Source organism: Lactuca saligna, chromosome 3, assembly GCF_052625555.1.
Source record: "Lactuca saligna cultivar CGN05327 chromosome 3, ASM5262555v1, whole genome shotgun sequence".
NCBI classification, from domain to species: Eukaryota; Viridiplantae; Streptophyta; class Magnoliopsida; order Asterales; family Asteraceae; genus Lactuca; species Lactuca saligna.
Window position 1 is genome coordinate 79,714,314 of NC_136419.1, and position 72,089 is coordinate 79,786,402.

At 38.8% G+C, this 72,089-nt stretch overlaps 1 protein-coding gene across 1 annotated transcript; it reads left to right on the forward strand.

Moving 5' to 3' along the window:
• Positions 1-21,489: 21,489 nt before the first annotated feature.
• On the forward strand, positions 21,490-23,272 carry LOC145036937 (3-ketoacyl-CoA synthase 6). Its single transcript, XM_078985466.1, has one exon. The coding sequence runs from the start codon at positions 21,575-21,577 to the stop codon at positions 23,063-23,065; it is 1,491 nt and encodes a 496-aa protein (XP_078841592.1). The 5' UTR covers positions 21,490-21,574; the 3' UTR covers positions 23,066-23,272.
• Positions 23,273-72,089: the final 48,817 nt, after the last annotated feature.

A 72,089-nucleotide genomic window follows, 5' to 3' on the forward strand; every position in this document is an offset into this window, starting at 1 on the left:
AACTAAAATCAGAATTTTATGTTGTTTTGTACGAAATGAGAAGCCTATACGTGTGCTAGAGGACTAACCGAACATCCCTAATTGATTTTTAGGTTGAAAATTGGACGAGACAGTAGGTTTCCATATATGTTGCTCTTCGAGTTCTTAGGACGCACTACACAAAAGCATTAATTGGTGTGCACTTGCATGCAACACGCATGTGGTGCCCCTGCGCTATCAGAATCCCCTTTTCATTTTAAGTTATCCTAATTTAATTCAATCTATTTTCTTGCCTTATTTTGATGCATATATGTTGAGACGAGGTCGACATGCTGCGGGTCAGTTATCTCCTAACTGGCCAACACATCCTTTCTTATAGTTCCTAGATGACCTTCCTGATTAGAGTACTTTCATTTCTAGCTTTACTGACCTTATGTCGAGAAGGTCATCATTCCTCGGGATCTTTCTGGGAATGTGGTAGATAGCACTGGCTTGTATGCTCAGTTAGCACCATTTCTCACCCGATCACTTAGGGATGATAGGGGTCTTAAGCTTTTCATCTACCACTAATAGCGACAGGTTATGGCGACTCAGGAGGTGATATACCAGGAGCTCTGCTGGAAATTCTTTTCAACAGTTAGGTTTGACAAGGATTCGAGGCTCTGGGCTGATTGATCAGTGTTTTCTTTAAGCTTGGGTGGCATATCCCGTTCCTGTGGCTTCACCGAGCTGGGGAGGCATCAAGTCCACCATTTTTCACAAATAGGAGTGTCACAAGGTTACTTTTGGCGACCTTTTCTCCATGTGGTGGGGCAAACTTGGAGGATATCGGAGGATGACATCATCGAACCGATTCAGTAGGTTGAGCAAGAGGTCGTTCCTAAGCCTACCTTTGTGAGGTGTCAGAGACCTAGGCATACGAAGCCTGATCGTCCAGAGCCTACTCCTGATGAGGCAATGTGGGGTCTTGCTACTCTATGGGAGGAGCACTGTGAGATTAAGATTTTTCTTGTCGCGGTGATACGACATCTGGGGATGGACCATCCTCCCATTCCTAATACACATCCCATTGTACCACCTCCTTCTTAGCTACACAACACTGGTTACGATGGGGCTGACCCTTCAGGTACACATCCTAGAGACACTGATGACGACGATGATGATGATGATAATGATGCCGACGACGACAAGGAGACCGAGACGGAGTCAGAGAGCGATGAGGAGAAGATTTGTGTGTTTTTTTGTATTTTGATAGTTTATGATGTATATTTAGACATATTCTATTTGTTTCGGGATTTATATACTTATGGTTTCTATGCTTCATTTTTCTATCCCAATTTAGAGGCTATATTAGTTCAGTCAAGACTAAACATAGTTGATCAGGCTATGCTCAGGAGTGACTCAACGTTTACATACTGAATTTCCTAGATATATATCTTTATGTGTTGCCTTTAATTGTGATTGGATGTTCATTATTTTATTTATACATATAGACTATTTATGGATTGGCCAGGTAGGAAAATACATTGGGCAGGACCATTTTTGCATGTTGGTGTTCTGAAATCTAGCAACCAAACGTGGTAGTTCAAACCTAGTTACTACTCCAATAGTTAATCTATTAGATGGAAAAATTTATGGTATAAAATTTTTAGATATAGTTTTAAGGACAAACCCAAATTGGAGTATCTGACCTAAGATGTAGTCATCATTCCTAAAGAAATACTAAGTTGCTATTTTGGGGAAAATACTAAGTCACTATACTTAAACCTATACTCTAATACCATCTTTGTCACACCCCCCTGTCTGACCTTTACCGGAAACACCGAGCAGTATCATGGTATAAAGATCACCAATCTTATTAACCAGAGAATACATGAATTTTGAAAGTCAACATAATGTTGGTGAGTGCATGAGTTTTTATATCAAAATTTTGAATTCCTTTTAAAAATATTTTTCTTTAGTGAAAACCTTTCTTAAAAATATTTTTCTTTAGTGAAAACCTTTCCTTCTTTGTTTTAAAGATCCGTGTTCATGTTTATGTTCTGTGTAGCACTTTTCTATGTGACTACCTTGTAATGTAAGTACTTTTAGTTAGGACTTTATGCTGTGAAAGACTTTTCTACTCTGAATATGATGTAAGACCCACTACAAGATCAATTTTCCCAAACTTATTACATCTTAAACATCAATGATATTGTCAGTCGGCTAAATTATGTGTCACTCTTTATTCAAATACTTTCATCATACTATCGTTGGAGTCTATCTGAAACCTACTCTAGTCAAGGTATTGGACCAGGGTAATTTACCTCAGGGATCATTCCCATTTCTCTTTCAAAGGCTGGATCATGTTATTCACCAACCAATGGTACCCCGGTTTGGACGACAAACATCTTGAGACCATTCTATGAGCTTACTTCTACTCCGTACTAGGACTGCATCATAGGGATGTAGGTCAAACCCTCGAGAACTGACTTCTACTCTTTACATGAATGATCAGAATACATCTAGGTTCAAACATAATCGCTCACGAACTCCTTTTCTTTCATATAACAGAATCATTTCGTCATCTAGAAATAGTCAACCGAGCAACAAAACCCCTATCCTTCATATCGATGCCGCTACATTCCAAGTCGCGGTAACAGCTACCATGACAGTTGTCCTTGCAGACCTCAGCTCCGGCAACGCAAACAAGACTGACAAAGGAATTGACAATTCTGATCGTTGTGCTGATCCAGGAAACCAACAAATGACAACATTCATGGACTTGCAAAGCCGTAAAACCTAGAAGAAGAAACGAAAGCGCCAAGCCCAAAAGGAGCGCAAACGATCCCAAAGACTTGCTATACAACAGCAACAAGTGGCAACCCCTGCCATTTCATCACCGATCAGGCCATACGAGGGCAAACTTCTTAAGTGTAATAAGTGTAGATTTCATCATAACGGGGCTTGTCATGAAATGCAATGCGACAATTGCCACAAATTAGGGCACCATGCCCGTAGCTGTGGAGCACCAGCACAATTCATCACCCGATTCCCTAACATCGAAGTCAACTCTGCATACTACAGTCGTGGTGAAACCGGACACTATAAAAGGAAATGTTCAAAGTGGATGAACAAAGAAAACACTCGTGTCCATATAACTCTGACTCGACACCTCACTTCCACCACCGATGTTGATGCTAGCCAGATATGTCACCAATGCGGTGAGATTAGACACCTCAAAAAGGGTTGTCCAATAACAAAGAACTTGGACGCAGACTGGAAGATACTAAGGATCACTGCCACAGTAGAGACTACTCCAGACCCACGTTAAAGTAATTAAGGCATTTCGTTGTAATAGACCCATAAACTGTTTAAAACTAGTGCAATTCGAGTCTTATCTTTTGCGATATCATGTCAGTCAAAGGGACCCTCGTACTGCGTATACTTGCCTTTTGTAGTATACCTTGTTCGCAACAATAGTCTTGCAGTTAAACTAAACTAATGTGACTCTGTTAAAAGTTGCATTGTTGTGTTTTGCTTGTAACGCCTTTATAATCAAATCTAGTGCCTTTATTTCCAAGTGATTCTGATATTATCGTACAACTTGAGTCCATTCAAACCTCAAAATACCAGTTTCGTGCATAAATCTCTTTCTCCGAAATCATGTTTCTAGCGAAGACACCATTCCAGAACTCCAAGGTACACATGCATAGGGTATCTTATGTTTCGTAACCTTTCTGAAGAAACCTCAGCAAACCTCCCCGGAGTACCACTCGTACAGTACGTCAAGTTCAAATCAAGGACCCTTACGGTTGATCTATTGCTGAAGAATGTATACACAAGGGTGGTATATAATCAAGGTTCTACAGGTTTAGAATTGATGATTCCACTTTAACTTCTTTTCCTTGTTTGGATGTGAGCATAAAGAATAATCATTTATTTGACTACCTTTTCAATCTTAATTATATACAACTCGTATACACGAGACTGTGAATGATGAACCATGTATGACTTCTAATATGAACGTTAGGATGGAGACTCCCCAAGACTACGAGCAATCGCATCGCCATGCGAACAAACTTAGAATTCAATCAAAGGATACTCCTGTAACCAAATCGACCTACAGTCTAACACCTACGGAGATGCAAGAACAGTTCGGACAACTTAGAGAACTCCTCAGCAACAGAATTGAACGAACAAGCTCCTCACCCTGGGGAGCTCCGGTCTTATTCTTCAAGATGATAGACGGATTGTTTCGTATGATCATCGACTAACGGAGACCTCGACAAGATTTCCATTAGAAATCCTTACCCTTTACCTCTCATAGATGAATTGGTTGACCAACTGCAAGGAATGATATGCCTTTCAGAAATGGAACTGAGATCCGAATGTCACCAGTTGCGGGTGTTGGAGAACGATGTCCCAAGGACAATCTTCCAAACTTGATGCGGATGCTACGAGTCTGTAGTGATACCCCTTGGATAGGATGAATGCGCCCGTAGTGTTCGTGAACTTAATGAATAGGGTACGTCATCCTTACTTGGATCAGTTCGTCATTTTCCTTGTAAATGACTTACTTATCTACTCTCGTAGTAAGAAGGAAATCATAAAAAGCATCTACAACAAACCATGGAAACATTACGATCGGATAAGCTCTATGCGAAGTTCTCTAAATACGAGTTTTGGAAATGAAGAGTCGAATTACTAAGGCACACTATTAGTGATGTGGGAATTCTTGAGGACCCTTCCAAAAATCAAAACCGTTGAGAATTGGTCAGCACCGAAGAAGCCTACGTGAATTCGCCAAATTCTAGATCTTGCTGACTACTGTAGTTAGTTCATTCAGAACTCCTCTCGAATTACGGAACCTATTATGACTTTGACCCAGAAGGGAGTGGTCCTTGACTGGGAACTGAAGCAAGAGGAAGAAACCTTTGGAATTCCAAGTGAGAGAGCAAACTCTTTTGGAAGTCTCACCCTGGGAGGGCTTGATACGCTTCGGAAAGCATGGAAAGCTAAATCCAAGATAGTTAGGACCTCCGAGATTCTTACTAGAATTGGCCTATAACTCACAAATCCAACCTACCCTGTGAACTCAGTAACGTACATTTTACCCTCCACGTATCGAACTTGAAAAGGTACCTTTCCGTCAGGACTCTTGTAATCCCACTCGATGAGATCGAGTTCAACAAGAACCTCACCTTCGTGGAAGAACCATAATGACCTAGGACCGAGAAGTCAAACAGACGAAGCATAGCCGGTTCCCATTAATTGAGGTTCTCTGGAATGCCAACCAAGGAGCTAAATTTACTTGGGAGCGCGATAATCAATCAATTAGGAGTATCCCCACTTCTTGGCTCGATTATTCATACTTATTCTTTACCTAAAATCTAATTTCGGGATGAAATTCCCTCTATTGGGGCAATGATATGACAACCCGAAATTTTTTATCTTGTACGGTCAAACACATCATTGAAAGTCAAACTCATTCATGCTATCATTTAGCACAATTTGGAGTCTATTTGAGCATTCTGAGCCTTGTACACTTAAGGGATAAGTGTCGGGGTTTATCTGTTGAAGCTATAGCACAAAGAACAAGCCTGAAACACATTTACCAAGAGTTCATGGCGACCACCATGCATTTTACGGCCTTAAACTCCATGTGGGCCGTAAAGTCCACCTTATATGATGAAAGGTTGGCTATTTATTCATTCCTTTCTTTCCCTTGGCCGATTTCCTCCTAAATCCTCTTAACTATCATCCCGATCTTCAAAACTCGTAAGTTTCTTGCCCTAACTAGTTGATATCTTACTTGATCTAGTGATCTTACATGATTTCATCCGTGAAATCATTCCATTTGTGTAGATCTTCAAGTTTCACCAAGAACACCAAGAATACACACTAATGTTCTTGGCTAAAAACGACCATTCAAGCTCCTAGATCATAAATACTCTTATTATAACTCATTGTACACTACGTCTAACATATTTAGGCCTTAGAAACATCAAGAATCAAAGGGTGAATGAGAGTTTACGGCTAAGGATCTCCCAAGGCTGTAGACTCCCTTTAAGGGTGCAATGATGCCCTCTCTTCCTTCCTTATGCCCAAAACATGGCCTAGAACCATACACCATTAAACTAGGGACTTCAAACATCGAAATCGTACTTCATACCATGATTTTACAGCCGTAAGCTCATGGCAAGTGGTCCCTAGGCCGTAAACTCAAGTTGAGGTCAATTCTTGGACCTTAAACTCACCTAGCCTCTTGTTTAGCCTTGGAACACTTAACCACTTAAGACATCATACCTTTAAGCCTCAAATTGGGACCCTTTAGAGAGTTTATGGCCAGGAGTAAACTCCTATGTGCCGTAAACTCCATTAAGTATGGTCCATAGGCCATAAACTCAATAACCATGCCTTTCACTCCTTTGTTGCAACCCAATGGCCTCCTAACACTTTGACCAAAGTGTTTTCCACACATTAGGGTGTTTAAACTTGTCTAATTAGTGTTATAATCTCTAATTGTATACATACATGATACATATGTCTTCATATGTTATTAGAATCATTATGTGTGTTCAAGTCTTCACTTGACACCTAGCACTTGTCCGACACTTCCATATGATCCACTCACTACTGGTGAGTTCATACCCCTTAATTAACCTTTTAAATGTTGTTAAATGTTTATAAATGCTTTTATGGGGGGGGGGGGGGAATACAAGTTGAATCATGCTAGTTATTATATCAATCACATGTGATTAATAACTAACATACAAATGGATTTACTACACTTTTTGCTGTTTTACCAAACATATTACTTCAAATGACTTTCTCAAACGTTTTTACATGTTAAAACTCTTTATCAAATTGTCTTACATACTGTAAGTTCCCTTTCAAACTCTGTTACAATTGTGTTTCAAACAAAGGTTTTTCTTATACTTAAAACTGTCTTATCAAACAAACTACTTTCAAATCGTTTTATAAACTAACATCAAGTCATCAATTCTTAGTTATTAAACTTTTCAAAGTTTTTCAAAACTTCTTTTAGACTTATATATTGACAAGTGCATGCCTACATATTTATAGTTATATAAGTAATGATTAAAGGACTTAGGACTGCTTGGTCGCTTTAATTCCGTTTCCTTGTTTGGATGTGGCCCTAGGGTATCAGTTATTTGTCCGAATGTCGTCTAAATATTAGTTATATATCATGTATACATATATAGACATAAAAGTTCCATCAGTTAGTTCAGTACCTTTGGGTAGCAAAGTCATACATTCTGTTATACACGTACATTACTAGTAACTATAATAGGTATAGTTAGGAGATACTACCTACTATTCCAAGTACAAGGAATCACAAAAGAGTCAGTTCATTCATGAGTCTATACTAATACATTACATACTATATAAAGAGATACAATTACAGACATACTAATACATTACATACTATATGAAGAGATAAGATTACATACAATTACAAGACATATAATTATGAGAGAGACAATTACAAAGATACGACTACATAGATACTATTACATAGATACTATTTCATAGATACTATTACATAGATACATCTACATACTCATGGACTGACCATCCTACACTTGGCTGCTCGCAATAGAAGGTGTGTTCATCTACGAATGTTTCTCGGTTGTACTTTTCAGCAAGTTCCACGTCGTGTTTATCCTAGTTCAAAAGGATACGATTTAAATTGATTATATTATTTTCCTTATTACCTTTACTTTGTGACACACTCACATAAACGATGAGGTGGATTATATTTGATATAAATATACTGTTTTCCTTATTACCTTTATTTTGTGACTCATTCACATAAACGGCGAGGTAGACCATAGTTTTATAATAATAGTTATATAGGGGAAAAACCGTCACATTTACAGTGATGCATACTTTAAAAATAGTTGGGTCTTGGTAGATGACTACCTTTTATACTAGTAGGAAATATGGAATTTTCTAGGGTTTTCGCACTTATACAAACTTTTATTCAAACATTTATAAGTCTTTTCTTTACAGTTTTTACAAATCAAAGACACATAAGTACTTATGAATTCACCAGCTTTATTGCTGATACTCGCTTTCAAAATAACTTGTATTCACAGGTCACAAATAGATAGGTACAACGACCAGGTTTTGTGAAGACGGAGCAATCAAGACTCGTCTTTTATTTTGATTATTCATTATGTTGTTTTATACTATGAAAGAACACACTTGTAATTAAAATTATACTATTAAGGCAATGGATGATGTTGTTTCTTGTTTACTACTTTGCATTGTTGTGATACTTTAGATGACGTCCTCTGCCCCAGAACGTTTCCGTCGTTCTTGGTTTTGGGGTATGACAAATTCCTTCGCCATCTCCCCCTCTTTTCCACATTTGTAGCAAATCTCTGCACGACATGATCCCTCATGACTGTTGCCGCATTTGCCACAAGTGCAACCCTTCTGTCCCCCCAACTCTCGTATCAGTAGGCTTGGCCCGCTTCATCGTCAGCAACGACTGTATCGGTCTCCTGTCACTGGCACGAGACTCCTCTTCTTCTTTGGTCTGCAACTCTAGCTCAATCTCCCTCCTTTTGGCCTTGGTCTGAAGCTCAACCAATATCTGATATGACGAGTTCACCATGAAATCCCATATATCCCTCCTCAGTATTCTAATATATCGGCTCACACGCGCTTGCTCAGTAGACAGGTGTTCAAGGCAAAACGACACCCTCTCATGGAACATCCTCGTGATCTCAGTCACAGTTTCTGTCTTCTGCTTGAGAGACAAAAACTCCTGGCCTAACTGTTCCCTCTCCACCGAGGGAACATACTCATCTCGGAATAGTTGTGTAAACCTCCCCCATATTACTTTAGCATGATCTTCAGGAGTAAAATTGGCGGTCATGAACTTCCACCAATCCTTCGATCCCAAGCGAAGCTAGTTCGGTGCAAACCGAACTCTCAGGTGCTCGGGGCATGAACACGTGTAAAAACACCCCTCTATGTCGAAGATCCATCTCATAGAAGCAAACAAAACCTGTTTCCCATCAAACTCTGGTGGCTTCATGTTGCTGAACTCTCGTAGTAACAACAAGTCACCTCCATGTGGCCTAGCAGCGGCGATAGCATGGTGGTTGCAGCAGCTGCAAACTCAGTAACAACAGCATATCACTCATCAAATGTGTCGATCAGTGTGATCTTGATAAACCCAAACATCTCTGGTATAGCCTCTCGAATGGCTGCGACCACTTCCTCCACAATGATTCTGCAGATCTCCTCATCACTGGTCCCACTACTCCTGGTGTTGTGGCGTGTACCCACCATAATGTCTCTAAAATATAATACGAACAAAGACTAGCTTGACCATACACACACTCGATTACCTATCCCAAAATGCTCCTTAGCATCCCAAGGATTCTTACTTGGGTCGCATGCATATGTGATGCTTTCAATAGTACGAGCCAAGTACTAACTTCCACACAAACTTGTAGTCACCCTAAGTCCTCCGCCAAGGATCCCAATTCACAAGTACTCTATCTCTCATGAATATCAGACTACTCTATGAATAGGCTCCTCATATGCTCATCTAGGTATCTCTCCTAGATTATACCTCGACTCTGAATTCTTTCTAAGGGATTCCTACTGGATACTCCTACTCAACACATACTCAGGGAAAATAGCAGATACATCGAACAATAACATTTCCTTGGCTAAGGCATCATATATGAGGCAACTGTAGCCCTACTATATGAAATGTCTAGCATATCCTCTACCATTCATGCCTAATATCTCATAAACATTTCATAACACAACAATTAACAGTATTTTGGGAAGTCACTGTTTGGGTTCTGGCTGATTGTACACACAGCTCCATCTCATTTTTCTCTTAAAACTCTTACTCGTTTTGGTAAGATCACTTTTTTTTTAAAGTTTTTCTAAAATCCTCAGTTTGAGTCCAGACATACTTAAGGGTACATCCGGATCCCTCAAACAAAAGCTCTAATACAAACTTGCAACACCATAAATTTTCAAACAAAATTTTCATTTAAAGTCACAAAATTCTCATTAACACATTTCAAAAAACCTCAAAGTGTAAAATTATAAAAAACGCATATCCATAATTGTTGAAATAAAATCTAGGATCCTCAAAATCCTAACTACAGCTCGTGTATACAATCAAGTCGGCACCTTCCCTCCATCCTGAGAAGTACTTGAAACAAATATCACATAACACAGTAAGCACGAAGCTTACTGAGCTCCCCAAAGTACTGCACACATCTTAATATCCTCTCATGGCTATATCTCAAATAAGACCCTTCGATGAATGTGTCTCAGTGGAAACCCTTCAGTCCCACAACTCAGGTGGACCCTCCGGTCCTAACTCAGTAAAGCAAAAAATAATACACAGCATAAATCTCAAATCATAATACAGATTATCACAATACTCAATATAAGCATAAAGGACCATCCGGTCAGACAAAGTTACCACTCATGGTACGTATAGTGAGAAGACTCACCTTGTAAGTAAGCAAAAAAACTATGTACCCATTGAATGGTTTAATCCCCGCCTACATGTCATAAGCATCTCTAATTAACACTTAAAATCACAAATCCAAATAAAACAAGCTATCCTCTCTCTCTATAACTCTTGGGATGAGTAAAAGACCATTTTAGCCCTTCATGGTCCCTATAATCCTTGTTGTGACCAAATCCTGAAATTCAACAGAAGTCAACACTCGAGTCAACAATACTTGTTGACCCAACTCGTCAAGTGCATCTATGTCACTCGACGACTTCCCTCGTTTCTTTCGCAGTTTTACGAAAATCGAACTTAACTCATCAACTCGCCAAGTTACACATGTCCAGACTCATCGGGGAAAACCTTAGCCGACTCGTCGAGTCAAATCACCGACTCGTCGAGCCCCTTCAGACCATTTCCTCATTCAGACAATTTTAGGCAGAAATGGTGTCTCATACCCTAGATCTAGCCTTCTAAGGCTCACTTATCATGTAAAGCTGCAAGCTTTACATCCATGCATGGCATCTAGAGCTCTAAATGCCAACATAAGCTCCATATAGGGTTAGATACACAAAAGCTTGCCTCTAGCTTAATAAAACTCGGATCTTTGGGCTCATAAGAGCTCCTACAGTCCTGATCTGAGGTTTCAACCTCATGATATGCTCAAGTGACTCAATAACAAAAGTTGGATGTGAGAAAACCCTAAAAACTCCCTAAACTAAATTCTCACAAAGAAATGGTCAAGATAGTATCTTTTTACCTTCAAACAGAAGCTATAAGTGAATGAACACCGGATCCAAAAGCTCCTTCATGTGTAAGGTATCTTTCTCTTCAACTCTCCTCCAAGAATGCACTAAAACTCACAATATTAGCTTCTCCTTATCACACACAAGGCTACAACTCGATTATGGTTTCACGTAGTGTGGTAGGATGATACGGGAGGCGAAAATGAGGGCTTAAGGTCCTTTAAATAGGACACAAACCCAAAAAATTAGGGTTTCCTCACATAGCCCCGACTTGTCGAGTCGGGGACCTCTGACTCGTCGAGTAGACTCTAAAAATCCTGCAACCATAATAGTCTTTACGCGGCGAGTTGGTGCTTCAAACTCGTCGAGTTTCCCTCTCAAAATGAATAAAAATAATTTTAATATCATACTTGGGGGTCAGGATGTTACACATGGCCCAGCACAGATCTATACATAACTTCCAAACTCTCGCAAGATTAATGATTATAGGTATTGGGGATATGTTGAATTTAATCAAAACTTTTGGATGAATAACCAACTCAGTAATGCATTAACCATAGGGTTTTATCTTTTATCTTTTAATGTTTTATCTTTATCATAATTACCCTTATACCTACCTACCTATATATATATATATATATATATATATATATATATATATATATATATATATATATATATATATATATAGACACACACACATCACACTATCTTTGGATACACCTCTTCCGGGTATATATCATCAAATGATCTTTGTATATGTATAATTATAATTGTGTCTATATATATATATATATATATATATATATATATATATATATAAACACACACATCACACTATCTTTTATACACCTCTCCCGGCTATATATCATCAAACGATCTTTGAATATGTATAATTATTATTATGTGTGTGTATATATATACACCCTAATTATGGTTATTTTAAGAGGAGATTTGGGGAGCGTAACCATTAAGTACAGGTACTTAAAATTTGCTAGGGATTTGGCATCATATCTTTTAGTCACAGACCATACCTTAAATGTAGGCATACTATCTACATTTGTAGTATCCTAAGGTGTCTTTCTTATAAAAAAATAACTTAATATTTCTAAGATTAATATTTCTATAAAATCATTTTTTAACCATGTATCCCCCCCCCCCCCATGAAAACATTTTAAAACAGTAAAATGGGACTCATGAACTCACTTTAATTGTGTATCGACAATCGTTTGGACTATTGCAATTGGAGTTTCTTGCAATCGAGAGAGTGTTGAAGTATAGGGAAAGATTTTGGAGGTTGGTTTGAGATGAAAAGCAAGGAAACAAACACCCGTATTTATAGTGATTATGCGCTTCGGGCACTCTGATGCGCGGCAGGCACTCGCTTCGTGGTCAATCTAATTCTTGCCACATTTCATCCTTCTGGTGGTCGACGTTTCTAAATCTCCGAGAAATTTGGGGGCTAGATGTGTACAACTAGCATGGCGTGTAGATTGACACACACCTTTAATTGTTTTTAGAAATTCATATGAACTTTGTTTCTTACCCTCTTTATATATTTGCGTAGCACTTTCCTAAGACTACAACTTTCCTTTAGGTTGCATCTTCTAATTTTAACTTTCATTTTTAACCCACATTTTTTTTATAAAAATCATATCTCCCTCATACAACTTCCATTTTTTCCTTCTTTCTTCTCAAGTCCTTTTACTATTTTTGACATCAATACCATTATTAATATGGTTAGTTTCTATTCATGATAAATCATAACTCTTCAAATGAGAGTTAGATTTTCTCAATGCTTTTACTTTTTGGGGTTTTTAGGTCACGTATTTTCCAAATATGCTAACCACTTTAACTTTTTAATTACTTTATTCTTAACTCAACTTTCCATATTATCCTTCAATATCGATGTCTTTGTCTATATGGGTCGGTCCTAAATCCTAGTAACAATTAACTTCGGAAAATTCTCAAATTGTTATATGATACTAGATAAGATTGGAGTTCGGAAATTTCTATGGAAGGCACGCATTTTTGATTATTTAAAGATTATTCGACCAATAATAGTTGATTAATTTTTAAAGTGAGAGACTGTTGGAAATAGGTATCCAATATCGTAAGCAATTGGTATAACTTTAGTATTAGTGATAAAGTCCTTTTGTGGGTTTCTCTCATGATCTAAAATAGCTAGAAAAGGATTTAAGAAAGTGATATAAATAGTTTATTAAATTATTACAAAATTAATTAGAATTTTGTTAAAATTATTTGAATTAATTTGGAATTAATTGGAATTAATTAGAATTAATCAAGATTAATTTAAAGGTATAAGGACCGAATGTCAATTTTCCAATAGTTAATCAAGAGAAACATTTTGGAATCCCTAAAGGAGTGAACGGTTTTGATAGGCTCTATAAGCTTTCTACAAATCGTTCATGATAGCAGATAAGAAAAAGGTTTGAATTAAGTTTAAAGCTTATAATTTAATTTATTCAGTTTAGTTTTACCTGCAAGTTATCTAAACTATATAAAGACCTTGATGGCCTTCAGAAATCCAATGATAGACACTTGCATGATTGAGAATTTGGTTCTTATAATCTTTTTCCCATGTCCTCAATTTTTTTAAGTTTCAGTCTTTTGGGTGTGAACATTTAGAGACCTTCCTATTTTGGATGTTATATCCTTCTCTACACAATCAATACCTCAATATCTCAGGGGAATCAAAAAATAAATTAAGTTTAGTAATTTTGTCTCTCTTGGTAGTTTAAATTCATTGTTTTGAAAGTAGGTTGCTATAACAGTAAAATGTAGATGTAGGTGATGTACAATTAGGGTTGTTATTAATTTCTCGCATGGCATAAAATTCATATAGATTCATAGAAAACCCTTCATGTAGGCTTCATTTGCTAGATGTATCCATATGTAGTTTTTTATTTATTTTATTATTTTTTTTCGGGGGAGGGGGTGAAGGGAGGATGGTAAAAATATATGTGTTGATAAACTGAAAGAAAGTTATTCTTCTTAAAGAATAAGGGGATTTTATATAGAACTTTATATATGACTAATCGTGTTATGTTTGTGATGTGAAGATGGAGATTCTTAACTAAATGAAACAGATATAAATCTTAATGATTTTGACAATTCGTGGGGCACATGGAGATTTCTATAACTGATTGCGTCGAATGAAATTTCATCGAGTTAGAGCAACACTGGTTGTTTTTTAAAAAAAAACATCATGTAAACGAAACTAATTACAAATGTTACACTCATAATAAGTGATAAATAGGTCTACCTTTTTTTGTGAGGACACTTGGATTGGAGCTTCTTTATTTACAAAAAAAAAAAAAAAAAAAAAAAAAAAAAAAAAAAGATTACTTATGATTTATGCTTTTGAAGTCGATAAAAATTTCAAGGTGAGTTCTTGGTTCGATCATATTGTTTCGATGAAGGGATAGTATCTTGAGTTTAGAGTAAAAGAAGAAAAAATAGTTGATCATTAGTCTCACTACAAGAAAAAGACCCTTTTACGACACGCAAACCATGACACTCATTTATTTATGTTATGCAAAAGAGAGTGACTTTAAAAAAGTGTCATCACTTCAAAAAATTTAAGGATTTAGGTCACACATTATTGCGTGCCCTTAAATTAGAGTCGTATGAAAAAAAAATTAAAAACATGGAGGGCGCTGTATCTAAAATGTTCGTCCTCTGTAAGTGTTGCTTTATAATTTTAAATAACGTGTGTTTAGTAGATACGGGGAAAAATAAAATCCCTAAAATTTAAGAAAACTCTCTTCTTCGCAATCAATTCTCCCTTCTCCCTCTTCTCTCGTCTCCGATCCGCTTCTCCACTACTTGTTAATCTTCTCATCGGATATCTTCTTGATCTCCTTCTTATCAGTATCATCAAACATCTTGTTTACTTCCCCCGCCCAATCTATAACAAAACTCTCTCTCTCTTTTTTTTCCTCTCTCTCTCTCTCTATCTCTCTCTTCTCCCTCTTCCATTACCCACCATAAATGGTTTTCAAACACAAGTTAAGGAAAACCTAGGACGATTATCTAGGGTTTAGCAATAAATTTGTGGACATCCATATACATATTGCGATTTTAAAGTAGAAGTCTCTTTCTCTCTCTATTTCTCTCTCTCTCTCTCTCTCTCTCTCTCTCTCTCTCTCTCTCTCTCTCTCTCTCTCTTTCTACCCCTACTGCTGGACAACCACTCATGCACCCACCATCCTTCATCTTCTCTATAGTTCACCACCATCACCAATAAAGCCCCATTATACCACCAGCACAACATACCACCAGATTAAAAAACAAAACATTAGGTTTTTTTTGAATCCCAGGTACAATAATTGCTGATGTTATTTGTTTAGTCTGCTAATTTTGTATTTTTTGGTTTTTTAGGGATACTCATTGTGTGATGATGATGAAAGAGATGTCGATATAAGTAGAAGATAAAACATAAATGATGATGAAGAGGCGAAAGGTTCTATTAAGACTTCCATAAGCATGATAAGCGTCCCTCCAGTGATTTTCTCCTATCACGAACAATATTGATGGAAATGGAATTGGAAATAAAACAGAGCCTATCATGACTTTGGAATCACAAATTTTTAGTTCTGATTCTAAACCTCCTTCTACTATCGCAAGCCTCTTGTGATTTTCTCAACTATTTCGTAAGTGTCTATAAGTTTTCATAAACAGTTATGCTTCTATAGATATTTTTAAACATATTGATTTTGGGATTGTGGCTTGAGGCTTGTATAAAACCGTTGATTAATGTAATTTGGTTATGCATGTCTTGCTTATGTGTAAATATAGGTTCTTCTACCTCCTAATGTGACTGGAGCTCTACACATTGATCATGCTTTAACTGCTGCTATCCAGGTTTATATTATGCCTTGCACTAGAAAAAATAAAAATAGACAGATTTAGAAGTAGAACCTTCTAGACACTTATGAATTCATTCTACATGTTTTTGCAGTATGAAAAGAAGTGCATATCTTAATTGATAAAACAATAGTCTTTTAATTTCTTTTTATTTTCATGATTCAGAGATCTCATTGGCCAATTCTGTGAGATTCTAATTCTTTTATTTATTTATTTATTTATTTATTTGCAAATCCCATCTCACCTTTTAGTTTTTGTGTTTTTTGTTGTTGTTGGCAGTATCAAAAATAGTCTACACCAGAAGACATTGAACTTGCTCAAGTTCTTAGACAACTAAACAATAAATTTGAAGTTGGTATAGTTTTTTTCTTCCAAGAATAGTCAACTGGACAAAAATTACATTTTTTTGTATAGAATGCCCTCGGTAGTCCTAGAAAATATGTGTAGTCCAGTTTCAGTCTTGTCATGTGTAACAAAAGACATGAATGCCCTCATATCCAGTTGGTATCTTATTAACTATCTGAAATTGTAGGTTGTTGTTCCAAGCTCAATACTAGCAGAAGCTATGTGTATTTTCTTTGTTTTTAGTTTCTTCCTCAAGAAAACAAAGATCATTTTTCATTTTCACTCTGAATAAATGGCATACACTGTGTACTAACTTTTAAGAACTCCTTGTTAACAATTAGGTTAGGAACTTTGTTATTTGGAAAGACATTGGTATTGCAGTTTCTCATGTTTTTCTCAAGGTTGATGAATGTTGCACAATATAACAACCAACCTCTCTCTCTCTCTCACATACACACACACAAACTTTATCTCTAAACTTATGTTTCTGTATTGCAGGATTGGGCCAATGAACTATGAAATCAAGCAACGAAAGGTTGTAGATAATAGAAAGCATGCTAGATTAACTAAAAAAGCTCGCCCTAAAGAGGTAATTATGCTTACAGTTTGAGACTTAATTTACATTTATGCATCATATAAATACATGTACTTTCTATTGGATTTTTGTGGCTTGCTTCAAGTGTTACAGAAGAGAAAACAAACACTAATAAGAAGATGTCAACCGTGCTTGATGTGTTGAGAAGGAACAGAATTGTAAAGCTTGAAACTTTAATCCTCAATAGAACATCTTGTTAAAGATGGTCGTGTAGAATTAAAAGTCAATAATAAAGGAGATCGTTTGGTTTGTAAGTTTTCAACAAATAGTGTTTCTTCAAAAACCTTCTTCTATCAATTCATGTATCACTTATTTATATTGTTTCCTATAGCACCAAGGATTTCTCTAACTGCTAAAGCAGTTGCTTCAAAGGAGGTTTGCTAAACTCATTTCCTCTTCAGATTTGATTTCAAAGATTGGAAGGCAACTCCATAAGAATATTAGTTAACCCTTTACCTTTATCTATATCTTTATCTTTATCTGTGTTTGTACTTGTTATTTTTTTGATGGTTGTGTGTTGGATTGACAGTTAATGTTGGATGTAGTTGAGGCTGGAGAAGAACTGATGCCATATAGGATTCTGGTTGACGCGCACCTAATTATTCCCAAAAATTAAATGTTTCAGGTGAAAATGAAAATGAAGTGTTTTACCAACAACTTCGATTAGGAAAGTTCATCTTGTTGTCTGTAGCATTGTTTTGACACAATAAACCGATTTAAAACTAATTCTGATATCTATAAATTATGTTATTGAAATGTAGTATGTATTTAAGTGACAAAAGCACGGATGTGTTGTGATGGAAATCTACTTATACCTCGGTCTCTTGATTTTCCGACGTTCACTAAGATGATGAGTTTGAAACAACACCATTTTTATCTTACTGATGTAGAAACAAAAGCTACAAAGTGTTTGAGGTTTGAATTTTTTTTTTTTTTTTGTTGCATGTGATTGCTTTTCCTGAGGAACTTTTAAAAAATGCACATGAAGAAGCTCGAAATTCTAAAATGGGCATTGGGACAAATACTGATTTATCCCCTTCTACAAGTGATTTTACTTTCTTACCCTTTTACCAATGAATTTACATCATTATTCTTTTTTATTTTACAACTGATTTTACCTTCTTACCCTTTATAGTTATCTAGGTGATGGATGCTTTTCCCAAATTGGTATGGCATTTTAGATCCCGTCATCTTAATCTTAACTTGGTTGACTTTATTTATCAATTTGTAACTTGTGGTTTGGTTTGGTTTCATAATATTCATGCTCTAGTTTGACTTTGTTATGGAGCTACTTTCCAATCTCGAAAGTAAATAGGTGAGCTACTTGTGTGTTGTAATTGTATGATCATTATATATATATATATATATATATATATATATATATATATATATATATATATATATATATATATAGGAAATAAAATCGAATAAGTGGTTATGGTTGTGTACAAGTATGAACCCACCCCACCCCTACGTGTGGTTCCATTGTTAATGAAAACTATTGGATGGAAAGGAGGAAGTATACTAGCCCTTGAGACACTAAAACGTGTGGTGGTTGTTGCAAATAGGGCATGGGATGCACTTGTTTCACAAGGTCTTAGGTCAGTAATCATGTCGTGTATCTAAAATCCAATCGTCGCCATCCATCCAAGTCGACCTCAATCTAGATCAAGGTCATCGAGGGTAGTTAGTTATATAGGAATGTATAGCCCATGTTAGCAATGTATTATTTTTTTTTTAACATTTGAATGATTATGTGTAAGACATATTATACTTTGTGCAATGTATTTTAGTTTTTGTGTATGAAATTTTATATAATATTTTTAGTCAATAAACGTGCGATGTAATTTGAAAATTAGTAAATTATATATATATATATATATATATATATATATATATATATATATATATATATATAAACTTTATAACATATAAAAATGTGTGTCGTCTTTCTTTATGACACAAGATTTAATGATACGCAATGCAAGTCATAAATGTGTGTCGTTTTACGACACGCGAATGCGTGCCATCTTCTTTATGAAAGGGCCTTCCTTGACACACATTGTGCGTCGGAGACACGCGTCGTAAATGCATGTTGTAAGGTTACAACACGCAAATTCATCTCGTCTTCCTTTATGATAGGGCCTTCTTTGACACACATTTGCGTGTCGTCTGAGCGTTTTACGATACGCATTACGCGTCGTAAAAGGTTTTTTTTTCTAGTAGTGTCTTCTCTAAGAGCATACAGTATTGGCAAAAAGAAGTGGTAATATTGCTGATGTGGCATCTCGTAACCTAGTCATAACAGGATGAACACCACCCCCTTCTTGCTAAGAGGGTGTTAAGGCACATCTTGTTGTGACGAAGAAAAGATGCAACTAGAAGTTTAATTGGTTGTTGCGTTCATAAACGAATCAAATCCTTTTCTTTGTTTCTCTCTCTACCTCTTAACATGTTATAACATAGGGAATACCATTTCCTTCTTAGTATTATGGTGGTGTTAAAGTTAAGATGACATATGAATTTTGGTGTTATAACGTGACCCATACCTAATGATCTAACCGATTTTTCTCATTCTCAAATAAAGGATGATTAAGTATAATGTTCGTAACATATGGGTCTTTATTGCTACATCCGCTAGGCATTTGATTTGGGTTACAACATTGGTTATGAGAGGTCAAAGATTTCTCAGAACAAACATCTATCTATAAAAGTTAATTTGTTTAGATGGTGCATAGCTACGGTCATCCACTATGCAGGTTGTAAATGAGTTGAATAAGGGGATGAATATGATTGAATAAGTATGTTTAATGGAGTGTTGGTGATAATATGAAATGGTGTTTAATGAACATTTAAGTATTTAAGTGTTTAATATGGAGAATAAAATGGTGATTAGGATTAAATAAGCGTTTAATGGATTGTGGGTTTTAAAAGTAAACATATATATATATATATATATATATATATATATATATATATATATATATATATATATATATATATATATATATAATATGCGACATTTTTTTGAACTCTACGGAGTTCAATGAATTTTGGATAGCTTTTAGCCTTTACATATTACCTACAAGAAAAGAGGATGCAAGATGTGTGGATGTTGATATAGTTTTGTTCTTAATGATGTCAACGGGAGTAAACGAGAATGAGAATAACTGCTTTCACCCACCCCAAAAATCGACTATTGCCCCCGCCTCAGCCACCCCTCCCCCCACCTCCCCACGCGAATTCTCCATTTACATATCACCCGATCCCGACCCCGACCCCATTTCTATGTTTTATGGGCTTAAGATTGAATTTTTTACTAAAAAATATATGTTAAATTTTGGATTGAAAAAACTATTTTTCATAACTTGAAAAACTTAAAATCAAGTTTTTTGACAACTAAATAATTAAAAATGCAACATTACAAAACAAAAAATCCCACAAACTTGCAAATATAAAATATAAAAAATTCAACATTACAAATAAATACATATCCAAAAATATATTGAACAATTCACTATCTTATTATCATATGTTGTAAAGTGGAAAATTTTCAAAAAACCCTAAAATATGATAATATATTATTATTATTGTTTGTATATATTTTTATATTAAATATATATTTTATATATAAATATACAAACAGACTCCTTGCAGACAAATATCCACTCACATCTCAGGTCCCAAAAATAAAAAGAGGTTTAATCCAACTCCCACCCCCTTGTCCATCCCCAATTTTTTGTAGAATATAATCCGGTATGGAATATAGATCCTATAAAAATTTTTGATATCCCTATTGTGCCACCATTGTCATTCAGGAGTTTCCGGATCACTTGTTTTTAGACCTGCCTCATAAGGGTTTCTATTTAACGAATTTGACCATCGGTGTAACGTTTTTATCACATCTAATTTCTTGGCGAAGGATTGGCTGAATTCGTTGGATAACACTTGTCTAACTTTGGAGCAAAAAAGGGTTTTAACGTGGTGATCTTTAAGGCTATGTGGAAGATTTCATCGCTTTCAAAACACTTTCCTATTTCCTACAACTAAGTCTAAAAAGAAACATTATTTGATGATATATTCTCTCACTTGCATTTTTAGTTCACCAAGATTTTGTCCAACAAAATCTACTGGAGTGGTATGATTAAAGACCCAACTTTGATTGTATGATTTTTTTTTTTTTTTTTTTTTTCTAGATTCTTATTAATTAACAAAATAAAATATTCCTGCTAATTGTTTCTTTTTTGGGTATGAAGTGTGAATTCTAGCGAGAATAGGGACCATAAACGTAAGTAAACCTTTTATTAAAGAAAGTCACAACAGTAATAAGGGACCGTTGCATGATGTTGAAGGTGACCCCTCATTTATATCTTCTCATCTGTCTTCATTCATTGCCTTTCCTTCCCCCCTTCCCTTTAAATCTCCCACCACCTCCCCTCCTTCTTCATTACCTCAATCCGCCATTGTAGCTACACCCTTTCTCTCTTTCTCTCTCCCTATAAACCTTAAAAAATGCCACCAGTCTTGCCGGATTTCTCCTCCTCCGTGAAGCTGAAATACGTGAAGCTGGGCTACCAGTACCTTGTTAACCACATCCTTACATTCATACTAATCCCCATCATCGCAGCCGTCGCCCTGGAAATCCTCCGCCTCGGACCAGATGAGATCATAACCACCGTAAAATCCCTCCGTCTTGATCTTGTTCAAACACTATGCTCTGTGTTTCTTTTACTCTTCATCTCCACCGTCTACTTCATGTCAAAACCTCGACCCATTTACCTCGTCGACTATACATGCTACAAAGCTCCGATCACGTGCCGTGTCCCCTTCTCCACTTTCATGGAACATTCAAGGTTGATCCTCAAGGATAACCCTAAGAGTGTTGAGTTCCAGATGAGGATTCTTGAACGTTCTGGATTAGGTGAAGAGACGAGTTTGCCGCCGGCGATTCATTACATCCCACCGACTCCAAACATGGAGGCCGCTAGGGGTGAGGCTGAACTCGTGATTTTCTCCGCCATTGATTCTTTGTTTGCGAAGACAGGATTGAAACCGAAAGACATAGATATTCTTATAGTCAACTGTAGCTTGTTTTCTCCGACGCCGTCGTTGTCGGCGATGGTGGTGAATAAGTATAAGTTGAGGAGTAACATCAAGAGCTATAACTTGTCCGGTATGGGATGTAGTGCAGGATTAATCTCCATAGATTTAGCTAGGGATTTGCTTCAGGTTCTTCCGAATTGTAACGCTATGGTAATTAGCACTGAGATTATTACTCCAAATTATTATCAAGGAAACGAACGAGCGATGCTCCTTCCTAACTGCCTTTTCCGGATGGGCGCCGCCGCGCTTTTGTTATCCAATAAACGCCGTGACCGGAGTCGTTCAAAGTACAAGCTCGTTCATGTCGTCAGAACCCACAAAGGTTCCGACGACAGAGCGTACAAATGCGTATACGAACAAGAAGATCCTCAAGGACTCGTCGGAATCAACTTGTCAAAAGATCTCATGGTGATCGCCGCCGAAGCTCTGAAATCCAACATCACAACCATCGGTCCTTTAGTCTTACCAGCATCTGAACAGCTTCTCTTTCTTTTCACTCTCATCGGCCGGAAAATCTTCAACCCGAAATGGAAACCCTACATTCCAGATTTCAAACTAGCATTCGAGCACTTCTGTATACACGCCGGCGGGAGGGCGGTGATAGATGAGTTGCAGAAGAACCTCCAGTTGTCGGCGGAGCATGTGGAAGCTTCAAGAATGACTTTGCACCGGTTTGGAAACACGTCGTCGTCGTCGCTGTGGTATGAGTTGAGTTACATCGAATCAAAAGGGAGGATGAAGAAAGGTGATAGGGTTTGGCAGATAGCGTTTGGAAGTGGTTTTAAGTGTAACAGCGCCGTGTGGAAGTGTAACCGGAACATAAAAACACCGACCGGCGGACCATGGGAAGATTGCATTGATCGGTACCCTGTGGACATCCCGGAGATCGTGAAGCTGTGATTGTGCATTTACGGTATTAGAAAAAAACATTAATAAAACACAATTGTTGTTTTTTGTTTCTTTCATCTTTTTTTTTTTTACGGCTAATATTCTATCTTTATTTTTAAATGTTTACTCAGAATTAAAAATTCTGTAATTGTAAAACATGATTTGATTTGATGTACTATATAATTTTATAATATAAACGCAAAAATATATTGTGTGTCATGATATTACAAAAAATAGTTTGTAATTGATGTGTATTAAACGATATATATGTGCATACATTTTGCACATATTTGATGTGTATTAAAATATATATGCACATATTTCGCATTAAGAAAATGATGATTTAATTGCGCTCATCTACATAACTTAATGTTTTACTTTTGATAAATATAATTTATATAAGTTATGATAAAGAACTCATTATGTCATAGCCGCATTTATTCATTTGTGTTGCGTAAAATATGTTTTAATTAAAAGTGTTTGTATAAAAATGTGATGCGTACGTTTACATAAGTTATAAATAAAAACATAAAAGAATAGCATTGATAAAACTTAATACATCAGTTTAAATTACTCCTTCAACTTAATAGTAATATTCCTAAAACGTATTAAATAAATAGTTCAAACCAAACAATTTCTTAAAGTTTGTATTCAATAATAACAGGACTTCGAATTAGGTTGTATTTTTTCCTACTAATACTGCATAACCAAGCTATATTATTAAATTTTCATATTCCATATTGGTCCGATAATAGTATAAATCATTCAATATATATATATATATATATATATATATATATATATATATATATATATATATATATATATATATATATATATATATATATATATATATATATATATATAACACGTATGCATCATGTATTTATGTAGGTATGTGTGTTTAAATATCAAGAAAACGTATTACAAAGTTGACAACAAGAAACCTAGTTAGGTTTCTATGTATTATTAATAGAGACGCAGGATCTATACAATTTTCATTCCTGCTTTCGGGGAGCATCCTTTATATTATTCGTATTTATTCTTTTCATTAGATTGTAATAATACAGACGAAACAAGGAGAGAGAGAGCATACCATGTGGCAACTCCTTTTATTTCCAATTACTGCAACGACAATATTACTGTTCTTAACATACGTTTTGGCATAAAACACCAAAATAAATGTGATTAATTACCCTAATATTGTTCACATCAACACATGAGAAGAAAAATAGTGAAAAGTAATAAAAGAATGATATGATCATCTATTCATTTGCCGACCATAGGTAAGTGACGTTTTATTAATCAACAATGTCTGTTTGGAATTAAAGTCGGGTAGAATAGTGTTTTATATAGATCCGTCCCGTTGCCATTCTTATCTAGCTATGACGCATTGCTTTCAGATTACGATGGCGGATGGAAAATATTAAAGTCAAATAAAGAGGAAATAATGTTAGACAAGTGTCCATCTCGACTTAGCTGTTGGGTGAGAGTGTGCAAGTAGGTTTGAGCAATTAATATTAGTAATTATGGAGTTAGTGATGAGTACTCATACATAGATTTACCCGCTCAAGTACATTCATCTCCTGAGGCACAGGTTGGTACCCGTCTTATTTCGCCAGAAACGGAACCAGAGCTGACGGTTCTTATGAAGTTGAACCGGAACCGAAACCAGTCTAGTTGGTTCTTAAATTTTTGAAATTAGTTGTTGAAGCGGCGATTCAAGTTCTTAGAGTAAATACTATAACTATTTCACTACGAAATAAGTTACAAACAAAAAGAAAAAACCATTTAAAAAGATAATTCAAGCTCAAAATATAAAATAAACCAAAGTCATGTTCTTACCATCAACCTATCAATGTTATTTAACATCAGATTTATTCAAAGAATATTAAAAGCACATATGTTAAAATTGTTTATAGTTATGAATTTACATTCATATCAGATCATTTGTTTTGAAAAAGACATTGCAAATATAACTTATTATCATGTTGCTTCCATGATCCGATTAGATAGTCTTAACAAATGTCATAGACATCAATATTGTTACAACCAATTCTTTTAAGTACTAAGTATTTTTAAATTTAATATTTCAGAATGGGTTACGGCAGTTACCCGGCAAATAACAGTTCCTAAAGAATGGTAATCGAAATTGGAATCGGTGCTTGGTAGTAACCTTGGCTTCGGTTCTAGAACCAATGGGTTCGATTCAGTTTTGGTTTTAAAAGAGAGTACTCGATATCGGTTGTCACTCTTACTTATACATATCTATTTATTAATTTTTTGATGAGACGTATAACCGTACGTTGTCCATGATTAAAATAATATGATCAAAAATTGTATCATATATATGAACCTATAAATTTTGGATATAATTTTAATACGAAACTAATTAGAATCTGATCACCATAATGCATGTTATCTAACAATAATAATATTTGCATCATAAAACTCGAACATAAAAACATAATCTCATGTTCAACATGATAATATAACTAACATAAACAATACATTAAACAATATATATGAACTATAGTCAAAATAAAGGAAATCTGCGAAAAAGTCCCAAAGTTTTGCCCTGGTTTATGATTTAGTCCCAAATTAAATTTCATTAATAAAAAAGGACGAGTTACCGGCTATTACACTCACTTTAGTCCTTTGAACCGGTAAACCTTTAATTAGCTGGTTACCCAAGCTTTAAAATCTCTCTTATGTGTTTCTCCTTCTCCCCCCCCCCCCCTCTCGTTCTCTCGTTTTATTTGCAGGTGGGTAACCAAAATTGTGAAGATGAACAAGAATATACCTTTATTTCTCTCGTTTGTTCACCAAGGCCATATGGAGTTCCTCTCATTTGATTTGTAGGTGGGTAACATGTGAGGTGGTGGTGTTTTACAGGAGGAGATATGTAGATGGTGGTGTTCTAAAAGCTTCTCAACACTGATCTACTCAAATGTGTTGATTGGGTGATTGAAATCAACCCATATATATACTAGATCCTCTTCGTCTTCACAACAATCCATCATCTTCCTAATGTCTAATTTCCTTTTTTTTTTTTTTCTTATTTTGATTCATAATTAGGATTTTAGGTTACCCTCCATTAACCTTCCCTGTCACCCATTCCTCTATAAAACCCTTCCGTGGTGTTCTACAAGCTTCTCAACACTGATTTGGTCGAACTTTTTCCCAGGTCAATGGTCCATAAAACGGGGCAGAATTGGAATTCGGAGTTAGTGATGGCGGTGGAGTGGGAGGTGGAAAGGGTTGAAGCAACGAGATTCCAATGTTTCTTTATACATTGAGGGGTGGTTTAAGGGCAAAAACAGGGACACAAGAAGAAGGTTGTTTCATCAATGGTGAAGGTGAATGTGAAGTCGAGTGGAATTGGGATCGGGGAAGGGTTGTCACGATATGGTAATGGAATTGGTTTTGAGTTGTGGTAAGTTGGAACGGAATTGAAGAATCCTTAGGTACATCTGTTGACCGGGAGTTAGTCAAACCCGGTTCGAATGGTCCTTCAGTTACAACAGATGTAGGTACAACTTCAAGTTCACTAACAAACCTCATCATTTTCTCAAAAGCACCTCTAATAGCATAAACTTCTTGAGGGGGATAAATAACATATTTTACAAAAACTTCAGTTTTTGGGTTCTTGAATAGACCCATGATTGACCTAATAATTTCTTTGATTGTTGAACATCTTTTATAGAAACTGCAACTTGAGTCATGGGTCGACCTATGACTGTGATGTTGTTCCATGAATAGACCCATGATACCTAATAATTTCTTTGCTCTATTGTTGTTTTCTGCATATCTAACACATATATTATCAATTGAGATAGAGATAAGAAATGTATTGAATATATGTGTTTGTAGAACAATGAATGGGAGATTACCACAAGAAACAACAAATTGTTGCTTCAATCTTACTTCCATGTAGAAAGGTAACCTGAGGGAAGAGGTAACCTGCTGAAAAGGTAAAAAGGGTTAAAGTGATTATATTACCCGGTTTCCTGTCCTTTTTTGTTAATCAAATTTAATTTAAGATTAGATCATTAACTGGCCCAAAACTTGGGAACTTTTTCGCAGATTTCCCGTGAAAATAAAACATATATACATATATATATATATATATATATATATATATATATATATATCAATGAACAAGAATATAACTCTGATATATATATATATATATATATATATATATATATATATATATATATATATATATATATAGAGAGAGAGAGAGAGAGAGAGAGAGAGAGAGAGAAAGAGAGAGAGAGATAGCTTGGTTTAAATGTGGATTGACATTTATTATACGGACATGAGGACAGTGCTATTGTGTAAGAATAACAAAGAAAATACGTTGTTTAAAAAATATATACGTTCAATCTTACAAAACTGTTGTTATTCTCATACATTTTCACTAATTAAATCGTGTATAAGGTTATTATAAATTTTTTATTATTATTCTCATTCTGTCAGAATATTGTTAGAATGTTTATTGTGTTGTATTCTGTAAGAATGAAAATAAAGGAAAAACGATGTGGAAGAACAAAAATGAATACGAATTAGTGAGAATGCACGAAAATGACGTTAGTTGTATGATATTAAACGTAGTCAAATTACCAAAACAACCTATTCTTATAGTAATTCTCATTGAATAACACTATCCACATGTCCGCACAATAGTTGTCTATCCACATTATAAGCTAGCGTTATAAATAAATAAATAGTATATATATATATATATATATATATATATATATATATATATATATATATTGAGAAAATAAAAAAGGTTGAGAATGAGGGAATCATTCTCAGTCACTCATTTATTTTTGCTGCAAAAGCCTCCGTCTGCCAGCGGAAATGACAAAAGAATACACATGTGTTTTCCTATAAAACATGTTTTCTTAAATTACGGTAACAATTATATTAATATATATAAAAACATAGATTTTTCGTTTTTTTAAGAAGTTATTTTTATCGAAAAATGTTTTTAAATATATCAAAATTCAATATTTTTTATTCTTTACAAATAGACATCCATATCGATATAGTTTTAAGCTAAAATAATTTTTTTTATATATACATTTTCAGCAATCATTATTCATAAGTGAATAAAAATGCATCAAATTTTTACTACAATACATTCGTTATTCAGTTATGTATAAAATACGATGATTAGCTTTTTAACAGTTTATGTATCATTTATACTAATTATTCATATATGCATAATAATTTAATTGTAACAAAAATCTGATAAATGTTTTATTCATATACGAATACAAAATATGAAGACAATTAATACACGTTTTATTCATTTATAAATAAAATATATGATGAAAGATGTCAAAAATATATTTTAAGTAAGAAAACTTTATTACGTGTCATATTCACATATGAACGATACTTAAACTATAAAAAAAAAGGTTAAGATCACATTTTATTCATAAATGAATAGCGAGTTTACTGTAATGAAAATCTTATTGTTTTTTATTCACTTATGAATAATAATGTAACATCCCAAGTTCAAGAGTGCAAGTTCAGGGTTCAAAGTTTAAATATGAAAGGGCAGCTCGACGAGTCCATGGGTGGACTCGGCGAGTAGGGTCGCGACTCTGGTCACGTGTTAAGTGGCCAACTCGGCCAGTCGGAGGCTGGACTCGGCGAGTAGGCGCTGAGTGGAGAAAACCCTAATTTCGAGGGATGAGCCCTATATAAAGGACATTATAACCTCTCCCCAGCCTCTTTACCCTCTATTGAAGTCCAAAAAACCCTAAGACGTGATTGTGAGAGATTTGAGTGCATTTGAACCTTGGAGAAGAGATTTTTGGAGAAGATCTTGGAGAGATAGGAGGCTTGGAGCAAGGGGCTTGGCTAAGATTCAGATTTCTCTTCTGTTGGGGCTTCCTTTTGAGGTATTACTTCGTTTCTTGGGCTGATATTCATCTAGATTCATCATCTTTGAATGTGTGGAAAGTTTAGCTTGTGGTATTTCGAGTTTGAAGGTTAGATCTAAGGTTGCTACCTCAGATCTGGAATGGAGAAGGTCTAGAGTGCATTAAAGTCCCTGTTCTTGAGTGTTTGGTGAAGTCATCTTGTCCCAAACCCTAGCCCTAGAGTGTAAAATGCCTAGATCTCTTTGGATTCACGTAAAGTTTGCCACATTACGTGATGGATGGGTTGTAGAAGGGTAGATCTACGTTTTGGATCGACTGCATGGCCTGGAAGGTTTCTGTATGTGTTAAGAGCTAGTGGTACTCGGCGAGTCACAAGGGTGTACTCGGCGAGTTGCTTGAAGGTGGGAAGGAACTCGACGAGTTGGAAGAACAACTCGGCGAGTTGGTTAAAGATAGCCTTGGACTCGACAAGTCTGGTCTTGAGGTCTTAGCCTTTCCTGGTTAAGTTAAGAATCAGTGAGTCAAGGGATGACTCAGTGAGTTGAGATGGGACTCTTCAGTGTTGGGGGACTCGGCGAGTCGGCGGGCTCACTCGGCGAGTAGAGTCAGCCAGGAGGTTGACTTTGATTTTGACTTTGATCAAGAGTTGACCAGTTGACTTCTAAGGGAATTTTGGTATTCTGTGGTATTTATTGGGTTTAGTATTTCGGCTTTATCAGGGGTGGAGTCCGTGTCGGAGGTTGGAGTAGCGTCATCTTATCTTTTCAGTCAGTAGTTGCAAGGTGAGTTATCCTCACTATATCAACAGGGTCTAAGGCACCAAGGTCGGCCCTTTATCGGATTTTTATCCGGGTACTGTTGTTATGTTTGTTTTACTATGTTTGCATCCTGGTAGTTAGGATGGTATATGCTAGTGACCAGTTAGGTAGGTATCCTGCTTAGAGTATGTCGTGTTACGTGATCTGCTAGATCGGTTTGCTTAAATGTGAATTGTTATATGATTGTATGTTTATGTGCACATGGTTGTTTGACTGGGGTTGGGTTGAGGTGGGACCTGCTTTGTGCTGTAGGACAACATACCCAGGGCGGACCGGTTATGCGAAGTCCCAGCGAGTGGTCCGGATACGCTGTAGGCCCCACAAGGGCGGACCAGACGTGGCGAGGCTCGAAGAGTGGACCAGGCCGACTGAAGGCCTGATGTGGGCGGACCAACCACATTGCAGACTCAAGGGACATGACTAGACTTGGAGGGTGGACCTGGTGGACTGAAGGCCTGACACCGGGGACCAGTCACACAGTAGACCCAATATGCATGGCTGTTGTGTGAATTGTTATGATATAGCATGTTGTGTGCATATGGTATATGTGGTTGGTATTTTGGGGGTATCTCACTAAGCTTTCGGGCTTATAGTTGTGGTTTAATGTTTTTCAGGTTCTTCAGGAGACCGTGGCAAGGCAAAGGCGTGATCATACCGCTCCTCATATTTATGATTTATGTTATGGTTCCGGGAATACTCTGATAATAAATGTATTGAAAACCTTTTTGTAAAAACTTAAAGAAATTGGGATGTTTTGAAAAGTTTAAAGTTTTTTTTGAAATTTTTGGTTGTTACAAGTTGGTATCAGAGCCTTGGTTTGAGTGAATTGGAGGAACATTCGTGTGAGTCCAGTCTCAAATCAGGGAGAGTTTTTAAAAAAAGAGAATTTAAAATGGTTTTCAAAATAAGTAAAAGGAGGACGCGGAGGTACGATCAGCCGGAGCCAGTAAGTAACCCCAAAATACCATACATGATATTTGTTTTCGAGCTTTTATAGAACATCATGCAAGTACTAGGATAGGGATCTTCAAGATTTCATGATAATGTTGCCTGTTTTATGATGCCTGCTAGCCTAGGGTTTCCCTCTGTATGAGATTTCCAGTGTTCCTCTAGGAGTGAGGATTGAGCGCTTGTTATGTATATTTGTCACTAGGGTGTTGTGGTAGTACTTCATACAAATATGGGTAGGTGTGGAAGGTAGTATGGGCCCGTACTACTGAAAGCACAGGACCCATACGCGTATCAGGGAAACCATGACCTCTAGGGTTGAGTTGGGAGTTGGTTCCCGGGTTAGTGGGAAGTATCTAAGATTTTGTGGTGTTTTTCAGTATGGTGGTCACGAGGCATGCTGGGAGCGGATCCGGGTCAGGATCGGGAGCAGGAGAGGGAGCTCAAGCCGGGTCAGTACCGCCCGAGGTTATTGGTCCGATGAGCACAGGCGAGTTGGATGCTAGGATTCGTGAGATCCTGCATGAGGAGGTTGTTGCGTTGTTCTGGGCCGAGCTGTCGGAACTATTTAGGTTAATCAAGACCGCTATGGTTGAGTATTTTGATGAGTGTTATGCGGCTCTCATGGAGACGTCTGCTGCGATAGCTACAACGACTGTAACAGCGGCAGGGGGAAGAGCTGGTAGAGGTTTCCAGTATCAGCACTTCGATAATACGAAGTCCCCTACCTTTGATGGAGTTCAAGACCCGATTATTGCTATGAGATGGTTGTCAGACGTGGAAGGGTGTTTCTTCACGTGTTCATGCCCTACTGATTAGAGGGTGAGGTATGCTCTGAACCTGTTGAGCTTGGGGCGAAGGATTGGTGGATTGACCACGGGGTCATATTCGGATGTGCAGAGGGCCGCAGTTTCATGGGATCAGTTCCGAGAGATGTGCAACACTCGTTATGTTCCGCGGGTTGAGAGGGAGAGATTGGCTCAGGAGTTCCTTGAGCTGAAGCAGGATTCGGAGTCAGTGACGGAGATCACCAGGATGTTCACTGAGCGGGCGATGTTTTGCCTCGAGTTTGCTTAAGAGCAGGCTCAGATGTCCCGATATCTGAGTTTGCTTAATAGGGATATCAGGCAGTTCGTGTCTACATAGAGGTGCGAGACCTTGTTAGAGTTGCAGGTGGCCGCCATGCGGCGTGAGTTGGAGATTGAGTTGCAGTTGCGAGAGTAGAGGCAGGCTCCGGTGCAGTCGCAGCCGGCGCCGAAACGGTCTAAGACCGTCGATTCCAGATTGGGAGATCATAGCATCCACACTTGTAGGAAGTGTGGGAAGGGTCACACCGGATTTTTTCGATCCAGTGGTGCATGCCGGAAGTGCAGAAAGGAGGGGCACTATGCGAGGGATTATCGACAGGCAGCCCCTGGTCGGGATTTGAGGATCTGTTATCATTGTCATCAGGTTGGGCACTTGAGGGTCAACTGTCCACAGCTTGCTGCGGGACCGGTGCAGGATCCAGCACCAACCACTTTGAGGATCACGGGTGGAGGTCATGGTGGAGCAGAGCCCCTAAGGGCTTAGGGTCGTGCTTTCCAACTTACAGCGGAGGAGGTCAGGGCAGTGCTGGATGCAACTGCAGGTATGTTTCTTCTTGATGTCTTATTATTTTATGATTATTGTGGAGTATTGTTTATCTACTACTCTCGTTGTGTGGTTTTCGGTATTGCATTTATTGATTTTTGAGGGTTATGGCATGGTTATGGGTTTAGCGTTAGAAATTTCATTGGTTATCATTCATGAGGGTTGTTCGTGGGAATCGGGTGTTGGTATGGATATCGGGTAGCATCTGTGGTCTGAGGAGTGGTTAGCTGAAGATCGAGTTTCTTTCAAGCCCGGCATGATCAGTGTTGATGTGTGATTTGTGAAGGTTGCTCGTGTTAGTGGGAATCTGTTCGCGTGAAAGTGTTTGTGTCATGAAGGTTTGTTGGGGGAGGTCGGCAATGGCGACCGGTGGTTGATAGTCAGTGCTCTAAGTGGGGTAGAATTGGAGAATTCTCTGGAAGATCGATGAGTATGAGAGGTCGTTTAGCTGCATGGGACTCAACAGTGTTTCTATCAGCCATAAGCGTAGGCTGGTATGAGTAAGTGGCAGGCGTGCGGAGTAGGATGCAAACCAAGGGTGATTGATTGTGGAAGGCCTGGGATCGGGCCGGGTCTGAGTATGTGGGATAGAGGTAGAGTTCGGAACCCCTAGAGGGCTAGAACAGTATGCATGGGAGGAGTTTCCCGAAGGAGTAACTCGGAGTGTTGATTGCTAGTTGAGCGGTCCAGATAGACTGAAGGCCGGTCGGCGTACCAGTCAGACCGAAGGCTCGGAGAACGGTCCAGCCAGACTGAAGGCCCTAGAGGGCGGTCCCGATCTGCTGAAGGTTCTGAGAGTGGTCCAGTTTGGCTGAAGGCCTGGTAAGACGGTCCAGTCTTGCTGATGACTCTGTATATGTCGTTAGATCGGTGCAAGGAAATGGATTGAGTATGTCGCGATATGTTAGCGTTAGAAGGTCTGCCCCAGTTATTGATCACAAGTAGTGGAGGTAGTGCATGGACTCGAGAGTCCCTGCGAGCGGATTCAGAGTATGTGTGGTGCATGGGATAGCGGTTATGCCATAAGAAAATGGTGTAGTATTGGGTGAGCACCGTGGCACTTGTGATAGTGTCAAGGCAGCCAAGTGGATCTCCTTGGTAAGGAAAAAGGAAAGGAATGTAGCTTCGAGAGGGAATGTAAGTCACGGAAGTGAAATCAGTAGTGCGAAGTTATGATTGGAGTGTTTCAATTATGGTTATTGTGCAGTGTGTGCGGCGGTGGTATGGAATCACATCTGTTTTGGATGTCTGTCGAGGTCACAAAAGGAATTCCGAGGGTTTAGAGCCAAGAGGCTCGGAAGGGATGCACGGATGGAGTCTTGGATTCGCAGCTTGATTTCGACCAAGGAATTGTGTATGTAGTGGCAATTCATCCTAGGGGATGTTTGGAGGTGTCGTCAGTGTATCAGGTTTTCCCAACCTAAGGATGCTAGAGCCAGTTCAGCATGGGTAAGAGATTGTGGAGGAGAAGTCTTGAGAGTTGCTCTGAGACTGAAGGATGTGTCCTTCTGTCGACCAGGAGTGGATAAAGTTGGACTCAGACCGGGATTCTGGTGGTTCAAGGATTATTTCTATCTCATATGAGTCAAATGATTGTTGTGATTTGGAGCGAGCGAAGTATCAGGGAATGGTACTCGGTGGTTAGGTGTGGTTATTAGAGGATAAGGCTGGTGGTCGGCTTGAAGCGGGGGTCAGAACACCGCAACAAGAGAGAAACTTGGGTTTCAGATTTCGATGGCTGTGTTTCGACGAATCTGGTCTGGTTAATGCCAGGAGGTGCATTGCGAGAGTAGTTGTGGAGTTGTGTTGCCGCAGGCTTCGAGGATAAAGCCTAATTTAAGTGGGGGAGTATTGTAACATCCCGAGTTTAGGAGTGCAAGTTCAGGGTTCAAAGTGGAAATATGAAAGGGCAACTCGGCGAGTTCATGGGTGGACTCGGCGAGTAGGGTTGTGACTCTGGTCGCGTGTTAAGTGGCCAACTCGGCGAGTTGGAGGCTGGACTCGGCGAGAAGGCGCTTAGTGGAGAAAACCCTAATTTCGGGGAATGAGCCCTATATAAAGGACATTATAACCTCTCCCCAGCCTATTTACCCTCTATTGAAGTCCAGAAAACCCTAAGACGCAATTGTGAGGGATTTGAGTGCATTTGAACCTTGGAGAAGAGATTTTTGGAGAAGATCTTGGAGAGATAGGAGGCTTGGAGCAAGGGGCTTGGATAAGATTCGGATTTCTCTTCTGTTGGGACTTCCTTTTGAGGTATTACTTCGTTTCTTGGGCTGATATTCATCTAGATTCATCATCTTTGAATGTGTGGAAAGTTTAGCTTGTGGTATTTCGAGTTTGAAGGTTAGATCTAAGGTTTCTACCTCAGATCTGGAATGGAGAAAGTGTAGAGTGCATTAAATTCCATGTTCTTGAGTGTTTGGTGAAGTCATCTTGTCCCAAACCCTAGCCCTAGAGTGTAAAATGCCTAGATCTCTTTGGATTCACGTAACGTTTGCCACTTTACGTGATGGATGGGTTGTAGAAGGGTAGATCTACGTTTTGGATCGACTGCATGACCTGGAAGGTTTCTGTATGGGTTAAGAGCTAGTGGTACTCGGCGAGTCACAAGGGTGTACTCGGCGAGTTGCTTGAAGGTGGCCAGGAACTCGACGAGTTGGAAGAACAACTCAGCGAGTTGGTTAAAGATAGCCTTGGACTCGGCAAGTCGGTTCTTGGACTCGGCGAGTCTGGTCTTGAGGTCTTAGCCTTTCCTGGTTAAGTTAAGAATCAGTGAGTCAAGGGATGACTCAGTGAGTTGAGATGGGACTTTTCAGTGTTGGGGGACTCGGCGAGTCGGCTGGCTCACTCGGCGAATAGAGTCAGCCAGGAGGTTGACTTTGACTTTGACTTTGATCAAGGATTGACCAGTTGACTTCTAAGGGCATTTTGGTATTCTGTGGTATTTATTGGGTTTAGTCTTTCGGCTTTATCAGGGGTGGAGTCCGTGTCGGATGTTGGAGTAGCGTGATCTTAACTTTTCAGTTAGTAGTTGCAAGGTGAGTTATCCTCACTATATCAACAGGGTCTAAGGCACCAAGGCCGGTCCTTTATCGGATTTTAATCCGGGTACTGTTGTTATGTTGATGTATTACTATGTTTGCATCCTGGTAGTTAGGATGGTATATCCTAGTGACCGGTTAGGTAGGTATCCTGCTTAGAGTATGTCGTGTTACGTGATCTTCTAGATCGGTTTGCTGGAATGTGAATTGTTATATGATTGTATGTTTATGTGCATCCTGGTAGTTAGGATGGTATATGTTAGTGACTGGGGTTGGGTTGACGTGGGACCTGCTTTGTGCTGTAGGCCAACTTACCCAGGGCGGACCGGTTATCAGAAGGCCCAGCGAGCGGTCCGGATAGGTTGTAGGCCCCACGAGGGCGGACCAGACGTGCCGAGGCTCGGAGAGTGGACCAGGCCGACTGAAGGCCCGATGTGGGCGGACCAGTCATACTGTAAACTCAGAGAGTGGACCAGGTGGGTTGAAGGCCCGATGCGGGCGGACCAACCACATTGCAGACTCAAGGGATATGACTAGACTCGGAGGGTGGACCCGGTGGACTGAAGGCCTGACACGGTGGACCAGTCACACAGTAGACCCGATATGCATGGCTGTTCTGTTAATTGTTATGATATAACATGTTATGTGCGTATGGTATATGTGGTTGGTATTTTGGGGGTATCTCACTAAGCTTTCGGGCTTATAGTTGTGGTTTAATGTTTTTCAGGTTCTTCAGGAGACCGTGGCAAGGCAAAGGCATGATCGTACCGCTCCTCATATTTATGATTTATGTTATGATTCCGGGAATACTCTGATAATAAAAGTATTGAAAACCTTTTTGTAGAAACTTAAAGAAATTGGGATGTTTTGAAATGTTTAAAGTTTTGTTGAAATTTTTGGTTGTTACAAATAAGATATGAAACTTTAAAAAAAATATTTTTTTTTATTTTGTATTAAAACTATATCAATATGGATGTATATTTATTCTTAATAGTAAATTATTAATTTTGATATATTGAAATAATTTTTCGATAAAAATGGCTTTCTAAAAATAAAAAAAATAAAAAAGCTTCTTTTGTGTGTATTAAGGTAATCATTAGCATAGTTTAAGGAAACATGTTTGGTTGGAAACACATGTGTATCCGTTACTCATTTACGTCGATACGAGTAAGTGTTTTGCGGTAAAATAAATGTGTAGTTGGGAATGATTCTTTCATTCTGAACGTTTTTTTTTTCTCAATTGAATCCTTATATATATATATATATATATATATATATATATATATATATATATATATATATATATATATATATATATATATATATATATATATATATATATATATATATATATATATATATCGTACAAGTATCATTTTTTAGTATATTTTTAGTGATTCTTATTTTGTATAGAAATGTAACAATATGCTTGATTACATGGTGTAGAATAGAAAAAATAACCATACATTTTGTTTCATATTATTTTCAAAGAATATAAACATAATTTCTATACTCCCTTTATATAAATTTGTATCTTCCTCTTCCTCATTCAGTATGAACACATGTATCACAATGTAGAGTTTTGAGTTTTCTCAAATCAAAGTTTTTTTCTTTGTTTTATGCTTCAAACTCTAGCAAAATCATCTACATATGTGAACTATTTATATCTTTATATTAACCAAATAAGTATAATAATTATCACTTACTAACCTGAAGTTATGAAAACTATTCACTTGTAGTTACTAATTATTTTGAATGTGAAATCATATTTATCCATAGCTTATCATATATGTCCATAAGTCAGAAAACTCGTTGTAGTTACTAATTAGTTCTTAATTAAAAAGTCATTTGATTTGTAGTAGGAGTTTTATATGAATATGTTGCAAGCAAAATGATCTCTACTATAGTAGATATATAGATTGGATGTAACACCCATTTTTCAGTATGGACCAACTAAAGACTTAATGGGGATCAAAGATGAGGTTTTTGGGAAAAACCATGTGCCATGACGTGGGACAGAGGTTCCCACGATGTGGTAATAATTGTATACGTGCACACCCATCTTGTATGCCATGATGTGATGGGCATATGGTCACGATGTGGCGGCCTCCTGAAGGCTTAATGTGGCATCCCCATTTTTATTACCATTTAAAAAAATTATTTACGCTTATTTAAAACAAGAGTTTATTTATTAATGCGGATTTCGACCCATAAAATTATTTCGAAAGACATGTGTAACAACGTAAATTTTAAACCAATTTTTTTTCATTTTTACAATCATCAAAACATCGAGTAATAATTTAAGTTCCAATGTAAACAATATTGTCACGATCGATTACATAACAAAGATCACAAAATAGTTTTCCCCGAGTGTGTGTACGATCACGCCGGTGCCTTCCCACGGTCCTCGCTAGTACCTGAAACACATAACACAACAACTGTAAGCATAATTGCTTAGTGAGTTCCCCAAAATACAACCTACGCACATACGCCTTTCCAGGCCCTGACCTTCCGGTCCATGTGTCTCAGGGGACTTCCATCCCGGCTGGGTAAACCTTCCGGTCCGACCCACGTCAACCTTACGGTCCATTTTACAACGCCTTCAGGCCCATAACATATTCGCCTTCCGGTCCATAATATAATGCCTTCCGGCCCATATCAAGCGTATCATACCTGGCACATATAACGATTAACTTATCACACATAATGCATATATCTCATATCATATTCGACCTTCCGGACACACAGTCAAACCCTTCCGGGTACAGTATAGTGAGAAGACTCACCTCGTATATCTCGATAACTCGTGAACCCTGGAAATCACTCGTGCTCGAACCCCCTAGCTATAGTCCTCCTATAACATCATATATCTACAATTAATACTTGTACCAGTAAGGTCGACCATCCTTAAGAAGTCCACACTGGTCAACTCTAGTCAACAATCAATGGTCAATTTGACCGGACTCGGCGAGTCTATGTGTTTTCACCAACTCCCAAGGATTTCCCCTTGACATGTCGAGTACTCCCCTGACTCGACGAGTTCCACCTGGTCATGAATCACGGGGCCACCGCGACTCAACTCGCCGAGTCGCAAGGACAACTCGGCGAGTCCCAACTTGACTCGGTCCACCTATCAATCCCTCTCTAACTCTCTGTGACTCACTGAGTCACCCATAACTCAGCAGGACTACTCAATGGGTGGTTTTAAGGACAATCTTCAAGCTACTCGTCGATTCTGTTCTTCAGACTTGGCGAGTCCATGCCATGCATCAGCTAAAACTTGATTCTGCGGTCAGATCCGTTCCATACACACATAGATCTGGCCTTCCCAAGCTCATTTATCACATAAAGTCTTAGTCTTGGCTGCCATGCAACACTTACAAGGCTCTTTTTGGGGAAATAACCTCTAATATGGGAACCCTAGTTTCCAACTCAAAAGAATGGACATAAAGCATATGATTTGGGGCCATCTGGACCTGCTAAGGTCTAGATCTAGGTTCCATATCTCCATGGGACCTTTCACACTTCAAATCCAAGTCAAATAAGGCAAGAAGAAACCCTAGATTTGACATATTAACCAAAACACGAATATTAGCTCTGAAAGTTACCTCAAGAAGTTTCCCTTGATGAAATAGAAGCAGATCCAAGCTCCCCAACTCTTCTAACTTGATCTTCTCCTTCCTTTCTTACAACAACACACAAATTGGTGAACAATTAGCCTCTTATCTCACTCACAAGGACTCTCAGCTGCTTTGGTGCACTCAAGGCTCAAGGTGGCCGCAATGAAGGGCCATAAGGTCCTTTAAATAGGGCTTAGGACCGGAAAATTAGGGTTTCATTAAACAGCACGGACTCGCCGAGTCCAGACGCGAACCTTCACCCAAAACCTCGACCCGACTTGGCGAGTTCGACCTCCAACTCTCCGAGTCCACTCACAAAATACCAAAAATATGAAATTAAAGATATCTGGAGATCCGGACTGTTACAACATGTTTTTTCATTGATTCATAGAAAGCCTGGGATGTCATAACTTATACGAAAAATAAGCTTAAACATGCCTTACAATGTTTTTGTCTAACAGTCTACACCTCCTTGAATCTCTCATCATGCAATTAACTTTTGTACTTCTACTTGTAATAAAAAGAAGCTGAGTGGGTCATGTTTGTAACGACCCAAAAATCATGACTAAAAAAATTTCTTTTAAAACATTAGTAAAACCATATTTATAAAAACCGTATCATAAGTCATAACATAATTTCAGAGTATTAATCCAAAACATAATCTTATTATCAGAGTAAAACATTCCCATGCTGACTGACTATGGTGTATGCACTGCAACCTTTCTGAGCTCCTCTTTTGAAAAATGAGTACCTAAAACCAAAACTGAAACTGTAAGCACGAAGCTTAGTGAGCTCCCCCAAAATACCACATAACATATAATAACATATTAAGCACATACTGCGCCTTGCCCACTGCATCGGACCGAGGTCCGGACTAACTGGGGCCTTGTCCCATGCATCGGACCGAAGTCCGGAAACTGACTGGTGACCTTGTCCCCTGCATCGCACCGAAGTGTAAACTAACTGGGGACATGCCCCCTGCATCACACCGAAGTCCGGAAACTGACTGGGACCTTGTCCCCAGCATCGGACCGAAGTCCGGACTAACTGGGGCCTTGCCCCCAGCATCGGACCGAAGTTCGAAAACTGACTGGGACCTTGTCCCCTGCATCGGACCGATTTTCGGACTAACTGCATCGGACCGAAGTCCGGAACTAACTGAACATAGCATAGCATAACATATCAACTAGCATGAACACATATACTGCATACTGCATCGGGCCGTAGCCTGGAACACATAACACATAAATCCTATCTGAGCTTCGAAGGCATCAAACATACTAACTACTACATTAGACCGATGTCCAGACACTACTGCTAGCTAAACGGGCCGACATTGTGGCCTTAGACCCGTTCCTATTGGAAGGAAACTCACCTGAACTGTTGATCTTTACTGATAACCCTCTGGCTGCTAACCGACAACCCTCTGAGGCGCTGCTCCTCTAGCTCTCCGTGCTACCAATAACAATATAACACTTAGTCTGACAGTCCTCCAAAAGTTAACTAAGTCAACTCTTATCAAAGTCGAAGTCCTTGTCAAAGTCAACCTTCCAGGTTGACCATACTCGTCGAGTCAGCCTACTGGCTCGCTGAGTTCATAAGCTCAGAAACCCCTTTGATTCGCGACTCGACTCGCAGAGTCAGAGCATGACTTGTCCAGTCTACTGATTTCCGAGTCCTAACATGTCTAAATCACTGAGTCCCCACTCAACTCATTGATCCGAGTCTTAACTCGAAGGGTTTGGGGTTTCGCGACTTGACTCACCGAGTCCAAGGCAATCTTCAACAGACTTGCCGAGTTGTTCTTCCAACTCGTCGAGTTCCTGCCTATCTTCATCCAACTCGCTAAGTCCACCCATGTGACTCGCCGAGTTACTATGCAATTTAAGTCTGGTATCTAGCCCAACTCGCCGAGTCCTCTCCCAGACTCACTGATTCCTTACGTGTATTCACATAATTTCGAGTCATATAGCTACTCCTTTGCTCCAAACAATAGATATGGGTTCCTAGAGTCCATTAGCAACATAAAGTTATTACTTTTACATGCTTCTTGTCTCATAATACCAAAAACCAAGCTAGAAAGGAACTTAACTCATGGGGAATGGCTATTGCGTAGCAACTAACACAGCTTTCTGCATCTTGGATTCAAATAGAGCTCAGATCGGGAGTTTCAACTCCAGATCTAACTTGTGCATCGGTTTCTCACCACATACTCTCAAAGAAACCCTAAAACTCCATGAAAGATGGATCTATAAAGGAGAAAGCCAAGGATAATGATTCATTACCTCCAAATGATCTAAAAAGTTCCACCAACTCTAGATCCAAGGCCTCCTCTTGCACCACTATGAATCTCTTCTCTTCCAAGCTTCAAATTACTGCACCAAGGGTAGATCTTGCTCCAAAAATGGTTATGGTGGCTAGGGTATGGGGTTCTGGACTATAGGGGCCGCAAATGATCCCTAGGGAAGAGAATAAGATGCTTAAATAGGGTACCAAGTCCTGGAATTAGGGTTTCCTAACCTAGACTAGACTCGCCGAGTCCAAACCCCGACTCGTCGAGTCGGTCACTTAGTTTGCGGCATGGAACCCGCTCCGACTCGTCGAGTTCTTCCTTGCACTTGACGAGTCTACCCCTTAAACTTATGGTTTTCCTTTCTTTTCTTGGCCTTTTTGATTTCGGGTGTGACAACTCTCCCCCACTTAAACTAAACTCTGTCCTCAAAGTTCGCTATGTCCAACTGGCTTGCATTCCACCTCCAAAACACTGCCTGGTGACTCTAACCATTTTGGTCTTCTGTCCGGTCATTCTGGATGGCCTAATCCTTGCTGTTAAAATCCATGAGTAAAATCTAATCCTCAACCTTCCCGAGAACACCTCCTGTTCAACTAACAATACTTTTGGTACTCCCTGATTACTTATGCTAAGCATTCTTGGGGTATACTCTATTTTCCTCATGCGTTCTCTCGCCTTCCCAAGGCTGCCTTAATTAGCTATTCACCTCCTTTGTTACTGTGAAGATCATACCCTTCACGATGTCCATCACTCCAGCAACTCTCAGTGTTGGTCACTACTGCTGGTACATACTAAATGCTTCTTATTTCCATAACTTAGTGCTGAGCACCCGTCCCAATGAATGGATCAGTTAATCCTTCAAGTGCAAGATTCATCCCTGTGACGGTTAAGACTCATACGAGAGCTGTGAAACAAGGTCAAAACCTCCCTATGAGATTATCTAACCCTACTTTGAGAGGCGTAGCACCCTTTGGCAACTTGCTGCCTCTTACCATACTTCCCTTATCATTACTACCTCTGACTGAAAATTCTGTTGCCCCTCATCCGCCTACCGGATGCGCTGAGACCACCTTGGTCCAACTAATATACCGATATCTGGGCTACCGGACTCCCACTGGTCACTACACCCCAATCGCAGTCTCCTAGTCGCTTCCAGCGACTTCAGAAGATACTTCGACTATCTAGAACCATTTTATCCACTCTGCCGCTCATACTGAATCGATGATGCAGGAACCAGCCTGCTTATCTCTCATCTGACTACTCAACTTTTAATACTCGAGTCTTCCATCCTGAGATAAAGGCAACCTGCCTAATTATCCTTGCAGATCACTCATACTTGGCATAAGACTCAACTGATCCTGCTGAGAGGGACTTGCCATTTCAAAATCAACCAACTATACCTTCAGCACTTCATTCCAACACACATACTAATACTATCCATAACACTGAAACTATCCGAAACATTGAACTGCCTCAAACACTGGACTGACTGAAACACTAAACTGACTGAAGCACTGAACTGACTGAAACACTGAACTTCCTAAAACACTAAACTAATTGAAACACTGAACTGCCTGAAACATTGAACTGACTGAAACACTGAACTGCAATATGGTTGCTTCCCAAAATATCTCAAGACCTTCCTGGTCTCCGATCATTCGTCGGTTATCTGTAACACCAAATTCCAACTCAAATATGGAGCCCAAGGACTCCTCACTTAGTCGCTCCCACGACTTCTGAACGAAATCTTTCTCTGGAACTAGTTTCCACTAGTCATCCTGTCACTGTGACCCTAACAACCTCCCGATCCAACCGATTGGGTCCATACGTCGAATCCTGACATCACCAAATCCAAGACTGAAAATGATGGCTCCCAGACTAAGGGTAGCCCTTAAAATACATGATCCCAAGCGGTCCACTGTTTCCCTGATCTCATAACTGTGGTGATGATCCAACTGTCGAATTGCCGACTTAACCATAACTGAACCATTTGGGAAATCCGAAATCTAACCCGTGGATTCCCATATCCTCACTACAGCACTCGAACTAGTGGGTACTACTGTTCCGCCCACCCCATCCAAACAACGCGCTCATGCTACCCACCAACCCGATAAATGCTACGGCTATACCTGCCGACTTACGACTCTCTAATACTATCTGTCTTCTAGTGAATGCTACGGCTACCCCCACAGACTTACAACACTCTATTACTATCTGACTGCTAGTGAATGCTACGGCTACCTCCGCAGACTTACAACAGTACTACTACTATCTGACTGCTAGTGAATGCTATGGATACCCCCGTAGACTTACAACACTACTACTACTATCTGATCGCTAGTGAATGCTACGGCTACCCCCGCAGACTTACGACACTACTACTACTACTATTTTACCGCTAGTGAATGTTATGGCTACCCCTGCAGACTTACATCACTACTACTAACACGGAAGCATCTCTTGCTAACCATTCTCAAGATCCTTATTTCGACTCACTAGACTCCTACAGGCGGTCCTTCAACCTGGATTCCTAACCAGCTACTAACCATCTTAATTACATGAACTAACTGTTGGGAAGTTCCTCAAACTCCCAATCCTGAACTCCTCAATCCATCCATCGTTGTGCTACTCTTTTTTCTTCTCAGAGGCCGCGTACTCATTATGGGTCTTCGTACTCTTAACCTTGTATAATCGAAGGGTTCTCCCCCACTTGGATCCGGCCAACTCCTTACTGCTCATTGGTCGAAAGGATTCCCCAACCTTCCTTCAATTACAAGCGCGATTCGCTGTTCGCCAATGTTTACCTCTATTAACGCTCCAACTAACTTTTGCCAGATCCGATCCATTCTTGCTAACTAACTGAGCACCCTTCCATCCTTAACTATATTTGATTTAGTGACTGCATCCTGAGAATCTACGCTTAGGGTGAACATCTGTAACCCACTTCCTTACCGACCGCTAACTACTCTACTAGAAGCTCTAGATTGTCACTACTGAGAATATAACTGATCAATACCCGACTAACACCTTCCGCGAGTAGTGAGGAACTACTGAATCTTGCACATACATACTACAGTTACTACATCTGAAGTAACCTGATCTAGAGGGGAACGATCTCCAATTTATCATTCTAAATCCAAGGTATGCAAATGGCATATAAGTCAACCATAGGATAAGCTGACAGAGAGAAAAATACATTCCTTTAACCTGCTCTGAAGAACCCTCGAATCCCCTTGTCTTTCAAATCCTACTATGACATCGAGGCTATCTGATGTGCACGAAAGTACCCATTAATTTTAATATTTATAACCTAACAAACTTAGACTAACTATGCACTTATAGGCAGTGTACCTAGTCAGATTATAGTATAGCTTAGGTAAGTCGGGTGTCGATCACAGGGAACGGTGGATTAATTTAATATATTTAATTATAGGTTACAAGTTACACGAGAAGGATAAAGAAATAAATCTCAAACTAACAATTAATTGACTACTCTCGATAAACTAATAGGAAAACAAATCTCTTTAGGTACTTTGGTTTAGACTAATTCCACCTTGAGAACATAAACAATTGCATACACAAATTCATTTATTCATGTTCACCGATTCCTAAAATGATTAGATTCGTGTTCACTATAACTAATCCTTTAGCAAATAAGTCAATTCAATCAGTGATCAATTGGTTAAACTAACATGCTTCCTAGTGTTCAGTTCGTATCAAGCAAGACTTGTAAATTTAGTTAATTTAAACATTTAATTAACCTCTTGTTGATGGTCATCAAACAAGGCTCACACATTAACTTACTTATTCCCAAGTTAATCCTAGTTTCACATTCGTTATTTCTAGTCTTATAATCTCAATGGTCATCAAAAAATCATAAGAGACAAGCAAATCAAGCAGGTTTTCATACAACTTAATTCACTTAACAATTAACAGCAAATAATCATCATTAACACATGAGGATCTTTGAACAAGCTTGGCAAGATAAATTAAACACAAATAAATGATTTAACATAACAATTAGTCTAAGAATCAAAACTTCATTCAATCATAAACACAAGGTAAAAGGTTTTTACACCCAAATCAGAAACTAAATACAAAAAGTACCATAAGGAAGTGCTAAACATGGTCACGTTAGCAATCCATATGATTACCGACATGTATCCGCTCTCCAATCCTTCAGATCTCTGCTCCCGTTATCTTAACGGCCTTCCGGCCGCCTTCTAGACCCTCAAAACGGCTTAACAGAAGTTAATTCTCGACTAAATTAGGTTAGAAGTCTAATCCCCCCTCCTGGTTAGCTAAAAATCGACATTTATAATCTTTGTGGCCGACCTAAGTACGTTGGGCGTACTTAGGATTACGCAGCGCGTACTATGGATAATCATGCGATCAAGTCTATCCGATGCAAGCAGGTACGCGGGGCGTACTCTTAAGGTACGCGGGGCGTACTCGCTACCTCAGCACCCTTTTCTTTCTTTTAGCTTCTAAGCCCGGTTTCCGCTTCAGTCTTTTCTCTTGTGCTTTATTGACAACAAATAGCTGCAAAACATAATTCAAAGTATTATGAGTACTCTTTAGTTCTAAAATAGAATAAATAAGGCCAAAATATTAAGATAAAGTGAATAAAAATATATATAAAAATACACATATCAAGATACCCCACACTTAGGCTTTGCTTGCCCCAAGCAAATTTACTTTTATTTTACCAATATCGCACTAAACAATCCATTTAAAACTCAGCCATTATGCCAAGACCTCAACGCATGCATTTGTGTCTAAAATTTTCCTAAAGTACCCCCCATACTTTAAATACTCACAATCTTCATAAACACTTGCCCACTTTTTCCGAACAATGCTCATTTTATGCAACCCTCCGAATCCATCCGTAGAAAACCTCCTAACCTCAAGGTATTTTTTAGTTGAGCAACCTAAGCATACATAATCTAGAATTACAATTTATGATACCACTATGGAGCTTTTTAGGAATTCTTCACTTTCTCTGACAATTTGATCTTCAATTTCTTTGAATTCAACACCTTATTTGATTTGATTTCTTGGTATCTTCAACTTTTTGGATTTCTTCAGAATTTTGATCTTTTGATCTTCACTTTATTTGCTCCAAAATTCTTCAAACTTTTTCGTAATTCTTTCTCTTTTTTTTTTTACATGTACCTCTCTTTTTTCACTCAAAACCTACATGCTTAAGCAGAGACGCTCAACCTCAACCTTTATTGGTTAATGATAATAATTTTCCTGGATACATTTCAGGTTTAGGCTGCTAAACATATTGCATCCTTCAAACCGAGCGGGGTTATGTTTTTGTTCCATGATTTCACTAAAATAAGGGAAGCCACAAATGCACTATAACGTGTATTGGCTCAACTAAACATTTGAGTTCTCATCAGATCATCTCATACAATATTAGCAAAATTTTAAATTATCACTAGATTTTTCTAAATTAAACTATTATTTCAAGTTTTCTTTTAAATTTTTAAATTTCCCTAAATCTAGCAATTTCCAACTATTATTTCATTTTTATAATTTACTTTTCCCTAAATCTAGCAATTTCCAACTATTATTTCATTTTTATAATTTACTTTTACCGACCCTCTACCCCACACCTATTTCATACAATGCCCTCATTGTATGCTAAAAAATTAAGAACATAAAAAGGGAGAAAAAGGAACAGACTCCCCTGGGTAGTTGTGGCGAGATCGAATGGGGCTGCTACAGGTTGCTTCAAATACTGCTGAAAAACTGAAAACTGGAACTGCTGCTTCTAAATTCGCCGAAAAATAAAATCAAGACCGCCATCTTCGAAAATGTGGTACAAAATATTGCAATTAGATGCAATGTATAATAACCATGACGTGGGAAAGTGTCAACCACGTCGTGTCAATCGGAACAATATTTCTTCCTTGCATCGAAATACAACTCTAATAAAGATGCACCCCACACTTATGACAAATTGTGGGTCTTGACTATAACCTTCGAACTCTCACGTGACTCTCTCTAGCAACAGTCGGACCTAGCTGCTGAACTTACTGCCAGCTTCCTAAGGGCGAATATTCTCCATAAATCTAAACAACCATAGAGCATCAACATGGAAAACACAAGTAAAACAAACTAAATCAAAGTTTAATTACATACCAAATACTAAAAACTAAACTTAAACTAAAATTAACACAAAACAAACAAATAAACAAAATAAAAAGGATCACTCGTCATCTCCATCATCATGTGGCTGTGTCCCAGAAGTACCGGCCCCGTCAAATCGTGACTGGAATGGTGGTGGAAAGGGAACCGAATACTGAAATCCCTGATGGGCAAAGAATGCATTCAACGCATTCCCTTGCCACCGCTGTTGCGCGTCCATATGTGCAACATACTCGCTAAGGTTCTGGACCCTCAAGTCAAGACGATCAATGCCCTGAGCTAAGTAGCGCATATCAATCTCCGGCTCAGGTCCCTGCTGCGCTCCCCGAGGAGCAGGTCTACGCCGCGGGACCCGTCTCGGCTGTGGCTCGGCGGCACCCTCCTCATCCGCCACATCATCTGCTCGAACCCCCAAAACACCATCTCCGCCCCGCTCCAATACGTGCATCGACTCCAATAGCTGAAGACTCATCGGCCTCACGTCGTGGAACACCATCGATCTCGTGATCTCACGCGTCAGCAACTGATATGACTGAGCTAACCGCGTGATAAACTGCCCTCCGCATATCGGGCTATCTCCCCGAAGTCCCCTGGCCCTCCGTCCCAAATATGCAGCTAACGCGATGGGAAGGTTCAGGTGCCTCCCTGGAGTAACTAGTGCCCATAGGAAATACAGGTCCGTCGAAGGCACTCTCTCACTATTCTTGTGATGCGTGAGAGACATAGAAATCAACCGGTGCAACATTCGGTATGTAGTAGACCGAATCATCCCCCCTCGAGCGGTAGATGGTGTATAAATTCCTCCCGTAATCTCGGCCCAAAAAGTGTTCTCATTGTAGTCCTCCGGCCGCTCCGTGAGACAGTCAGCAAGAAATGTCGGGAAGTGGACACTCCTTGTCTCATCGGCTGTGTAAATACCCACCCGAGTAGCAAGCTCTATCATGCTGCATTCCCGGCTCACTCCTCCCAGTCTGAAAGCAAAGGCTGTCCTGTCATTGAGTGGCTTCCTAGGATCATAGGAAACTGTAGCATAGAACTCCAGCAAAAACTCTCGATATACCGGCTCCTGGATCCTGAACAAACGCGCCCATCCCTGACACACAAACAATTCCACACCACTCGCGTCCGAGTGTGTGTATTGCAAAAATTCCTGGATCAATGCAGCAAGTCCAGTCCTGGTAGCCAACTCCCAGTCGAAAGAGGGTGCAATATCAATCTCCTTTGTGAGAAGCAGGCTCAAGTTGGTGCTATAACGCGCCCTGGTAGCATCGCTCAGTGTTTGCGGAAATTGTAAAAAGCGATGATCGGTGACATCCTCGGGAGAGTTGGTTCTTTGTGCCCTTCGAGCCATAATCTGCAAAAACATAAAACCAACAAAATATGGCAGCTTTAATAGATTTTTAAACCAAAAAAAATGGGGGTGGATATGGCATTACGCTGGGCGTTCATCCAGCGTACACTGGCCGTATGTCCAGGCTTGTGATTCTGTGTCCTGGTCCCAGTCCCTTTCTTGTGCTAAATTCATAATCCGTATCCAAATAGACACAACAGGGGCATCAACACAATTAATTTTTAAACATCGCGTGGTCCAAAGGAACCAACCGTGTGGTCCAAGACAGTAGGAGAAAAATCGGGACCTCCTAAAAAATATGAATCAATCCCTAGAAAACATTTAACAGGAAACATGTATAGCAGTCAAAAATAGAAGCCAGAGTCAAGAACTCGAAGTCACAGGGGTACGCTTGGCGTACGACCCCAAGCTCAAATCGATGAACGTGGGACGGAATTAAGACGAAATTAAGCTCGAGGGTTTAATGTATTAACCGAAATCGGTCCATTCAAGCCCTAATCAACACATACATTTGCGAAATCCACCCTAATTCGAAAAATATATAAACCCTAGATTTCAAGCAAAAGCTAAATGCAGCTTATTCCTTTGAATTAAACACAAATCCATAACATATAGTGACTGAAAAAGCTTACTTGAGTGTCGAATTCAACAAGAACGAAGCACAATCGAAACTTCTTTGAGAGAATCGCCGTCACAGCTTATGCGAGAAAGAAATTGGTTTTGAAAATAACAACGAAGTCAAAAGGTCAAGATGTATACCTAGTCGCTGATATACGCGGGGCGTAACACAAGGGTACGCGGGGCGTAACCCCAACACCCGGAGATGTTCATCCGTGATTCGGGTCTTATTACGCATGGCGTAATATAATTTATGCGGGGTGTAATGGTATTTGAAAATTTCCAAATTTCCTTTTCTTTTTAATTATTTAATCTAGGGACTTAAATTAATTATTATTATTTATTTTTTATTTTTTTTCTTTTTAATTTCTTAAGCTAATGATGACTTCACGATGAGTGATAAAATAAAAAAAATTGAGATGTCATAATCACTTATCTTTGTCAAGATCAAACAACAATGGTTGATCAAAAACCTTTGCATGCAAGAATTGGTTTGCGAAAACACCCACTTTCGGGACCCGTTAGAATATTTCCTTTGTTTTCCTTGCACCTTTAACTAGAAGCGGAACAAGAAGTGAGCTAACTAGTCAAGAACAGCAAGAGCTCGGTCTTCCACTTAACCACCACAATACGCCTTGCTATACTACGCCTCATGGATTGAGTTGGACAAATCAACAAAGTAGTAGGCTAAGCAGGTCAAGAATTCCCTAATCGCTTTCATTCTCGAAACCCATGCAAAAAGTAAAGTCAAGCAATGTGTACAATCCCAAATTCCTGCAAAATAAAAACAAGAACCTTCCCGACAAGTGAAATGATATCATCGAAAATCAAACTAAAAAAAAATGATAACTAACTAAAAACAAATAACGAATAATCAAATAAAATAAATTAATGACAAGCCGTTCCCCGGCAACGGCGCCAAAAAACTTGATGAGCACGAAAGTACCCATTAATTTTAATATTTATAACCTAACAAACTTAGACTAACTATGCACTTATAGGCAGTGTACCTAGTCAGATTATAGTATAGCTTAGGTAAGTCGGGTGTCGATCACAGGGAACGGTGGATTAATTTAATATATTTAATTATAGGTTACAAGTTAAACGAGAAGGATAAAGAAATAAATCTCAAACTAACAATTAATTGACTACTCTCGATAAACTAACAGGAAAACAAATCTCTTTAGGTACTTTGGTTTAGACTAATTCCACCTTGAGAACATAAACAATTGCATACACAAATTCATTTATTCATGTTCACCGATTCCTAAAATGATTAGATTCGTGTTCACTATAACTAATCCTTTAACAAACAAGTCAATTCAATCAGTGATCAATTGGTTAAACTAACATGCTTCCTAGTGTTCAGTTCGTATCAAGCAAGACTTGTAAATTTAGTTAATTTAAACATTTAATTAACCTCTTGTTGATGGTCATCAAACAAGGCTCACACATTAACTTACTTATTCCCAAGTTAATCCTAGTTTCACATTCGTTATTTCTAGTCTTATAATCTCAATGGTCATCAAAAAATCATAAGAGACAAGCAAATCAAGCAGGTTTTCATACAACTTAATTCACTTAACAATTAACAGCAAATAATCATCATTAACACATGAGGATCTTTGAACAAGCTTGGCAAGATAAATTAAACACAAATAAATGATTTAACATAACAATTAGTCTAAGAATCAAAACTTCATTCAATCATAAACACAAGGTAAAAGGTTTTTACACCCAAATCAGAAACTAAATACAAAAAGTACCATAAGGAAGTGCTAAACATGGTCACGTTAGCAATCCATATGATTACCGACATGTATCCTCTCTCCAATCCTTCAGATCTCTGCTCCCGTTAGCTTAACAGCCTTCCGGCCGCCTTCTAGACCCTCAAAACGGCTTAACAGAAGTTAATTCTCGACTAAATTAGGTTAGAAGTCGAATCCCCCCTCCTGGTTAGCTAAAAATCGACATTTATAATCTTTGTGGCCGACCTAAGTACGCTGGGCGTACTTAGGATTACGCAGCGCGTACTATGGATAATCACGCGATCAAGTCTATCCGATGCAAGCAGGTACGCGGGGCGTACTCGCTACCTCAGCACCCTTTTCTTTCTTTTAGCTTCTAAGCCCGGTTTCCGCTTCAGTCTTTTCTCTTGTGCTTTATTGACAACAAATAGCTGCAAAACATAATTCAAAGTATTATGAGTACTCTTTAGTTCTAAAATAGAATAAATAAGGCCAAAATATTAAGATAAAGTGAATAAAAATATATATAAAAATACACATATCACTATCCTAACCGCTGAATTGGATAGTTCGCCCTAAAATGGCCAGGCTAGTGACAACGATGGCATAACTCTACTTATACTGTGCATTCTTGATGCTTGTGACCCTTCCACCACATCTGCCACACTTGGACTTACTACGCACATCACCCCGTGCCCCCTCCTTCCTTGAGCAACCATCTCGACTCCTCAGGTCCTTGGCACTATCTATGGTAGCGTCTGACTGTCCAACTTGCTGAGCCAGACTGGAAACTCGCTTCCTCTTTCTCGGCTGACTATTAAAACCCATATCCTGCTCCCAGGTCACCCGAACCATTCACCCACTACCCAGATAGATGAGGTCCACCTCTTTATCCCATCGATTACTCTATCAGTGACACATCCGATGGTGTCGGGTAACTCCTCGCGGAGGGCCATCAAAACCTCCGCAGTAATCCAATCCCGCAGGGATCTCTTTGGAGGTAAGGTGTACCACCCACTCCCGACCCCTGATGGCAAGTGCTAAAAATGGAATTGTCCTCCCTGATGGATCCCTCGGATCCATAAGAATCGGGATCTAGAAAAGCCCCAAACTGTCCTAAAATTCTCCCGGCCCTAAACGCCTTAAGTCGACTGTCCATAAGCTCCACGATGGCCTCTCTAGTCGAACTGAAAATCACTGGAGTCTGATCAATGATGTTGCACATAATCTCTACAGAAATGAAATCCCTCATCTGATCATCAAGCTGTCCGGCTCTTGAACCTGAGCCAGATCCCTCCCCGACACCTGAACTGCTAATTGGTATCTAGCGCAACATCACCATGCTGAAAACATACCGCAATAACTGTATGAATACTCATTGCTGCTGAGGGATCCCACATATACTACAAGTTCCCTGGTCTCATCTCAGCCTTCCTTGATTCGAGTATGGATCCTCTGCTTTCAATAGTATAGGCATATACTACATTCCACATCTATCCGTACTTTCCTCAAGAACTGCCTTGACTCCACCAAGTCCCTTTTATTGCTACTGCTCTCTGCTACCCTCATCCTAGGCTTACCCTAAGGAAAATCTTTAACTCCACTTAAACCAATCCTCAGCTACTAAAGGCCTCCTTGTAATGCCAATTATCCATCACCTGAATACCATCACATGTAACGAGGCTCAGATAATCCTTCGAGTAAAAGACTCGTCCCTACAACAGTTAGACTCAAACGAGAGCTGTGCAATAGGGCCAAATCCAGCACTCTGAGATTATTAAATCCTGATTACGTGACGTGACGTATTCACCTGATGGCTAACTCCTATCACTCAGACTCCTACAAAGAACAAAGCAAGAAACATTCAGACACAAGAAACTACTCAAGAAAATCTGTTCTTATAATGCAAAACTCTATTAGCATACAATGCTAGGCTCATACTATCAGGCATAACCTAGACAAGCTATCCTACTAATGTCTACTCAATACTAGCATGCATTTCTCATAAAGCTTAAACACATATAGTAGGCACATAAGGCATCCTCCTAGATCCTTAGTCCTATTCTAGCATGTTGTTCTACTGAAACTGAAACTGATAATCATAAAATAACTTGTATGGATAATTTGGGAATACTTACTTGAGCTCGGCCGATTGCATGCACCATACCCTTTTTCTCTTTTCAAAGTTATTTTCTTCCTAAATATTCTTTTCGCTCTTTCTAAAACTCTTTTTCTCTTCTCAAACTCCTTTATACAAAATTCCTTTTTGAAAATGTTTTTCTTTTGAAAACCATTTTACTGTTTCCTTAGTTTGAGTCAATACACATTCTCAAGTGTGTCCGAATCCCTTAAACCAAGGCTCTAATACCAACTTGTAATGACCCAAAAATCACGACTAATAAAATTTCTTTTAAAACATTACTAAAACCATATTTATAAAAAAACCGTATCATAAGTCATAACATAATTTCTGAGTATTAATCCAAAACATAATCTTATTATCAAAGTAAACCATTCCCAGGCTGACTGACTATGTTGTGTGCACTGCAAACTCTCTGAGCTCCTCTTTTGAAAACTGAGTACCTGAAAGCAAAACTGAAACCGTAAGCACGAAGCTTAGTGAGCACCTCAAAAATACCACATAACATATAATAACATATAAAGCACATGGCCTTGCCCACTGCATCAGACAGAGGTCCGAACTAACTGGGGCCTTGCCCCCTTCATCGGACCGAAGTCTGCAAACTGACTAGGACCTTGTCCCTGCATCGGACCGAAGTCCGGACTAACTGGGGCCTTGCCCCCTGCATCAGAACGAAGTTCGAAAACTGACTGGGACCTTGTCCCATGCATCGGACCGAATTCCGGACTAACTGGGGCCTTGCCCCCTGCATCAGACCGAAGTTCGAAAACTGAATGGGACCTTGTCCCCTGCATCGGACCGAAGTCCGGACTAACTGCATCGGACCGAAGTCTGGAACTAACTGAACATAGCATAACATAACATATCAACTAGCATGAACACACATACTACATACTGCATCGGGTCATAGCCCGAAACACATAACACATAAATCCTATATGAGCCACGAACGCATCAAACATACTAACTACTGCATCGGAACGAAGTCCGGAAACTACTGCTAGCTAAACGGGCCGGCATTATGGCCTTAGACCCGTTCCTACTGGAAGGAAACTCACCTGAACTGCTGAGCTCTGCTGATAACCCTTTGGCTTTTAATTGACAGCCCTCTGAGGCACTGCTCCTCTAGCTCTTCGTGCTACTAATAACAATATAACACTTAGTTTAACAGTCCTCCCGAAAGTCAACTAAGTCAATTCTTGTCAAACTCAAAGTCCTGGTCAAAGTCAACCTTCCAAGTTGACCCTACTCGCCGAGTCAGCTTACTGACTCGCTGAGTTCATAAGCTTAGAAACCCCTTCCATTCGCGACTCGATTCGTCGAGTCAGACCATGACTTGCCGAGTCTACTGATTTCCAAGTCTTGACATATCCAACTCACTGAGTCCCAACTCAACTCACTCATCTGAGTCTTAACTCGAAGGGTTTGGGGTTTCACCACTTGACTAGTCGAGTCCAAGAACAGACTCGTCGAGTCTAAGGCAATCTTCAACAGACTCGCCGAGATGTTCTTCCAACTCATCGAGTTCCTGCCTAACTTCATCCAACTCGCAGAGTTACTACGCGATTTAAGTCTAGCATCTAGCCCGACTTGCCGAGTCCTCTTCCAGACTCACTGATTCCTTACGTTTATTCACATAATTTCGAGTCACATAGCTACTCCTTTGCTCCAAACAACAGATCTGGGTTCCTAGAGTCCATTAGCAACATAAAGTTGCTACCTTTACGTGCTTCTTGTCTCATAATACCAAAAACCAAGATAGAAAGGAGCTTAACTCATGGGGAATGGCTTTTGCATAGAAACTAACAGGGCTTTCTGCATCTTTGATCCAAATAGAGCTCAGATCTGGAGTTTCAACTCCAGATGTAACTTGTGCACCAGTTTCTCATCACATACTCTCAAAGAAACCCTAAAACTCCATGAAACATGGATCTAGAAAGGAGAAATCCAAGTATAACGATTCATTACCTCCAAATGCTCTAAAAAGGTCCACCAACTCTGGATCCAAGGCCTCCTCTTTCACCACTATAAATCTCTTCTCTTCCAAGCTTAAAATTACTTCACCAAGGGTAGATCTTGCTCCAAAAACGGTTATGGTGGCTAGGGTTTGGGGTTTTGGACTATAGGGACCGCAAATGAGCCCTAGGGAAGAGAATAAGATGCTTAAATAAGGTACCAAATCCCAGAATTAGGGTTTCCCAACCCAGACCAGACTCGCCGAGTCCAAACGCTGACTCGTCGAGTCCAAACCCTGACTCGTCGAGTCGGTCACGTAGTTTTCACCAGGGAACCCGCTCCGACTCATCAATTTCTTCCTTGGACTCAACGAGTCGACCCCTTAAACTAATGGTTTTCCTTTCTTTTCTTGGCATTTCTGATTTTGGGTGTTACAATGTTAGAGAAGCCGGTGAGTATATAGGGTTTCAAACCATAATAAAATAGTTAATGTGTTTAATTATCAAAGAATTAATCTGATTACCCATCCCCATTTTATTCTTTATTCTTTTCTAAGGTTTTTTATAAGGGTCATCATAAATATAAGGATTATAATAATTCTGTTGTATAACATCCTGTTTTCTGTCATTCTTTTCTCAGGGTCGTGGGCCAAAAGTTGATCGTGTAATGGCTTTGGGCCTTAAGGAGGTAAAAATTAGACCTTGTGGAAGGAGCTAATGATGGTTGAGAGATCTAAACCTTGAATTGTTTTTTAGGTCGAAGGGTAAAAAAGGAAAGGTCATAGGTAAGGTTCTTACGTAAAATATGGATTTTTGTTTGAGAAAATTATAGTCCAATATATATAGATAATAATATAGGGCTCTTAAATAACTTTCTATGGATATAAAAAAATGCCAAAATCAGAGTTGAAATGAAGAAGTTACAACAGTTTGAATATGGTGTTGAACGTTGTAGTACGCTGGGCGTACTAGTTGATCAAAATACATATTCGAGAGTGTACAATGGGCGTACGTGATTACATTGCAGACCTTAATTTGAGGATTTTGAGCCATATTTAAGCTCCTTAACTCCCCCAAATGCTTTCCATTCTTAGCCTCCATCCGTTCAATAGCCTTCCTTGAAACCCTAACCCAAGTTTGAGCCTTGTGAGAAAAAAGAAGGTATTTTTAAGTGCATTGGAGTGTTCTTTGTGCATCTTTCAGAATAAGGAGCTCATTGGATAAATGTTGGTTGCATTGGAGCTTGTGGATCGAGACATTTTTCACCTTGATCTTTCTTCTGGAGGTATAAAGTTTAAGTACATAAAGTTTATATCTTGAAAGTTTGTGACCTTGTTATGGATAAATTTGGAAACTTTATCCATCTAAACATCATATTGATTCAGATCTGAAGGTTGGAGACTTGGATGTAATGGATTAAGTTGAAAAAGATGCACTTTTGGTCGCTTTGAGACTTGAAGAGTAGATCTTGTTTGTTGGGACCATTATAATGGATAAAATTGGAAACTTGATCTAGTATGAAGCTATTAGGAACCATAAAAATGTGATATTTGTCCTTCTTGAAGGGTTAGGAGCATTCTAACACTCCTAAGGTGTGCATGCAACCTTAGGAACCTTGGATCTATGTTTTCTCTATTATACATGAAAACTTTCATTTTTCCAAGGTGTCATCCTAACTAGAATACCATGAAGTATATGTAATACAAAAATCTAGTAGAATGGCATGCCTTTTCTTGTAGCTTGATTCCTTAAGCCTTTAAGAACTTAGTGCCCTAAGTGTTTCACGTCAAATGGAATCACACAATGCTACTAACAATGGAGGAACTGGAGAGGAGGTTACTAACACTCATAAAATCGACTTTCCCTTTTGTGTAACCATTTAAGTGCCGCTTTCATGAGCTAGAGGGATTCTTATATATTGTGGCTTAATTAGGGTTACACCTTTCAAAACCTAATGTGCATGACCTTCCATATTCCTCATGATTCATGGGTTTAAACCTCGATGGATCATCCATGGGTCACCACATGGGTTTAGCCCAACATAAAGAATTATGGATCATAAGCCCACATTATAAGAATTAATGATTTAAATAATCAATCCCCATATATTTAATTAGTCTCTTTTGATCATAAAATTAATTCCAAATTAATTCTTGATCCATACTAATTAAATAATATGATCTCATATTTATATATTAGAACTTATAATATGTTAATAAACCATAAATAACCTCATCTCAATTATCCATTCTTCAGATTGTTCCGGTGCCATGCAACCCAAATGAACCATACTACTCTCGGCTCAAGTACATACCAACTATAGTTATGGACTTAGACACTAATACAATAGTCTCTCACTTGGACAAGTCTAATAACTGTTATTTCAAGTACGACTCCACAACCCAACTAGCAATCGTAGCTCTTAAAAGTCGTTGTTGAACTCTGACTTAGTCAATGACGCATCGATTAGTTAAGGGATTCTGTATTCCTCCATTCTATATATTATGTCGACTGAGAGATGGATTATAATCATTCTTTATGTCCATCTATTGTTTTCCAATTTCCGATTTTCGACGACTGACTAATTGAACAAATGAAATCAGTCTAGGGCTGTTGTCATCACTAAATCATCAAGGAGCCCACATATATCGCTTTTATTCACATGGTGTAAAAGGAACAGATAAACTTCGACTCAAATGATCGCTTGTACTTACTCATCAAATTACATACAACAATATGTTTTATAACATCCAAGTTACTGGTGCGTTTACATATGTCAATGTGAAACTGACTCACAATTACAACTCACACGTCTCCGTTTCAAGAATATAAGATATTATCGTCTCATGATCACTCATGATAAAATCCATGAAGTGATTCAAATGAGCATGGGTTGAATCCAATACGTGAATATTATTCCAGGAGAACTCATGAACAATGTAGAAAACTTGTGCTATGAGCAAAACACCTCTACAAACCCATTCATGACAGTCTTGCCTCAATACCTACTTCCAATGTATTATCGACTGTGGATGGTTTGAATAACCAAGTTATTCGGGAAGTCAAAACATGCAAAAATGAACCACAAGAATAATACTAATCCTATATGGCCCCAAAACATATGAGTGCCATATTGATTACTAATTATTCATTCTATAATCTTTCGATTTATCAACTTAATACTTAAATTAAAACAATAGTTATGCCATGCTCCAAGCATGCACACTATGTATGTCTAAAAAATAGTTATGCCATGCTCCAAGCATGCACACCATATTTGTCTGTGGTCCTTACTTTGTGAAATAGATCAATTGAAAAAATTTCAATGATGCTCATTCCACAACTCCAAATCATTATTTCAAGTGTAAGAATTCCAAATTCTTGTCACTACTAGGAAGTGTTAGATTCTAAACTATCATGTAATGATTCTTTTGTAATGTCTAGATACCAAAAGTCACAGAGACTTGACCAATGATATTAAGAAACATTTCCACTAGAAATTGATAAGAAAACAATTCCAAGGTGGCAAAGTCTTAAATTCAAAGTAAATTCCTTTGAACATCCTTCTTGCATGTATTCTTAATCTTACACAGATTTAAAGAATAACTTCCACTTATGGAAATATTTCCGTATTCCCATTTCGACTCTCACTTCTAAATAAGAGTTGCCTCTATTTAGCGTATGTCAACATGGTCCATCCATTTTATACTTCCAACCACAAGTGACCAATCTTTGGTGAACCTTAGATTGTCCTTAATACTTGTTAACTATATTAGTCATATCCGGTTCTATTAATTTTTCCCTCTTAATTCCCTATGCGTATGGGAAATTTAGAACACGAGAATATTATAACATATGCAATCGATCCTATACCCGAAGCATATGGGACGCGATTCATAATGTCTAACATAATGACATGATACTTGACTAGCCTTATGTTATAATAATTCTATTTGCCATGTTCTCACAATTCAAATTATGAAGTGGGATGCCGTAATCATAATTGAATTTTGAGAATGCAATTAACCTTTCCATATATATAATTTCATTATGTTGAACCATTCAAACATAACATTTAGATATATATTTGACTAAATTTGATTAAAAGCTCAATCTAAGCTTTTAGATTTTGAAATGAAGTATAAATTCCTCTCCCTTAATTATAGCAAAACAACTTTTCAAACCCAGAACTTTGTGAATTGAAACTTTTGTTTTCTATAATTAACATTGCTAACTTGGAACACTTACCATTGTAATGCCCCCGATTCCTAGGTATTGATTATGATATAAGAATTTTCTTGATTTCAAGGTCTACTCAACGAGTTGGTTGCCTGAATTGTTGAGAAGCAATCGGTTGGTCCACGTGTTTAAGTGACCTACTCACCAAGTCCAAGGAGGGACTCGATGAGTAGGAGATGGAGGATAAAACCATAATTTACGGGGTTTTGCACCCTATTTAAATGATCATTGGCTTCCTCAATCTCTCTTTCACAACCTTTTAATACCCCATAACTTAGTTTTGTCATTTTAAGACTTTAAAGCTTATCATGCATATAAAGTTTGCAACTTTACGTGATAATCATTCCATGTGAAGTTGGATCTACAATATGGAGCATTTTCATGGCTTAAAAAGCATCTATATGGATGCCGGACTGAAGGGAATCGAAGAGTTTCATGGTCTACTCGATGAGTCCGATGAAGATTGTCGTGGGCTTGGCGAGTTAGATGAGTGACTGCACGAGTCGGCTAGGGTTTTCCCAATCACTGGACATGTATGAACTTAGCGAGTTGCAAGTGAAACTCGACGAGTCAGATAAGGAGTTTACAACAACAAAAGTTAGGAACTCGATGAGTCACTCTAGTGACTTGGTGAGTTGGCGAGTTATGTAAGGAACTCGGTGAGTAGCCGAGGGTACTCGACGAGTTGAGGTCAACATGGACTGTTGACCTTGACAGTTGACATTGACCTTGACCAACAGTTGACCAGTTGTCTTCTGGGGACATTTTGGGAGATTGGAAATTTACAGCATGGTTCTATGGTGATTATAGGTAGTGGAGTTTGTGTCGGTGATCCGAGAGTTTGACCTTATCCTTCGAATTGGCGGTTGCAAGGTGAGTAATCCTCACTATATCAACAAGGTCTAAGGCATCAAGATCAGACCTTTATGGATTTTATCTGGTTATGGAATGATATGCTTATTGGTTTGCATCCTGGTAGTTAGGATGAGTTTATGTTTAAGCTTAGCGGCTTGGTTTTGTCAGGGTCGTAGTTATAGGATGGTATGATGTGATATGCTAGTATGGTCTGTTAGATTGGTATCCTGATAAATAGGATGGTATTATGTGCTATGTGGTAGGATCTGTTTGATCAGTTGTCATCTATAGACTGTTATGTGATTATCTGTGATATGTACACATGTTTGTTTGGTGGTTGAGGCTTATCTGCTTTGTGCGAAAGCCAATAGACCTGTGCATTCCAACGTGTGGGTTGTGGGCCGTGAGTATTCCATCACGTTGATGATTGGACTCATAGTATGTGGGCATTCCAAACTGTTGGTTGTGGGCCTGTGTTGTTGCATCCCGAGGATGATTGGACCCATATTATGTTCGCCTTCCAACCTGAGGGTTGAGGGCCTGTGGTATTCCAACCGGATTTTTGACTGTACCCATAGTATGTTGTTTATGATTATTTGTGTATTGTTATGGGTATGTGTATTTTTTTTTGGGGGGGGGGGGACTCACTAAGCTTTCGGTCTTATAGTTTCCATTTATTATTTCAGGTACATCAGGGGATCGCGACAAGGCGAAGGCGCGATCGTACAACACCTCATGATTTGTTATCGTTTATGGGGAAAACTCGGATATAAACTATTTTGAAAACAAATTTGTAATAACTGTTGGTTTTAAATGTTTTTGAAAAGTTTTAAATTGGATTAAATTTTATGGGTGTTACAAGTTGGTATCAAAGCCTTGGTTTGAATGAATTAGACGAACATTCGTGTGAATCTAGTCTCAAATCAAGGAATGATATTCAAACTGATTTCTAAAATGGTTTCAAAATAAGTAAAGGAGGATACAAGGTGTACAATCAGCCAGAGCCAGTAAATAAACCCTAAAATACAATACAACTATTTGATTATGTGATATGATATAATAAAATGCTAGTACTAGGGTAGGGATCTTAAGGAATTTCATGATAGAATTGCCAGATTATATGATGCCTGCTAGCCTAGGGTTTTCCTTATATAGGATTGACATAATTACTATATTTGGTTGTGTATGTGTCACGACTGTACATAATTAAGATCTTATAGCCAGAGAATGTTTGATTTTGCCTTATGTTCTATTCTTATTAATTAGGGCTTAGGGTACGATCTGATGTTCAAAAGACTATAGGGGCCAACATTATGTATGGTTAGCATACACTTGTGCTGCAACGGTTGGTGGAAGTGTCATGGATGATTGAGGTCGAGCGAACACCATATGCATGTATAGTGTTGGGCTATTGTGATGATACTTGAGACAAATATGGGTAGGTGTGGAAGGTAGTATGGGCCCATACTACTGAAAGCACAGGACCCATACGCGTAGCAAGGAAGTGACAACCCCTAGGGTTTAGTCGGGAGTTCGTTCCCGGTTATTTGTGCGGATTGTCTGATATCTTCATCTTACATTTTCGGTATGGTGGTTACGAGGTGTTTTGTGTCTGGGTACGGATCGAGCTAGGGGCAGGGCAATCAGGAGGCCCCATCAGCGCCTGAGGTTATAGGCCAGGAGGCACCAATGTTAACAGAGAATCAAGTAAGTGAGATCATCTGCGCGAAGGTGGTCGAGATAGTCTAGGGTCAGATCCTGGAGTTGTTTGGGTTTATCAAGATTGCTATGATGGAGTACTTCGATGACATATACGCAGTCTTTGTAGAGATGGATGCCACTATAGCTGCATTAGCTGTAATAGCAGTAGGAGGTGGAGTAGGAGCCAGTTGGGCCTTCCAGTATAGGGACTTCGGTAACACGAAGCCCCTTACTTTTTATGGGACTCAGGACCCCGTCAAGGCTATGAGGTGGGTTTCAGATGTGGAGGGATGCTTCTTAACTTGCTAATGTCATACTGACCAGAAGGCTAGGTGCGCTCCGAACCTGCGTAGGTCCAGAGCCAAGGACCGGTAGAGGTTAACGATAGGATCGTACACTAATGATCAGGGAGTTGCAGTTACGTGGGAGCATTTTTGGGATATGTTTCGTGCCCGATACATTCCACGTGTTGAGCGAGAATGTTTGGCTCAGGAGTTTTTGAGTTTGAGACAAGATGGAGAGTCGATGATGGAGATCACCCGTGTGTTCACAGATCAGGCGATGTACTGGCCAGAGTTTGCTTCTAATCAGGTTCAGATGACTCGTTATCTGAGCATGCTCAAGACCTATATCCGACAGCTTGTATCTACCCAGCGATATGATACCCTTCTTGATTTACAGGAGGTAGCGAGATCGAGCTGCAGTTGAGGGAGCAGTGGTAATCCCCAACACAGTCGTAGCCACAAAGAATGGGGGATAGCCAAGCCACACTTGTGGAAAGTGCGGAACGGCTCATTTAGGGACGTGCCGATTAGGGAGTGGGTGCCACCTATGTGGCAAACAGGGCCATTTGGCCAGGGATTGAGACAACAAACTCTAGCTTCCGGAGTCAGACTTTGTTATCATTGTGAGAAGGTGGGCCATATAAAGTCCTAATTTCCTCTTCTAGCCACCAAGCCGGCGCATTCTTTAGCGCTGAGTACTTTGAGGATTGTGGATTGGAGGCCAGTTAAGGCAGAGCCTCTGAAGGCTCAGGGACGTGCCTTCCAACTTGCGACCGAGGAGGCTAGGGCTAGACCGAAAGTGGTTGCTGGTGTGTTTCTATCCTTTATCTCATTTATTATATTTGTGTTATGCTTATCTTTTCCACTTATGTTTAGATACGTTTTTAGTGAACTCTTTGCCTGTATTGGTTTTATTTGACTCGGGGGTGACTTGGTAAGTCGTATCTCAGACTTTTAGTAGGGAGTTCAGTGTGCCAGTAGGTGAAATAGAGTATCCGTTGAGAGTCTCTATTGACAACAAACATGGGGTTTCTACTTCTTCGGTCTACCGAGGATGCGAGTTGGAGATCTTTGGCGTGTCCTTTCCGATAGATTTGATTTCAATTCCCATGGGGGGAAGTATGCATGATTGTGGGGATGGACTGGCTTATTCGATTTTGTGCCAAGATAGATTGCGAGGGCTAGTGAGTGGTAGTGCAAACGCCAAGTGGGCGAGAACTGATGGTATATGGCGAGGGCACTAGAGTGGAATTAGGGTTTTGTTCAGGTGCAACGGCTCAACATTATATTCATCATGAGTGTGCGGGTTATCTGGCGTATATGGTGGATACGCAAGCCATGGATCAAATTTCAGTATCAGAGATTCTGGTGGTTAGGGAGTTTGCTGACGTATTCTTGGGGGAGTTCCTAGGGATATCTCAGGCGAGGCAAGTCAAGTTATGAATCGACCTAGTGCCAGGTGTGGCTCCTATCCCCATGGAACTGTACCAGTGGGCATCACCCGAGATGCAGGAGCTGTCTTCACAGTCGCAGGAACTACTGGGAAAGTAGTTCATTTAACCTAGGAGTTCTCCACGGTGATCACCGATCCTCTTTGTCAGGAAGGACGATTCGCACCAGATGTGCATTGATTATGGGGAGTTGAACAAGTTGATTATGAAGAAACGTTATCCACTCCCAAGGATAAATGTTCTCTTTGATCAATTACAAGGTGCATATTGGTTCTCCAAGATAGATTTGAGGGGTGGGTATCATGAGGTCTGGGTCAGAGAGGAGGATGCGGAGTAGACTGAGTTTCAGACTCGTTATGGTCATTAAGAGTTTTTAGTGATGCCATTTGGGCTCACCAATGCACCGATAGTATTAATGAACCTGATGAATCGGGTTTGCAGACCGATGCTTGATCACTCGGTTATAGTGTTTATTGATAATATCTTTGTATATTCCAAGACCAAAGAGCAGCACGAGGAGCACCTCAGGGAATTATTAGGACTTCTGAGATGAGAACGACTGTATGCTAAGTTCTCAAAGTGTGAGTTTTGGTTACAAGAGGTCCAGTTCCTCGGACATCTCGTTAACTAGGAGGGGATTCTGGTCGATCCAGCCAAAATCGAGGCAGTCATGTAGTGGGAGGTGCTGAGATCTCCTTCAGACATTAGGAGTTTTCTGGGATTAGCAGGGTACTACCGGAGATTCATTCGGGATTTCACTAAGATTGCAGTACCCCTCACTCGTCTGACAAGGAAGGGGGTGGATTCTGGTGGGGTCCTGAGCAACAGAGGGGGTTTAAGACCCTTCGTCAGTGGTTGTGCGATGCTCCAGTCTTGACACTCCCTGAGGGAGTGGAGAATTTCGTAGTGTTCTGTAATGCGTCCATCACAGGTTTAGGGGCAATTCTCATGCATACAGGACGAGTGATAGCTTACCCATCGCAGTAGCTGAAGCCGCATGAGACGAGATATCCTACTCATGATTTATAGTTAGGAGTGGTGTTGTTCACTCTCAAGATATGGAGATATTACCTATATGGGGTCCGTTGTACTATATACACAGATCATAAGAACTTGAGACACATCATGAATCAGCCGAACCTGAACATGAGGCAGCGTAGGAGGCTGGATGTAGTCAAGGACTACGATTGCGAGATCCATTACCACCCCGATAACGCGTATGTAGTGGAAAACACTTTGAGCCGCAATTATGGTGGGTCTTCCACCCCAGAGATATGTATGAAGATAGCGGTGGATTCTCCGTTGGTGAGCTTGATTAGGGATGCTCAAGTTGAGGGTATGCGACCGGAGAATTGGAAGTTAGAAAGGATCAAGGGAAAGAACGCCTAGTTTTGCAGGATAGCCAAGGATTATTGACCCAGTGCGGTCGGGTATGGGTTCCGATGTTTGGTTGGGTCAGACTGATAATCATGGAGGAGGCTCATAAGTCTCACTTCTCTATTCACCCAGGGGCCACCAAGATGTACAAAGACATCAGTTTGAGTTACTGGTGTCCATGTATGAAGCGAGAAATCGCTTAGTATGTCGAGAGGTGCTTAACCTGTAGGATGGTCAAGGCCGAGCATCAGAGGCCGCATGGTATGCTGCAGCCTCTAGAGATTCCCATGTGGAAATAGAACATATTGCGATGGACTTCATTTCCAAGTTGCCGAGGACAGCGAAGGGATTTGATGATATATGGGTCATCATGGATCGATTAACCAAGAGTGCCCATTTCTTGGCGATACGGAGAGTTCTTCGGCCAAGAAGTTGGCCGAAATGTACGTCCGAAATATCGTCGCTCGCCTAGGGGTTCCAGTCTCCATGTTCTCCGATTAGGATGTTAGATTTACCTCCTGTTTCGGCAGAAGTTCCACAAGGAACTGGGAATGCGGTTGCACTTTAGCACAACATTTCATCCGTAGTCCGACAGTCATAGTGAGCGGACCGTTCAGACCCTTCAGGATATGTTGAGGGCGTGTGATATTGATTTTGGTGGGAGTTGGGATTCCCACCTACCTATCACGGAGTTTGCTACAACAACAACTATCATTCCAACATTGGCACCCCGAGTTTTGAGTTGTTGTTTGGGCGGAGATGTCGCACCCCAGTTTGTTGGAGTGAGGTTGCACACAAGGTGATGGGATAGACGGAGGTACTTTTGCAGACTACCGAGAAGATTCAACAGATTTGGCAGCAATTGCAGACCGCTCAGAGTCAGAAGAAGAGTTACGTCGACATACGCTGATCTGAGTTAGAGTTCTAGGTGGGTGATCTGGTACTCCTGAAGGTATCACCTTGGAAGGGTGTGATCTGCTTCAGGAAGAGGGGGAAATTGGCTCCCCGTTACATTGGGCCATTCAGGATCATTGCTACTGTTGGCAAGGTGGCATACAAGCTAGAGCTACTGGAGGAGCTTAGTCAGGTCCACATCACTTTCCACGTTTCACAGTTGCCGAAGTGCATTATGGATTAGGAGGCAGTGGTGTCGTTGGATGATATTTAGGTTGATGAGCACTTGAATTACGTGGAGAGGTCTATGGCCATACAGGAGAGGGGGATGAAAGTTCTGCGGAATAAGGAGACACCTTTGGTAAAGGTACAGTGGGAGCATCGGAGGGGATCCGAGTGGACGTAGGACCGGAGGCAGCGATGCAGGAGCACTATCTGGAGTTGTTCATCACAGCAGACTTCGAGGACGAAGTCTAGTTCAAGTGGGGGAGAATTTTAACACCCCGATTCCCAGGTATTGATTTTGATTTAAGAATTTTCTAGATTTCAACGTCTACTCGACGAGTTGGTTGCCCGAATCATCGAGTAGTAGTGGGTTGGTCCACGTGTTTAAGTGACCTACTTGTCAAGTTCAAGGAGGGACTCGGCGAGTAGGAGCTGGAGGATGAAACCCTAATTTCCAGGGTGTTGCACCCTATTTAAAGGATCATTGGTGTAACATACATGTTCTGTGTTATGTAATTTTAAAAGTGACTAATATTATGAAATATTATGTGATATTGAGTATAGGTTTCTAACGTATAGTTTTTCCTAGAATTAAACTAAAACTATGTTTAGAACCATTTAGAATGTTTTGGAAGTCTTATGAGATTCCAAACAAAAGGCAAATATTGAAATTTAACGAGAATATAAATTTTGAAATTAGTAGAATTTTATTATTGAAAGTTGTAATGAATCTCGATAGAAACATTTAGGTGAAAACCTCATCAAAATACGAGTTATAATGAAGAAGTTATAACCAATCAAAGATCCATGACAAGACTGGCACGGCGCCGAATGACGTAAAAAGTGAGTTTTTGATAAACTACTTTTTAGTCTATATGATCCAAATGAAATTCGTAGTGTTTGTTAAACCGAGAATTTTTATAAAAAGAACGTCCAAATCTGACCTCGTATGAGGAAGTTATGATTTTTTCAAAGTTTCAAAATAATAGTAGATAGCTAAAAAATCAAAATAAAGATCGAGTGATTTTTAGTTGACACACCCTAAACGAGAATCGAAGGTCTCGTCAATAGTAGTACAACTGCAAAAGGACAGACAAAAACGGACATCAGATGAAGAAGTTAAGAATTTTTAACGGATTTTTCCTGTCCCGGTCTTTTAAAAATAAAAATATTAAAAATAATGTAAAAGTTAGCCAAGGAAGTCTAAATGAAAGTTGTAAAGCATAATTTCACCTATGCGTGCATATAGAGAGCATCAAAAATAGAGCCCGTTTGCGAAATTAATGGATTTTAGAAGTTTGGGACACAAAAATCGAGAAAGATGCTAAAACCGAGGAATTTCGCATGGCTGAACTTCGGCCACGTCGCCTCGCTTTGCTGATGCTGTGGGTCCGAGTCGTGCATGTCGGGAGACCTCGCTGCTGACACGTGCCTCACATCCGATGCCTGGTATCCTCGCATGCAAGCCACACTCCCTTCCCCTCGCATGCGAACAACCACATGCTTCTCTTCCCGGTTTAAGTTTGGAAAATTGACATTTTTCACATCTAAACCCTCTTTTAAGATATTTTACATCCCCCGAAGCCCCGAGATCAATCCCAGCACCCGGAATACGTTACGAAGTACCTGAAGAGCCTGAGAAATTTATCTTTTCGGTTTGAAGCTCAACTCTCATAGGGCCTGATTGTCAATAAAGCTCTCGATTTTCAGCGAAGAAAGCTAATTATAGTAACGAAGTGCTTCCAAAATTACTATTTTAACCACCAATTATTTCACGGTGAGTTCAATATATTGGAACAATTGTTTGTTATGTGTTATATATGCTATGTGCTTTTATGTTACTATTATTTTCCGCAATTTATGATAGCAAAGCTGTACATTTCGCCATGTGATCAGTGAAAGAACTTTGATTCATGGTGTACTGGTATGTAGTCTCTGGCCATGTAGAGCATGTCTCGTAAGAGATGAACTTCTATTCTACGGCATTAGCTGAAGGTTAGATAGGGCTAAAACCCTAAAATCTACCAAAATGTTAAATCAGAAAGTGTATATCTTCTATGCCATTTGGGCCGAAGCATTATTGATGTATATCAAGTATGGAAATTGTGATCTCTCATTGATTGTATATCTTTGAATCAAATCTTTGATTGATATGGAAAGCTTGTTACATTATTCACATATGCTTTTGTTGTCTCTTGTTCCTCTTTTCTTCTGCCATATTGAAGTATATATATATGGCATAACGTTACATTGTATCAATTATTGAACTCACTAAGCTTCACCGCTTACCCTCTCAATGTTGAACAATTGCAGGAGATAAGCATTCATTATAGTTATATACTGATAGAAGATTTTGAATAGTTGAAAACTATTGTATTTTGTACTCTTGTGTGTATAAAATATAGTATCCTGGGAAGTTATGTAATATATAACACTTTGTAATAGTCAGTTTGTATCAAGTATTATGTAACCAAATTATCAATGTAAAATATTATTTATGAATATGCAAGTAGCATGCTTTGGAATAACTTGGTGTAAAAATTGTCTTTATTATGAAACTATGGGTCTTTCAATCATGGTATCATAACAGTGGTTTAAGAGAACTAAATTCCACAGACTGGTATTTAGACTTAAACCTTCAGAAATTCAATATATGAATAGATTCATTAGGAGTATATGGATACAAACCATAGGAAAGAATTAAGGGGAGTATTAGATATTGATAAATCTTAATATTTTTAAAAGTACTAAGCTACTTCAAAATTTTTAGAGCATTATTTTAAGCGAACTAGAAATGGTAAGGATTTCTAGGCTTAAACTTAAAGTGCTAAGTAATGATGATATGATATGTATCTAGTATATTTTAGGTTTAATAACTAAATAGACACAAGCACTAGAATTTTCAGAGGAGATATTCCTCATATTCTAATATGTGCTAAATGATAAATAAGTATAGCATGCCTAAGGTTACTTACCTATATTGCTATTATTTGAGAAAGTTTAAGGTTTGTTACCGACCATGGTTTAAAAGAGGAAATTTTATGTGTTTTAGATTCTAAGAGTTTCCGTATTAGAATTGACATGAAACTTTCGAAGTGATAAGGAGACTTACAATAGTTGACATCGATAAGCAGTTAAAGGATATCATAAAATAAAATCTATCAAGTTATAGAGTAAATAGTGTATTAATACATGTAGTGTGGTATTGTACATTCAAACTATGTTTGATGATATAATAACACCTTTGGAGGAATGTTGTGGGTGCTAAGTATATTCGCATGAGATGAATGTTTTGGTGTAATCAATGAAGTTATTCGACCGCTGTCCAGATTGAAGCAGTGATTACTTACAGAGTTAGAAGAACTGAAGATGGTGATAAATACTTTGATGATATCAAGACTGATGTTATGCAAGATTTAGAAGAATTCAACGAAGTTCGAAGGAAAGACTAAAAAAGTTTTTCAGACCCAATAGGCCAAGACCTTGCCTAACATTGTGATGTAGTATACAGTTCGAATGGTATGATAAGAGCTGATATGTAACCCTATGAAGGATGCTCAGACTTAGTAATTAATAATACTAAGTGGAAATTTACCTCTATCACATCCTTATGAAAGTTCCATTGTATGTTAAGTCAACTTTAACATACATGATTAGGATTGTGAAAAAAGTTATTTGGTTGTGTAAAGGTTGAGTGACTAACTTGTGAGAGTAAGGTAGAGGACTTGGTTAAAGAAGATATACATTCATAGTAATGTATAAGAAGAAATGTTGTAGTTAGGAATGATAGAGAACCAAGTTGAAGCTAGTAGAACATGCTGAGATGTAGCCATAATGCAGACTTCTTTGGATAGACTCCTATGAAGAAGACATAAAATATATACAGGAATGATGATGCCATAGAAGGATAATGAAATAAAAAAATAGTCATGATGACTTGCATGAGTTAGAAAAATGATACAGGTAGTTGGAAACGGTTTGTCTCCACACTACTAGGATAAATTTTGGTGTAGTGTGTCTTGCAGAGTAGACACTACTCGAAAAAGAATTTATATGAAGAATTTGGAAGTGAAATTTCTATCGACCTTGGAAAAGTATTAGGATATGCTAGATTGAGCATATGCGTAAAAAGGATTCTAGAAGGAGAGTAAAGAAATCCAAGATATGTTTGATAGAAATGCGAAATCCCTAGTTGAGTCTAAGAGAAAATGTCATAAGTACTTGTTTGAATAAATTCGTGTGTGATAAGTCGTTTTGTGAAAAATTTTGAATGGTGACTTGGAAAACTGCGAGATAATACTTAGGATGAGTATGAGTAGGTGTGAATAGTAGTAGACGCCTATACTACTGGAAGCACATGACTCACACTTGGATCAGGGAAAGTCATAAGGTTACCAAGAAGCTAGAAATTGATTTTATTTTTGTTCAAGTATGACATTACCTTCTTTTCGGTGATGACTAAGAAGATGGTTTTTGTTCAGACCTTAGTGGTTGTAATGAATCGAGTCCGATTAATATAAATCTGCAAAGTGAGTTGATTGGTTCAGAGAATCACATTTTGTGTAGAAACAAAACGTCAGTTACAAGATTTAATAAGGAGATGGTTGAAGCAGTTGATAAAATTATAACAGCCTTCATTAAGGGATTAAGCAACTATTAGCTAGAAATGCTACTAGTTATGAAGATATTATATCACATTAGAACATAAAGGAGGGTTTCTTCTATGATAGTGTTTGACTAAAAGAGACAAGAGTATGGTTCACTGTTTGTCTTCTGCATTATGATATCAAAGGTTATTAGAATGTGACCATTCAAATTGTTGTTATAGAAAAAAGTGAAGACTTTAACTTGAGTTAAGTCTATAAATCAAATTTAAGGACCAAGAGTTTGTGATGAGAACTGAGTTTTTAAATAAGAGATTAGGATCGGAAGCCCAATACAAAATGAAGAATGAGTGCAGGTATGAACACCACCATCAATTAAGATGTTTGAAGAGTTTGATAATGGTTTGGCAAACTAAAAGCTAAAGGTCATAGAAATCACATTACCATAGAGGAAGCATACAAGGACATAAGTGTTGTGACTAGTTCATTTCTGATCAACTCAAGATTCTAATGTCTCAGATTCTTTTGTACCTCATAAATTTGCACATTCTTTTCAAATTGCTTGTTACTCATTCGTCCAATCATTTCATATAGATATCATAGGAAGTGTACTAGTACTTGCTCGTAAAGTCCATAAAGATTTTGTCTTAGAAACTGAAGATTATAGTTTTTTTTGCTAACCTAATTCCTATCTTCTTGTCCAAAATTGATATTATTCTTGGCATAAATTGGTTGTTAAAGAACCACACAGAACTCCTGTATTACAAAAAGATCGTAGGCATCCCTATCGAAGGGAAGGATCCTATTTATCTCTATAATGAACAAAGACCTAAAAATCTTAAAGAAAATCTTTTCCTAAAATTTGTAAATTTAAATCGAAAGGGCATTCTACGTATCTAGTCTATACAGTTGATATCTCAAAAGAGGAGAAGACAAATGTAAATGATGTTCTTCTTGATAATAAATATCCTGATGTTTTCCATGATGATTTGCATGGACTTCCACCGGATAAACACATAAAATTATGAAATGGAATTATATCTATTGCTGATCCAATTTCCAAAGACTGCTATACAGAATGATAACATTTAGATAATAGTCAACCGATTTACTAAGAGTGCACATTTTCTTGCCATGCGTGAAATAGATCCAATAGAGAAGTACGCACAAG

Bases quoted from the DNA above. Each gene is read 5' to 3' on its own strand.
- LOC145036937 (XM_078985466.1), top strand. From the start codon at position 21,575: ATGCCACCAGTCTTGCCGGATTTCTCCTCCTCCGTGAAGCTGAAATAC.